At 31.9% G+C, this 72,089-nt stretch overlaps 4 protein-coding genes and 1 long non-coding RNA gene across 15 annotated transcripts in view; 3 read left to right on the top strand and 2 right to left on the bottom strand.

Annotated features, from left to right (window-relative positions):
- Positions 1-31,825: 31,825 nt before the first annotated feature.
- Positions 31,826-35,336, top strand: LOC129881148 (probable LRR receptor-like serine/threonine-protein kinase At2g16250). Its single transcript, XM_055955528.1, has 4 exons — positions 31,826-33,830; positions 33,917-34,042; positions 34,232-34,254; positions 34,343-35,336. The coding sequence occupies exons 1-4, from the start codon at positions 31,894-31,896 to the stop codon at positions 34,948-34,950; spliced, it is 2,694 nt and encodes an 897-aa protein (XP_055811503.1). The 5' UTR covers positions 31,826-31,893; the 3' UTR covers positions 34,951-35,336.
- A 7,314-nt stretch (positions 35,337-42,650) lies between these two features.
- Positions 42,651-48,997, top strand: LOC129881138 (syntaxin-61). Of its 2 annotated transcripts, none has more exons than XM_055955516.1 (8): positions 42,651-42,884; positions 46,376-46,441; positions 46,927-47,040; positions 47,409-47,522; positions 47,613-47,806; positions 48,341-48,431; positions 48,574-48,639; positions 48,735-48,997. In XM_055955516.1, exons 2-8 carry the CDS (start codon positions 46,388-46,390, stop codon positions 48,843-48,845), a joined length of 744 nt encoding a protein of 247 aa, XP_055811491.1. In that variant the 5' UTR covers positions 42,651-42,884; positions 46,376-46,387; the 3' UTR covers positions 48,846-48,997. The 2 variants fall into 2 exon arrangements, with proteins under 2 accessions (XP_055811491.1, XP_055811481.1); XM_055955506.1 differs by having other exon boundaries at positions 42,651-42,889.
- A 4,733-nt stretch (positions 48,998-53,730) lies between these two features.
- LOC129881096 (uncharacterized protein At1g01500-like) lies at positions 53,731-59,157 on the top strand. 7 transcript variants are annotated; one of them, XM_055955493.1, is made up of 3 exons: positions 53,731-54,014; positions 55,079-55,877; positions 58,043-58,431. In XM_055955493.1, exons 2-3 carry the CDS (start codon positions 55,167-55,169, stop codon positions 58,088-58,090), a joined length of 759 nt encoding a protein of 252 aa, XP_055811468.1. In that variant the 5' UTR covers positions 53,731-54,014; positions 55,079-55,166; the 3' UTR covers positions 58,091-58,431. The 7 variants fall into 7 exon arrangements, with proteins under 7 accessions (XP_055811468.1, XP_055811459.1, XP_055811451.1 ...); XM_055955484.1 differs by lacking the exon at positions 58,043-58,431 and adding an exon at positions 58,497-59,157 and having other exon boundaries at positions 53,732-54,014; XM_055955476.1 differs by lacking the exon at positions 58,043-58,431 and adding an exon at positions 58,566-59,128 and having other exon boundaries at positions 53,737-53,956.
- Positions 59,158-60,607: 1,450 nt separating this feature from the next.
- On the bottom strand, positions 60,608-65,413 carry LOC129890059 (uncharacterized). 3 transcript variants are annotated; one of them, XM_055965584.1, is made up of 6 exons: positions 65,373-65,413; positions 63,938-64,014; positions 63,421-63,600; positions 62,370-62,468; positions 62,023-62,268; positions 60,608-61,221 (listed from the first exon to the last, which is right to left on the bottom strand). In XM_055965584.1, exons 2-6 carry the CDS (start codon positions 63,995-63,997, stop codon positions 60,922-60,924), a joined length of 885 nt encoding a protein of 294 aa, XP_055821559.1. In that variant the 5' UTR covers positions 63,998-64,014; positions 65,373-65,413; the 3' UTR covers positions 60,608-60,921. The 3 variants fall into 3 exon arrangements, with proteins under 3 accessions (XP_055821559.1, XP_055821569.1, XP_055821551.1); XM_055965594.1 differs by lacking the exon at positions 65,373-65,413 and having other exon boundaries at positions 60,608-61,185; positions 63,938-65,112; XM_055965576.1 differs by lacking the exon at positions 65,373-65,413 and having other exon boundaries at positions 63,938-65,109.
- Positions 65,414-69,540: 4,127 nt separating this feature from the next.
- Positions 69,541-72,089, bottom strand: part of LOC129881088 (uncharacterized) — a 3,527-nt gene continuing 978 nt past the window's right edge. The window contains exons 2-3 of one of the 2 annotated variants that reach the window (XR_008765523.1): positions 70,119-72,089; positions 69,541-69,894 (exon numbers count right to left, since the gene is read on the bottom strand). The exon at positions 70,119-72,089 is cut by the window's right edge and continues 250 nt beyond it. This is a non-coding gene — a long non-coding RNA (uncharacterized LOC129881088). Of the gene's footprint in view, positions 69,895-70,058 lie in introns of those variants that run through there. The other variant, XR_008765522.1, reaches the window with a different exon arrangement.

Raw genomic sequence — 72,089 nt, 5'->3', positions numbered from 1 at the left:
ATAATTTAAATCCAAAACTATCGCGTTATCTTTTCTCTCATTTAATTTGTTTGGATTAATGAAATTATTATTTTATTGACAGACTGAAGTCTCTCAAGCTCAATTAGAAGCAATAAATGGGAAAGAAGCTGAAGAAAAGGATATTTGCTGAAAATGTGTACCTTTCTTTTCTATACCATTTACTTCCATTTAATTTTTCAATTTTTTTCTTTAAATTTATTATAAGCAGATGTATGTACTATATATATATTTCTGAAAGGTGACTCAAAAACATCTTTCATATCCAAATTAATGAATTATCGTACAAATTCGTGTGCATTATCGTACTTATAATTAAGCTGATTAAACATTCATAGTAACGAAATGAAATTCTGAGTTGTCTACTCAAACGATCACTCAATTATTAAAAATTATATAATAAAGATCATTTTTTATACACCAAAAAATATTATTACTAGTTTTGTCAATGTTTGGACACCCAACTCTTGGTCTGACATTTATATCAATTGACACCCCGTTAGCATGGTGGCTAAAGGGGTCATTTAACTCCATGTGGATTGCTGTAAGTTTCAAATCGGCAGTTGTCACGCTACGCTTTTCATTAATTCGATACTTTTACTATGATGAAAAATACATCTTAAAATATTAGTTAAAATTCATATCGTTTGATTCTCAAAAAGAAAATTATGACAACTAAAAAAGAACAAAAAGGATATCGTTACATTTAATCTTATGCGAAAGATCTTGACAAATTTTTTTATTTGACTACTAATGATGTTGTCTTAAAATTTTAATTTCTTACATGCACTCAATATGTATATTAAAAGAGATGTTGATATCAGGCACTCAGTACTCAATTTTTTTATCGCACCAAATATATATCATAGACAATAATATCAGATAAATTTTTCGATCTAGACTATTGAACTCGAGCATAAAAATTTAAATTTCTTATCCACAATCAATATATATCTCTAATAGAATCGTTAATAACAAGAAAATTTTCGAATAATTTTCCATCCTGATAGTCGGATCTGGTCCGGTCTGTCCTGATCTGATTGGCTCTTCAAATTTCGATTTTTCTTTTTAAATGTAGTCGTTGGGGACCATTGGCCAAATGGCTAGTGGAAACCCGCTAATGATATTGTCCGCTTTGGGCCTAGACCCGCATGACTTTAAAATACGTCACTAGTAGGTAAGACCTACTTACTTATATACCCAACATCTCTCCTGTATTTTTACCGGCGTGGGACTTCTTATCTTTAAGTTAGGATGTTAAAGTCCCCTATTTTCAACCACCAGCCCCCAAAACACCTCTACCCCTCTAAACTTTTGTTTCAACCCCAAACTTCAATAAACTACACTTTCATCCTATCTCTACACTATAAATGCCCTTCTATCCATTCACTATTTCTCACAAATTCATCTACTCTCTCATCTCTATTCTCTCATTCTCTCTTCTACCATAATCTCTTTAACCCTCTTTATTTTTATTAATATTAGTACTATCAAGTTTGATGAATTTTTTTAGAGCAAGCTTCACGTTTCAACATTAATTTTCGACTTTAGGTTATAATCATCTACTTTTATGCAACGTTTGGTATATTCGTTTCATTCTTTAATTTGTTTAATTTTCGCATTTAATTCTCATCTTTTTATTTATTTTAATTAATTTTCTCATTTTATTTAGTTTTAACATGGACTCTGGTAAAAAGAAGTTCTGATTAAAAAAAAATAAAATTGGCGTGAATGCCCGCAATATGTTGAGTTTTTCTAGAAAAAGTAGTAAAAGTTCGATTTTAGTAAGGATGGTAGTTCTTGTAAATCAATATCAACCTTTTTTAAAACCAAAATATCATCTATATTTTTTTTGGAATCGAGGATAATCCGCTGTTACTATAATCTCTGCTACAATATTTGTCCTTCGGGTATTTTGTACCCACTGGATAAATCCCTCACTGTGTAATAGCCACAAACTACACAGAAAATATAAACCACACTAGATAAGTCCGATGCGACAGACTTGATTCAGAAAGCATCATAGGAAATCGATTCCGAGTCACATCATCCATTTCTACTCTCTCCTTTTTACCGTTTTAATTTAGAGTATACTTTAATTTTGCAAAAAATGGCATCTAATTCAACATGGACTAGGGAGGAAGACAAAAAGTTTGAGAATGCACTGGCCATATATCTGGTGTGTCCTTGTCAAAAATGTCCAGTGCATTCTCAAACGTTTTGTTTTCCTCCCTAGTCTATGTCGAATTAGATATCATTTCTGCAAATATAAAAAAATTAAAGAACACTATGAAATGATAAAAGGAGAGAGTTGAAAGATGATGTTTTGGTGCAAAAAAATTAACATTGATACTCTATATATATAGCAATTGAGAAATATGGTGGGCCTAAAAATATGCTCCTTCTTTTTTACTAAGATAAGTACGAGTTCAACCCTTTTCTCATCAAATTAGGATAGAGATAGCCGTTTGACGTGAGGAAAGTTCGGTCTCACCAACTTGATCTTATATCTTATGTGGGAACTATATGTCCAAATAAGCTGCCTGGTAAAAATGGTATGGTTTTTCTATCTTATGTTTTTTGTGATTTTCTATTTCCTCTGTGTACTAACAACTCAAGTGTATGGTATCTGTCGTTCTTAGGCTCTTCTTCCCTTGCCTAATGACAGAGTCCACGGCCAACGGTCAAACGATTTAAACGATTGTATCGTTTAAAAGTTTGTATGCTTTGAACACGAAATCAAACCAATATGAAAAAAAAAATAAAAATGGAGCTAAGTGTAGCTGAGAGTAATATATGACGGGAGTCCTGATGGACCGTCACTTACCCGATGGACCGTTGGCTCTACCGTCACGTTTAGACAGAAGCTGCCATAGTCGAACCGTCCAATGAGGGCTAACCTGACGGACCGTCATATAGCTTTGAATATGCAATTATCATTTGTAATGATATTTCACTATAACGATCAAGTTTTTTTTTTAGAACTGATTTTTCATAATATACTAGTGCTATATTATATGTCTCTATAATAACATTTTGATCGATATAGCTGGCTAATCTCAATTAAAAGGGGTCAATAGATGATGTGTTATCAAATTGTGTTCAAAGCAATAAATTAGAAATATAGATAAAAGAAATAGAAAAAATATTCATTAGCTCACAATACTCACGTACTTTAGGACAATGTTGTTCCAAATAAAATTTTCCAAAGCAATTCCAAATTAATCAGGCCATAAATCAATATCATTAAAGTGTGTGTATTAAAAAATAATTGAAATTAATATAAAATCTTAAAATTCCTCTAGCTTATACATATCACAGAAAATCTGGTGATTGTTACCTACATTATATAAGTAGGTATTCTTGTAAAAATAACCTTTGATCTTATTGGAAAATGTCTTATTCCATAAGGAAAAGTGGAAACCAACCAATATTTTGCATAATTTTATAATATTATTTACTTAATATATAAACGAGTGATCAATATAATTAATTAATTACCTAACAAACATATAAAATATTTCAAAAAGAGATGTTAATATCAGACAAATTTTCTTATCTGGACTACTAATTTTGTCTTAAAATTCATTTTTTTTATCCGTCTTCAATATATATCTCAAAAAGAACAGTTAATATCAAACACATTTTTCAACATATCTATAAAAGCCAGGATGGAATCCACATACCACACTATGAGTTCACACTATACATGCACAAAAAAAAAAATTAAATTTGCCTCTTGTCCACTCTATTAGTTCACATTATACATACGCAAAAAAAATAATTAAATTCACTTCTTGTCACACTATACATACACAAAAAACAAATATATTATTATAAAAAAAAGTCGGGTGTCGAACCCAAAGCCAACAGAAATTGATTTGGAACTTTGCTAAAAGCATGCAAAAGAAGTGTGATAAGTAGATAAAAAATAAAAAATAAAAAATAAAAAATTGGCCAAATTGTTTCCGTGAATGCAAAAATATAATAAGAATACAAAAAAGCTTCACACTTTTCAGCCACTAGAAACTGATATTACCTTTTGCTATTATTTTCCCTTGGACCTAACCGAAAAATTGAGATTATCCTGAAATTCTGTTTCGTGATATATAAATTTTAAAAAAATTATTTTAAAAACAATGAGTATTGTTTAAAATGTTGTCATCAATGAATCTATAAAATTTTGATCGAGCTAATTTATGTACTAATACATATGAAAGAGCGAGATAATTCTGAATTTTAATTTCGTGACACGTAAACAAAAGAAAAAAAAAAGCAAAGTCTGCCTTTTCAAAGTAATGAATATAACTTAATAGGACATCACCAATGGATCCACAAAATTTAACTTTAAACAAATCGATCACACATATTTCAGAAAATTAATGGAGTAATACACACAAAAATTTCTAAATTATTGTTTCCTGACACAACAACTCCAAAAACAAAAAAAGGCAAAGTCAATCTTTCGAAAATAATGTGTATTATTTAATAAGTCGTCTCCGAATGACCCATAATATTTAGCTCAAACAAAGTCGGTGACACATATTTTGAAAAATTGCATTGACAAATACATATGAAAAATTGATAATACTGAATTTCTATTTTGTGACACTCCTTCTCCATTACTATGTTCTCATACGCAGGAATACCCCCATTAGCCGATTTTTATAGAAAATTCTATTTGTTCTTCGCTGCTTTGGATTGTGGGGCTTACTTCAATTCCTATCCCTAGTGAAAGTAGTGACTAGCATTATAGGTCTTGGGCGGCCGGAAGGTTGCTCTATATCGACTGAATCACTCTTTTGTTCTAGTTGGTAGAACCGGTGAATTAGCGAGCTGGTTAGATGCATGGAGCAGAGGGCACATAAATTCCATACAAAATTACGTTCGGCTTTTAAAAATAATATGTATCATTTAGTAAATGTTATCAATAAACTCACAAAAATTTGATCTCAAACTGAGTTGGTCACACATATTCCAGAAATTTATTGACTAACACATCAAAAAAAATTGGGACAATCCTGTTTTTTTTTTGACACACCAGCTCCAAAAAAGTGACGTATGCCTTCCAAAAATAATGAGTACCATTAAATAGGTAGTCATTAATTGACCCATAAAATTTGAGCTCAAACAAAGTCAGTCACACATATCTAAAAAAAATCATGAATAACACACGAAAGACCGAGATAATGCTGAATTCCTATTTCGTAACATATAAACACCAAAAATGAAACGATGATTGCATTTTAAAAAATGATTATCATTTAATAGATCATCGCCCATGAATCCGATGAAATTTGAGCTCAAACAGACTCGGTCACACATATTCATAATAATTTATGGACTAATACACACGAAAAATCAAGATGATTTTCTGTTTCTTGAAAAATATTCTCCTAAAAAAAAGTGGCGTATGCTTTTTGAAAATATTAAATATCATTTAATAGGTCGTCACCAATAGATCCATAAAATTTGAGTTCAAATGGAGTCAATCATACATATTCCAAAAGATTCATTCACTAATACACACAAAAAATCAAGATAATTCTGAACTCCTATTTTGTGACACATAAACTTTAAAAAAGAGCGACGTTCGCCTTTCAAAAATAATGAGCATCATTTAATAGGTTTTTTTTTCCACTCGATATCCAGTGCCCACATTGGAGCTCGACTATTTTGAATACGCACTGCATAGGGACCCATTTTGGGAAAACATTCCCTACCAAGAATTTGAATATCATTTAATAGGTTGTTACCATTGCCTTCCCAATGTTGAGCTCAAATAGAGTCGGTCACACAATCTAAAAATTCATGGAATATTATGAACGAAAAATTGAGATAATCTTGAATTCCTATTTCGTGATACATAAACTTCAAAAAAAGAAGTCATATTTCCCTTTCAAAAATAATGAGTATCATTTAATCATTCGTCACTATTGAACCCATAAAATTTGAGCTCAAATAGTGTCGGTCACACATATTCTAAAAAATTCATGGATTAATATAAACGAAAAACTGAAATAATCCTAAATTCATTTTTTGCCACATAAACGTCAAAAAAAAAAAGAAGCAACATTCAACTTTTGAAAACAATAAATACTAGCTGTCATCAATAAACCCACAAAATGTGAGCTCAAGGTCGGTCAAACATATGAGATAATCCCATATCTCTCCATGATCCTCTTCATTCTAATAGCAAAGAAGTTATACACATTGCAAGAAAACACTTTCAAGAACAAAGCATTATTCAATACAGAGAAAAGGAAACTTCACAGTTTTTATAAAAAAAAATTGTCATTACATTCCTCATTCCAATTTATTGGGAACATTTTATGATACTTATAATTATCTTGTTAGGAGAATTTTAAAAGTTCATTGCTCAAATGATCATTCAACTATTGAAATTAGGTAATAATGCCATTTTTCTTTATGTTGTTATAACTTTTCTATTGGTTGTTTCACATTATAAATCATTTTGTCCTGTTTTAATAATTATTCTGCATCCAACTCCTAATTTGAAATTTATATTATAGAAATCTACTTGAACGTAAATAACACAAATCAAAATAAAAACTCAACCAGAGAGGCGGAGTCAGAATAGAACTTATAAATTTATCAAAATTCATTAGCTTTGTTCTAAATAAATTCATATTTATAATAAAATTTATACGGAATGACCCGGGAGGCCTTTGTACTTGGCTCCGTTTGTAAGTTGGGATCCTTGTACTTATGACTTTGTCAACTGAACCCTTAAACTCACTGAAGCACAATATTTTAAACCCTTTTTGGACAGTCAGTGGTGCATGAATTACAACCGATTACACGTCAATTTATCATTTAAAACTGCCACATGAAAAATTACATGTTAAAAGTCTAAAACCTCATATTTCATTTTCTCTTTGTTCAAACATTTTTTGGTCTTTGATTTTTGTGCATGTCGAATTTTAGTCTTTAGGGATTTTATAAGAATTGTCGTGGGATTTTTTGAAATTTTGCTTCTCTTTTTTGGGTGTTTGATGAAATCGGAGAAATCTATTTTTTTGTGTGTGATGAAATTGAAGAAAGTAGAAATCTATTTTCTTGGTATTTGATGAAAATGGAGAAAGATGGAAGATTAGTTTTTTTTTCTGGGTGTTTGATGAAAATAATAATAAAAAAAAATCTTATGTGTGTTTGATGAAATTGTAGAAAGCAAAAATTTTCTTTTCTTGGTGTTGGATGAAATTGGACAAAATTGTTATATTAAAGATGTTGAAATTTGTGGATTTAATCAGAAGATTAAGATGGAGGAGAAAGTTTTGTGAAGAGTGATTATTGAAGAGATATTTATATAGGTGGTGAGACAGATAAATAAAGCTAAACAGCTGAACAAGCATCAAAGATAAAATCAAAAAATTGAAGAAGAAAACCGACTGATAATGAAGGATCTACGCAAGCACACAGACCTAGAAAAAAAAGAATAGTAGCAGAAACAAAAAAAAATAATGGAGAAGAAATTTGAAAAGAAAAATTAAAGAAAAGGCCAAATTGAGCTCAAATTTTATTCAACAATGGTGTTGAACTAATTGAAGAAGAAGATGCATGTTATAAAGATTAAAAGTGGCCAAAATTGACTTTTCAGGATGCCTCACGCGCATAAAATATGTGTATCACACGCGCATAAGACAAAAAATGTCATATAGGATGACATATCACCAGAGAGGCGGAGTCAGAATAGAACTTATAAATTTATCAAAATTCATTAGCTTTGTTCTAAATAAATTCATATTTATAATAAAATTTATACGGAATGACCCGGGAGGCCTTTGTACTTGGCTCCGTTTGTAAGTTGGGATCCTTGTACTTATGACTTTGTCAACTGAACCCTTAAACTCACTGAAGCACAATATTTTAAACCCTTTTTGGACAGTCAGTGGTGCATGAATTACAACCGATTACACGTCAATTTATCATTTAAAACTGCCACATGAAAAATTACATGTTAAAAGTCTAAAACCTCATATTTCATTTTCTCTTTGTTCAAACATTTTTTGGTCTTTGATTTTTGTGCATGTCGAATTTTAGTCTTTAGGGATTTTATAAGAATTGTCGTGGGATTTTTTGAAATTTTGCTTCTCTTTTTTGGGTGTTTGATGAAATCGGAGAAATCTATTTTTTTGTGTGTGATGAAATTGAAGAAAGTAGAAATCTATTTTCTTGGTATTTGATGAAAATGGAGAAAGATGGAAGATTAGTTTTTTTTTCTGGGTGTTTGATGAAAATAATAATAATAAAAAATCTTATGTGTGTTTGATGAAATTGTAGAAAGCAAAAATTTTCTTTTCTTGGTGTTGGATGAAATTGGACAAAATTGTTATATTAAAGATGTTGAAATTTGTGGATTTAATCAGAAGATTAAGATGGAGGAGAAAGTTTTGTGAAGAGTGATTATTGAAGAGATATTTATATAGGTGGTGAGACAGATAAATAAAGCTAAACAGCTGAACAAGCATCAAAGATAAAATCAAAAAATTGAAGAAGAAAACCGACTGATAATGAAGGATCTACGCAAGCACACAGACCTAGAAAAAAAAGAATAGTAGCAGAAAAAAAAAAAATAATGGAGAAGAAATTTGAAAAGAAAAATTAAAGAAAAGGCCAAATTGAGCTCAAATTTTATTCAACAATGGTGTTGAACTAATTGAAGAAGAAGATGCATGTTATAAAGATTAAAAGTGGCCAAAATTGACTTTTCAGGATGCCTCACGCGCATAAAATATGTGTATCACACGCGCATAAGACAAAAAATGTCATATAGGATGACATATCACCAAAAGGGTTTAAAATATTGTGTTTTAGTGAGTTTAAAGGTTCAGTTGGTAAAGTCGTAAGTATAAGGATCTAACTTACAAACGGAGCCAAGTATAAGAGTCTCCTAGTTCATTCCGCCTAAAATTTAATTATTAGTGATGAATTAGTAGAGTGTTTATGGAGATGAGGTTTCAAAATACGATAAACAAGTGAGATAACGCACAAGAATTTAAAGAAAAAACATTAATTTAGACAGAAAATTATATTTTGAGTCAGCTTCCATACAACATACTTATAATAAGTATTTGCTTATAATAAAAATATCCATTAACAGAATAAATGAAAATAAATGGTACATGAAAATTAGAAAAAGGACATTTTCAGCAAATATCCTTTTTTAAGTTATTATTTTGATACATTTGAATTTTCATCTTCTCGATCATTTAATTTCTTGCTTCTAATTCAACCTGTCAATACAATTACAAGCTCATTAATCCAAAGTCCAAACAAATGAGAGAAAAAATGATGGTGATAAATTAGTGTTTATGTTATTTATAGTCACTAACAAATAACATGTCTAGATAGTTTAATACGCGACGATAAATTACTCATGATTTTTATCAGGTTATCAATTATAAATAACAATAATTTTTTTTTACCTTTATTCATCATCGTCGTGATTGTTGTTATGGCCACCACTTACCTCTTCATCTCTAGCCTCAATTTTTCTGATTTCTACCATAAGTTTTTCATAATACAACTTCACTTCTTCCTCAGTCTTGCCAGTAGCATTAACCAAATAACGCCACATACCTGGTGTTTCATCAATGCCATAAATAGACAATGCATTCTGAAACTTCTTGTGTTGCTCCCAAGTCCATGATGAATTTGAGGCCATTTTTTGCAAACACAAAAACTATATATGATGTTTTGGTACAGAAAATGTTAACATGAATACTCTCTCTCTATATATATAGCAACTGAGAGACACAAATAGACAAAATTAGGGTTCATCTGAAAATTAGTCATAAATTAATTAAAACTAATTGTCTTAGATTTTCTTGCTAGTAATAGATATAATTTTAAAGAAAAAAGATTAGAATGACAGATTGAAAAATTTGTGAGAAAGTAACGTACTTTTTAAAGAAATATAATAAGCGAGGATAAGAATGTTAAGTTTTAGGTGCCGTTTGATCCCAAATAATTTTTGAGAAAAACTTGAAAAAAATTTGGGAGCTAGTGTTTGGCCATATAATTTGTCATTACTTGGCAAATATCTCAAGTTCCCAAGTTCTAGAAAAAACTAGAACTTGGGAAGTTTTAAAAATTTAAAAATTATCCCAAACTTTTATATTTTATAAAAACACCCATCATTTATTGTTGGGATGAGATTATTCATAGAATGTGTAAACATTTTATAAAAGAATAGTTTGTTATTAATTACCTCCTCCGGAAAAGAATAGTTAATTGAGTGACAAGATTGGAAAAATAATAATTTGTTTTTAATTCGATTAATGTATTGCTCTTGCCCATATTATTATTTTGTTGTTGTTTATTGTTATCAATTATGTTTTAGGTTTTTTTAATGGAACATGTTCAATATAAAATGATAACACAAACTTATGATATTTTTAATAATTTTTAGAATTTACGGATAAAAAATAATATTTTTTGAAACAGTCAAATATTCTTGAAAAAATATGTGGCCAAACGTATGGTGAAACTTCACCCAAAAATTATTTGCCAAGAATATTTAAAAACTTGAGGCCAAACACTTAGTAACTCAGAATCAAAATAAGTTGTTCAGATCAGAAAATTTGTATGATATCAACGACTCTATTAGAGATTACAAAACCAAGATAATTCTAATTTTTTTATTTCATGATCCCAAATCTACAATAAAAAAATAGTGTGAATTTTGTATAGGCAATAAGAATCGTTCACTAGGTCGTCACAGATGGACCTACAAAATTTGGGGTCAAACAGAGTCAGACGGTCATAATTCAAAAAATTAATGGACTACATGAAAGATTATGATAATTCAAAATTCATGTTCTGTGATCCCAAAATTTCAAAAAAAAAATATGGAGTGGATCTTGTATAGACTATTATTATCATTCACTAGGTCGTTATTAATGGCCCCACATAATTTTAGGTAAAACAGAATTTGTTGGTCATACTCCAAAAAATGAATGAACTAATACACATAAAAAATCGAGATAATCCTTAATTTCTATTTTTTATGACCCCAAAATTCTAAAAAAAAAAATGGTGAGGATCTTGACTTCCTGTTTCGTATAAGTTGTAAGTATCGTTCACTAGGTCATCATGTGTTATACCCCGAAAATTATAAAAATACCCCTAGAGGATAGCGCGCTCGCATAACGTATCATTCCTAAAAAAATTGCCAATTCGAGAACGGAATATCAATCAGGGGAAAAATCGTGTGGAAAATGGTCTCAGTTGAATTTTAGGCCAATCGAATCACAAGATAATTTTTCGAGGCAAAATTTAAATTCCAGTGAAGTGTCCGACCAGTCCGCATCGCGGACTTGCTCCCCTACAGTGCAATTTTTCCCAAAATCTGACCAAAAACCAAATTGACCATAAATCAGACTTCATGAATGCGATTTACCCTTTTCTTCATAAAACGCATTCTTTAAATGTGATTTATGTGTAATTTTTTCAAATGTTTTTCATCAATGAGGGGCATTTCGGTATTTTCTCCACCTCTTCTATACTTAACCCATGACTGATATAAGCCATTTTTGACCTTATAAGGGTTTCTAAACCCATTCCTTAGACTTTCTACGCATTCAATCAAAAGAAACTAGGGCTAAGAAGAGGAGAAAGAGCTAGGGTTCTCTTTCAAGATTCTTCAACAAACTAAGTTTTTCTTCATAGATTTCAAGTTTTCCAACCCTAATTTCTTCATCTATTCATGAATCTCTAAGAGAAATCTTAAATCCTTACCATAGGGTTTTCAAGAAAACGAATCCAAGAATTTCAAGAAAAGGGTCTCTTGATTATTATTCTCCGAGTTCAATTGTTCTTCGATTTTCAGGTATGTAAGGCTAACCATAATGTGGATTGAATTCTTCCACATGCCGTACATCTTCATTGATTCGAGTTGAGTTGAGTTTCAAGGTTCCATGAATTGAGTTCTTGAATTATTTATGATTCCTATTGTGTTCTTGTATATACTACAATATTCCTTGATGAGTTTCTTGAATTAAGTCTTGTTGATAGTATGGATTCATGTTTGCATTCACATGAGCCCTAATTGAGATTTCATAATTATTAAATGCACTACTTTGAATTTAAAGAATGACTATTTTCATTTTTGATTGAGAAAGAGTTTGAGCATGAGTTGAGTTTGAGAAGTCTCTTAATTATTATTTTGAGCAAGAGTTTGAGAAATCCCTTTATTATTATCTTGAGCATGAGTATTTTAAGTATAAACGAGTTGAGCATTATTACATTAAAACATCTATTTTGAGATTGAGTTGAGAAGTTAAATTATATTTTTATTTTAAATGCATTCACTGAGTTGAGATTACACCTATTTTAAAGAGAAGAGATAAGTTGATATGAGTTGAGTTTTGAGCTAAGTCCAAAAGAGACTAAATTATGTATTTTAAGTATTTTATCACTTGACGTATATGAGAATAATACAATATTTTGAGAGTTGTGTTGAGCACCGATATAGGGTGAGCCTATAAACTACGTAGCCAGCGTAAGATAAAGGTTATGCCTTTCTAAGTCCCAAAATGATGGACTTTGAGTAATTTTGGATCCATTGAATTTGTGTCCCTTATCCTGGTAAAGTAATGGGTGGCTGTGGCAACGACAACAGTCCGTTGTATCATCACTAACTCATAATTGATGGTTGTCGGTTAGAAAAAATCCCCAAGAAGTAAAGCATTATATTTTTATATACTGAGTCGCATTCACTTACTTATGTTTTATAAAACATTCTCTTACACATATTGCATGTTTTATTGAGTTGAGCTATTTTTAGAGTTGAGTCCTATGAGTTGAGCTGAGTATCTTAGAGTAAGTTTCCTTTCAGGTGTTTTACATACAGTACATTTCATGTACTGGCGTCATTTGGCCTGCATCATTTTATGATGCAGACACAAGTATTAGAGATCCTCGACAGAAGTACCGTTGAAGATCTATTTCCTTCCTGATAGTGGTGAGACCTCCTTGCTTTCGTAGGAATCATAATTATTTCATTCATTGTTCATGAGTTATTTTTTTTGAGGTAGTCATGGGTTTGTCTCGACACCTTCTTGATAGTTGATAGAGGCTTCATAGACATAGACTGAGTAGATTGAAGTTGGTGTCCCTTTTGAATCTGTTTTTGCAAATACTATTATTTATGAGATTGAGTTGACTTTTAAAATTGTTTACTTAAAAATTATTCCTTTATAGAATTGTTGATCTGTTAGCCCACTTGAGTGTCTTATTTTGTATATCTAAATCTTCCGCTGAGTGATTGAATGAGTGATCAGATTAAGTGGTTCGCTTGAGACTATAAATGATTTTTGAGTGCCGGCCACGTCCAGAATGTAGGCTCGGAGCGTGACATCATGGATGGAGCCCTAAAATTTGAGGTCAAACAAACTCAGTCGGCTATACTCAAAAAAAATCATGGACTGATACATATGAAAATTCTAGATAATCCGAATTTCTATTTTGTGACTCCAAAACTCAAAACAAAATATTGTGAATCATGTATATGCTATTATTATTATTCACTAGGTCATCACGAAGGGCCCACAAAATTTGGGGTAAAAAGGAATCATAGATTGATACACATGAACAATTGAGATAATTCTAAATTCTCTTCTTCTTTTGGATATAATTATTGTTTACTAGGTCATCACAGATGTACCCATAAACTTTAGGGTCAAAAAGAGTCGCCCGGTCATACTCTCGAAAATTCATGAACCATACAAAAAATTGAGATAGCTCTGAATTTCTATTTCGTGGCCTAAACTCCAACAAAAAAACGTTTTTGAATCTTTATAGGCTATAATTGTCATTCACTAAGTTTTCACGGATGGACCAACATAATTTGGGATAAAATTGATTCGGTCAGTTATACTCCAAAACAATTATGGATTAATACACACAAAAAATTAAGATAATTCTAAATTACTTTTTCTTGAAACATAAACTCCAAAATAATTGTGTATCCTGTCAGTCTATGTGTATCGTTCATTAGGTCTTAATGAATAAACCCACAAAATTTTGAGGCCAAACAGTGTCAGTTAGCCATACTCCAAAAAGTTCATAGATTAATACCCATGAAAAAATGAGAAAATTTTGAATTCGTATTTCGTGATCCCAAAACTTCAAAAAAAAGTGTGGATCCTTTATGACTATAAGTATCGTTTACTAGATCGCCACGGATGGACCCACAAAATTTGAGGCAAAACAAAATCGATCAGCCACGCTCTAAAAAATTCATGGACTAATACACATGAAAAATTGAGACAACCTTGAATTTCTATTTTGTGGTCCCAAAACTCACAAAAAAAAAGTTGTGTGGATCTGCATAGGCTATTATTATCGTTTACTAGGTCGTAACTGATGGATCCACAAAATTTGGGGTCAAACAATGTCAGTTAGCCATACTCAAAGAAATTCATTGACTAATACGCACAAAAAATCTATTGTAACGACCTATCCTCGTCGTTAGAAACAGGCCAATGGGGAAGAATTTTGGGCCAGAAAACTTTGGGTAGTAACTTTGAAAAATATTTATCCTAGGCCAGACTTGCACGAATTCTGAGTCAAGTGAGGTCAAGGGAGATCATGTGTATGATGGGAGATCGAATCTCAAATTTATTTGGGTAATTTGATAGACAAGACGATACAAAGCATTTAAGGCTTCGCGAAATCACATTTGGGAGAGTAAAACTCCCAAAATTGAATTTGGCGTGAAGGTTATATTTTAATGCATCTTTGAAGGGGGGTATTGCGAAATGAGGGCTTGAAGCTCAAACTCCGAGCTCACTATTTTCGCCTATCTGGCAGAGTGGAAAAGTCGTGACTTAAGTCAAAAAAATCCCAGAAACAGTCTTTTTCTGTAAAAACAGTTTCTAAGACTTTAGGAGGCGACCTAAGGCAATTTTCATCAATTTTCCACGAATATTCACTCTTAAGGTAAGGATTTTACTCCCTAAACTCATCATTTGATTCCTAGAACCTAGAAACTATGGTTAGTGATCATTGGGGGGGGTTGAATTGAAAATAGTCCTAGGGTGGGGTTACGATCATGGGTTTGGCCTAGGATGAGAATTATGTTATTTTTCATGATAGTTAGGCCATTGTGTTGATCCTTTATATGTATTTACTGTTTATAGATCAAGAACGAGAGGAACGAACTCGGAAAGGAAAAGTTCTTGCACTGTAAGGTTGTTGAAGCTTGAATTTAAGGTAGGTGATGATTTTGTTTTCCGTACGTATTTCATATACTTTTTAAATGCTTCATGATATGTATATGTGTATATGAATAGGAAAACATGTTAGATTATAGGTGAAATGATCACTTGTTGGCCTGTTTTTGTGATGAATCTGTTCTTGGTGATATAATGTTGTGAATACTGAAAGTATTTGTGATTGTGGTATGTTTGGATCGGATGTCACATTTCGACATATAAATTGAATCGGGTGTCACATTCTGATACATATCTGGATCGGATGTCACGTTCCGACACATATTTGAATCGGATGTCACGTTCGGACATAAAGTTGATTGTTTATAGGTCCCTGAGAGACCCTTGTGTGAAGTTATAGCATGTTGAAGATATTGAATTGTGCTATTGCTGATTATGTTTAAAGATGAGATTGGTTGACTTATTCTGTATATGTGTGTGCTTGTTATATTAAATTTATTTGTCTATGATCCGCTTGCTGGCTAACCGCATGATCATACTAGTACACTGTTATTTTGTGTACACATACTACACTTGCTCTGTCTTTGTTGAGTACAGGGCATATTCAGCCGGCTTAGGAGAGACCTCGCCTAGAAGAGTAGTTATCTTGTTCGAGTCCAAGGGTGAGCTATTCTTTCATGCTGCCGTGGACTCTCTCATCTATTCTAGTCCTTCTTTCGGTGCTTAGATAGTCAGTCATTTTGTTAACTCTTAATGATTTCTTTTGGGAATTGCATTTCCCTTTCTAGACTTGTTTACTTTTAGAGTTTTGGTATGATGACTTTCAATTCCCAAGGTGTTTTTACTTCCGCATGTTTGGAGTTGATAACAGAGACGGTTTCTGAGTTTATGGCAACTCAGTAGTTATTTCTTGATTTAAACCTGCTTCCGCATATGTAAACTTTGTATACATTGCGATTTCTGTTTAGATAGGCTGAAATGATGGTTCTCCCACTGTAGGATTAATGTGGGTGCCAGTCACGATAGGTTGGGGTTGTGACATCGAAATAATGATAAAGTCCTGTTTTGTGACCCTAATTTTTTTTTAAAAAAAATGTTGTGGATCCTGTATAGGCTATTAGCATAGATGAACCCACAAAATTTGAGGTCAAATAGAGTCGTTCAATCACATTTCAAAAAATTCATAAACTAATACACATGAAAAATTGAGATAATCCTAAATTTATGTTACATGACCCCAAAATTCCAACAACAATAATGTAGATCCTGTATTGGCTATTATAATTATTAACTAGATCGTCATGAATGGACCCACAATCAATCATCTTGATCAGAATATTTGTTAGACATTAAAGACTCTTTTAGAATATATATATATATATATATATATATATATATATATATATATATATTATACTTTAGATCGAAATATTTGTCAATACCTTATTAGAAGAAAATCTTTGAGATTTTACTTTTGATTTATTCAACCTTCTTTAGCAAGAGAGAATTATACAACTGCTGCTTCTTTACAAGTGGTATTTCAGTTATATTCTTTCTTGTACACTATATTTGGAATAATTTATTGTTATATTGTAGTATACGATACATTAATTGGACAATTTGAGGGCTACTTGAGGTTTCCAAATTTATGATTACACAATGATAAAGAACAATTTGAATGTTAGTCAAATGACTTACAATTGGGAAAAAAAAGTTATCATAATTAATATTTAACAATAATACCAGTAAAAAAAAAATATTTAACAATACTTTTACAAAATTGTAGGATTAAGTTTTTGGCTACGACTAATTAAATGTTGTTAAGATATCTACACATATTTTGTGCTCTGATATCTTCCTTTTTTTCTTTTAATTTTCCTTAAATAGACAAAATACCAAAAACTTAGATCTCGTTTGGTCACAAATATTCTTGAAAAACATTTGGGAAGTGGTGTTTGGTCCTACAGCTTGACAAATATTTAAAAATTACCTCAAACTTTTATATTTTATAAAAACACCCATCATTTATTTATTTCAACTAATATTTATCTACGTCCTCTGAAAAAGCTTGATTTATAATTTGAGTGACAAGAATGAGAAAAAAAGAACAATTTGTTTTTAATGAATTATAATTCCAACGGAATCAATTACAAGTTTGAGTATGTGATGAATGTATTGCTCTTGCCCATGCTGTTATTTTATTGTTGTTGATTGTTATCAATTATGTTATAAAGTTATTTTTTAATGAAACATATTCGTTATAAAATAATAATATAAACTTATGTGTATTTTTAATATTTTTTAAAAGTTACGGATATAAATTATATTTTTTGAAATAGTCAAATATTCCGAAAAAAATTTATGATCAAACGCATGGTGATTATCAATGGACCCCTTCAAGCACTATAATAAATTTGATTATCAATGACGAATTAGTACTCTTGAGGGTTAATGAAAATAAGGGCACACAATATGGTATTTGTATGATAATTCATTAATTTCAAAAGGAAATATATTTTTGAGCCACCTTACAGACAACATACATAGAAGTTAGAACAAGTATTTGCTTATAATAAAAATATCAATTAAAAAAACTAAATGGTATGGAAATAAAGGCAATTTCAGCAAATATCCTTCTTTAATTTGTTAATTGTTTCCTGCATTTGAGTTTCCATCTTCTCCTTCAGCACTGTCAATAAAATAGCAAGTTCATTAATCCAAACGACTAAGAGAAATAATGATGTGATAAATTTTTATTTTTGTTATATATACTCACTAACAAATAAAATGTCAATATTGTTTAACACGTGACGATAAATTACTCATGATTTCTATCATGTAATCAATTATAAATAATAATAATAATAATAATTTAAAAACAGAGAGACATATTAATTTTACGAAAAAATTACTTAAATACACAACTTATTTTATCATATTCTCTAAAATTCTCTACCATTTGAAAAAATTACAAAAATCCCTACTTTTTCCTATTTTCTGATACAATACTGTACGTGATGAATCGGTCGGATACATCACTTTATGTGATGTGTATCAGGACGTCAGATACATCACTTTACCCGATGTACCGATCGGATACATCATTTACTTGATATACCAGGATGCCGGATGCATTACTTTACGCGATGAATCGGTCGGATACATCACTTTATGTGATGTATTCGAATTCCACCGAAAAGAAAAGATTTCGGGTAATTTTTAAAAGAGTAGGGATAGATTGTAATTGAGAAGAATCACTATGGATTTAGATAAAATTTACAAAATTTACCTTTGTTCATCATCCTTGTGATTGTTGTTATGGCCACCACTTGCCTTTTCATCTTTAAGCAAAGAAATTAAACTAGCCTCAATCATTTTAATTTCTACCATAATTTTTTCATAGTGCAATTTTACTTCTTCCTCAGTCTTGTTAGTGGCATTAACCAAATGACACCACATATTTGGTGTTTCATCAAAGCCATAAATAGCCAATGCATTCAGAAAGTTCTTCTGTTCCTCCCAAGTCCATGTTGAATTTGAGGCCATTTTTGCAAACGCAAAGAAACTGAAGAACTATGATGTTTTGGTACATAAAAGCTTAACATGAATACTATATATATATATATATATATAGCAATTGAGAGACATAAATAGACAAAATTACGGTCCACCTGAAAATTACTCATAATTTAATAATAACTAATTATCTTAGATTTTCTTGCGAGTAATAGATTTGATTTTTTAAAAAATAATTAGTATGTCAGATCGAAAAAATTGTGAGAAAGTAACTTATCTTTTAGAGATATGTAGTAAGTGGAGATAAGAATGTTAAATTTTAGTTACTCAGAATCAATAGTCCAAATTAGAAAATTTATTTTATATTACCTATTCTATTTGGAGATATATATTGAATGTTGGTAAGATTTTCTTGCGAGTAATAGATTTAACTTTTAAGAAAAAAAGATGAGTATGTCAGATTGAAAAATTTGTGAGAAAGTAACGTATATTTTAGAGATATATATTAAATAGGGATAAGAACGTTAAGTTTTAGTAACTCAGAATTAGTAGTCCAGATCAGAAAAATTATCTTATATTAACTCTTCTATTGGAGATATATATTGAATGTTGGTAAGAAATCTAAATTTTAAGATTCAAAATAAGTTTTTTCCTAGTTCATACTATTTCTAAGAAAAATAATTATGGATCATGTGGTGCTAATGTTTTGGCCTAAAGGTATGAAATTGTGACACCCCGGAATTTTTTTCGCTAAGATTCGAACATTTCTTCACGTGAGTGTAGACTCGGACCGGAGGACTTGAAATTTTACACATAAGTTAGGATGAGTTCCTAAGTAATTAAAGAGCGTTAGAGGTGATGTGGGGTCATGAAGGACCCCTAGGACCAAATCAAGCCACAAGATTCATCGTGGCTAAGTTTGAGGAGGAGTTCGCATGAGGGGTTGGCTTCTAACGACCCTATCTTTTGAAATATGATGATCTGGGTGGCCCACGACCTACCAAATTAAAGGTCGTCGAGTCTTCTTTCCAACGCCACCAAGAATGTAATTTTTGGAGTTCAGAGTCAAAAGATATGACGATCCTAAGATGAACTAGCACAGTGGAGATTTTCAGGCCTGAGTTGCAATTGCTGGAAAAACTGGGTTTGGCGCCGCAGTGGCGCGACGCGCCACTATCGCGCCAGAAACATGCCTCAGTAGTTTGGGCTCTGGCGCGGCGCGCCACTAAAAGGTGTGCAGGATTTTTCAAGCCAATTTCCAGAACCCAGAAAATATTGGCCTTGGCGCTGTAAGGGCGCGACGCGCCACTATCGCGCCAAGAATGTGCCTCAGTAGTTTGATCCTTGGCGCGGCGCGCCACTATGAGATGTGCAGATTTTTAGGCGTAATTAGCCTGGCGTTGTAAGGGCGCGATGCGCCACTATCGCGCCAGGTGCATTTTTAGCCTATTTTCAGAACTTTTGAGGAGGGGTAATTTGGGAACTTACCCAAATTATATATGTATCACCCTAGACTATTTTGAGATCATATTTTCAGCCCCCACTCTCTCTCTAAAAGCCCTAGGAGCTTCTCTCTCTCTCTCTTCTTCTTCTTCTTCTTCTCCATTTTCAACAAGAAGGGTCCAAGAGCTTCAAGATTTAAGTTCTCCATTGAAGACCCAACACAAGGTTTTCTTCAAGTCTTCAAACAAGGTATGTAAGGCTAACCTAAAATATGGATTGAGTTCTTCCATATGCCCATAGATGTGTTGGTTAGGAGTTGTGAAAGAGTTGCACCTTCTAGAAAGGTTTTCTTGAAAGTTTTCCCTAAACTATGGAATGTTTTTAGATACAAATGGTTGATTTATGATTTTAATGACTTGAGTTACTAAATAGTTATTTTTCATATTATTAACTACAAATGTATCTTTGTATATAGATTTATAGGTATTGACGATATTCTTGAGTTGAGTTTTGTTGAGAGTATGGGTTCATGTTTCATTCACATGAACCCAAGATGAGATTTCTTGTCATAAATGTCTTGAGGTTGAGATGGATAGTTGTATGTATATATATATTGATTGGAATGAAAAGAATGAATTGGTTAGTCAAGAATGTCCGTTTGCTTCTATAAAATGAACATAGGACGAAAATAAGAATTTTGGAGTAGATGTTTGATGATTGATGTGATGATGATATTTGATGATGATGTGATGATAATGTTTGATGATGATGTGAATGATGATGTATGATGATGATGTTTGATGACGATGTGAATGATCTTTTGAGGAGGAGCTTTAAATAAATTATTTGTGAACCTTTTTGCATAAACTATTTATACACTATTTTGAGTCTAAAGGATTATTAGTTTCACCTTTGATTTAGAAAGGAGTTTAAAGAGAAGAGTTTGATGATTTGAGATGAGTCGATTTGAAAGAAGGTCCAATGAGGCTTAATTGAGTTAAAATGAGAACAGAGTTGATGAGGTGGCAATGTACCACATGAAACCAGCCGTGAGGGCTTGTTTGAGATGATTGGAGGAGTTTTTTGAGCATGGAGTCATGGGAGGAGTATCGAGCACCGAGGCGGGTGAGAGTACAGTCCATACTCAAACCCCAGAAACTACGCCGCCAACGTAGGTAGGGATGGAACCGTTAAAGTCGGATGCTTCCCGTGGGATCGAACCGTTAAAGTCGGATGTTTCCTATTTTATTGTCCTGAAATGATAGGACTTGACTAATCGATGGTATTCATGATTAGGGAGGCGTTCATGCCCTGGAAAGGTATGGACGGACGTGGCAACGACGTCTGATTGTTGTACTATCACTGGCTCATAAGTGATGATTGTCGGATAAGAGAAACTCCCATTTAGGTCTTGATAGTGCTCTAAGTCAGTTGAGTTGAGTGAGTTGCTATATGCTTATGAGTTAGTCCTGTCTAAACTATTTCTTGTTAGACTTAGGACACTTGAGTGAGTTGTTACATATTTATTGAGTTGAGTCCTTTGAGTTGAATTCTAAAACGTTGCATAATTTAATTTGCATATTTACTGAGTTGAGCCCTTTGAACTGAATGTTGAGTAGATTGTGTATGGTCGATTGTTGAGTTGAGTGTATATAATTGGATTGTACATGATTGAAAGGGATCGAATTGTAAATGATTTGATTGAGCTGTATTATGCATAATTAGATTGGATTGTATGGTAGATGATTGGTCTCTGTCTAAACTGTATCCTTACTTTAGATTTACGATGTTTTATTTGAGTCCCTCTTATCTTTCTGATTTGAGATATGTGGACCGATGTTATTCTTCCTCGAGGTATGTTCCATTCTGCCATTTTACATACCAGTACATTCCACGTACTGACGTCATTTGGCCTGCATCATTTCATGATGTAGAGACAGGTTTATGAGATCGTCAATAGGAGCATCATTGGGGATCTATTTGCACTCAGCGTATTGGTGAGTCCTCCCCTACATTCGGAGGACACCGTTTGAGTATTCTTACATCGAGTTAGCCCTTTTTATTTTTATTTGAGGTATTCATGAACATGTCATTGGCACCAATTAGATAGTAGTGATAGAGGCTTCATAGACTAGATAGTGATGCGTCGATTGAGTATTTCTTTCCTTAAATTATTCTTGTCAAACTATTTAAAATGACAAATATTAGAGTTGAATTGTTGGCCCATGGCCTTTATTCTTTGAGTTAGACTGATGTTGAGTTGCCCACCGAATATTCTCTTTATTCTTTTATCTTCCGCCGACTGAATGAATGAACGGATGTGTGATCAGGCTATGTGGTTCGCTTGGAAGCCAGAAATGGTTTCTGAGTGCCGGTTACGTCTAGGGTACCCTCCCGGGGCGTGACAGAAATGGCTATTTTATGTCAATTTTTTAAAAACATGGTTAATGTTTGTCAATCATGTGTCTTAGTTGATATAGTGCGTCATTTATAATAGGCCTTGATAAAGGCCCATATATCTTGTCAACAGGCTAATTGTAGCTTCGTAAGAAGCCCAAATTGTTGATTGGGCCATGAAAGTTGCACTTATTTGGGCCGAAAGACTAGTTTACTATAGAGATCTTTACCAAAGTATCCGATCGGATTTACTATTTATATTTTAGCGGCTATACATAAACTATTCAGTGATTATATATAATTATATACCTATTGTATTTGGATTATATATTATACGCCCACCTAGTATTTTTAGTTTAAACGGTTGGGTTACAGGCTATTTAAGTTAATTTCTTATTCACTTATAAATATCTAATATTTAGTGAAGGGGAATTTGGAATCACAAATAACTACAACCAACATTAATTTGAAAATTTATTTTAAAAGGGGGTTTGAGAAAAAGAAAAAAAAAAGATGAATTGAGAATAGGATTAAAAAGAATGTGAAGTGATGGACCTGGACCTCACTTCTTCTTGTGTATATATTTCCTTCATCTGAACTTTAATTAAGTGGACCCTTGAAATGTTATCTGAGAGTTCCTATCACAACGGTTGAGATGGATGGTAAGTAGGTCTTTATATATTTAATTAGAGATCTCAAGCTTAAACTTCGAATATATAATTGCTTTTAATTTGATATGGAGTGTTTACCTTCTTCCCTTTGTTGTAATGTGTTTCATATATTTTAACTTATACGATATAGTTTGAAATAGATATACAAAGTTTAATAAGAAAAAAGTTTATATAATCTGAAATATGTGCTAAATTTTTTTAAACTTGTTGTCTTAAATATATCAAAAATTATGTGTTAAGGTAAAAACGTTTCGATAAAATGAAAAGTATGTAAAGATAGTTATTTTCAAATATAAAAAAAATATATGTTATTATTTTTAATAAATAAATAAATTAATAAAAAAATAATATTACATAAATTACAACAAAGGTATGACATTCATTTCCCCTTAGGCTTTAATGTTCTCTCACTGGTCTTTCAAAATCTTTGATGAACTTTTTTTCCTTCAAGGTTTTTAATGGTGTCCTTTTGTCAAAGCCCCCTTGGACTCTAGTTACCAAATATTACTATTTTTCTCGTTTTAATTAGTTTGTTTTATTTTTTAAGTTCGTTTTAAAAAAATATCATTTTAATTTTAATTTTTGGCGATTTTTTATTTCAATTTTCACCTGATATGTGTTAGGCCACAAGATGAAAGGTCATTTTAGTAAATTTAAAATATTTTTAATTTAATATCATAAGATTTAAAAGTGTTATTTATTTTCTTAGACTTTGTGTCATATCAAAACATGATAAACAAATTGAAATGAAGGGAATAGGGAGTACTATATGTTCACCTCCAAATTCCAACATCAGATTAGATTGTTATCGTGGTGGAAAATATTATTCTCTATTGTTTTGATTTGTTTATCTGAGTTTGATTTGATATATAGTTAAAAAAAAAGTAAATAAGACTTCTAAAATTTATGACATTAAATTAAAGATAATAAGAATGTATCAAAATATCTTTTAAACATGACATGTGGAGGAAGTGAGAAAATACGATCTCTTGCCTTTTTACAATTTAAATAGAAGAAAATGGTCTTTACAAATCTCTTAAAAATTATTTCTCCTTGTGGAAAATTGAAAATAAAGAACTGACCCCAAAAAAATACATTTTTTTTAAAACGAATTAAAAAAATAAGACAAATAAATTAAAATAAGGAGTAAATAAAAAAGGATAACATAAAAGTTTTGTTACCTAAGGAAAAGATCATAATTTAATGTACATTAGGGTGAAGCCAGTGGTGTAGATACGTAGAAAGATAGTTAGATAAACATATTTCACCCAAAAAGTTATACTAAATAAATAGAAATTTATTATATCTTAAACATCTACTCCTTAGTGGAATTCTCAATTCTTTCGTTAAACGAAGCTATATAAAATTAAAAGGTGATCAGTTGAACAATCATCGTAATCGAAATACTACAAGTAGTCCGTATAAATATGAAAATTTTGTGCAAATTTTCAACTATAAACAAATTTGATAGGCCATAAGCTAGCTAATTGGTTGACTAGTTATAGTTGATATTATTGGACTATTCAATATAGACTATAGTCTTCTTATTATATAGCCTACTCTTTTGGGAATTTTTGCACCTTATACTTTTATAAATGTGGTGACCTTTCTAATGTCTCTGTCTTTTCTTTTCTGTGTGTGGCAAGTAGGATATGTAAAAATCGAAGTGATGGATAAATCAAATTAAAAAAGTATTATTAGTTTATTGTTATTGGGTTAAAAATTAGTTAATGGTTTTATAAAAAATAATTATTGGATTATCGGTTCGGTATTGATTTTATAATATTGGGTTATTGGATAAATCGATAACTCATTAAGACTATAATAGTTTACTAATTTAATTTTTAGTTTTTAGCTCATACACAAATATCAAACAAAAAATATTAATATAAATTTATAATAAGTTAATCACTCTATAATACTATTTAGTATTTTAGTATTTATCCTTTAGGCTTTGCCACTTTAGGTTACAGCGGCAAGGGTTTGCAAGTTGCTACGACGGCGGCTCCAGGATTCGTATATTTGTTTTAAAAGTTTTTTTTATTGGTTAAATCGAAAACTAAACCGTTAAAGACCAAAAATTATTAAACCGAAAATCGATAACAAATATCTTATTGATTTGGTTATCGATTTAGCGTATTTAGAAACCAAAAATTAATAAACTGAATCGATAATACTTAAAACTGAACCGATACACACCCCTACCCCTAGTGGCAAGTGGCAAGTGGCAACTAATTATAGGAAATGTCAATTTTCTAAATTGCATAATGTTTACGTGCATTACATGCAAACTCTCAACTAAAATAAAAACTAATACTACTAAGAATTGATTGTCTACCGACGTGAACAGTTTTACTTTTCAATAGGGATGTTATGAGGTTGAGTTGAATTTAAACGGATAAAAATAATTGAAGTTAATAAATAAATAGATTAAAAATTACTTGAGTTAAAATAGATTGAGCTAAAAAACGAATCATAAACTAATTTTTAGATGAATTGAACTTGAATTGATTGGGCATATTATGTTTTTATGGACTAATTTTATCATTCTTACTTTTCAATTAAGAATTTTGGTTAGTAAAAGGCGCTATACCCAACAGAATTCTTGTAATAATCTGTTTGACCAAGTTTTTAACAAGCTATAAAGGTTTTTTTTTAAAATGTAAAAAATAAAATTATTTTCTTCATCTCAATTTATGTGATATTATTTGATCGAACACATAATTTACGAAATAAAGGAAGATTTTGTTATGTTTATCAAATTGTCTTTATTAAAGTCATTTTAGTATTTACTTTTAATTGAATTTTCTTCACAATAATATGTTAGCGCCAGTACCCAATAAGGGTTAAATGGTGATGGTGCAATTAAATAGTTGTCAAACATAAAAAGATGGGCGTCAATTAAATTGGTTTGAGAGAGTAGTTATTTTAGAGATTCAAGTTACATTGTTTGCCTAAACTTTTACGAAAAAAATAAGTATTTTGAGTAGCAATTGGAAGTTGCTTTTCATAACCTAAAATAATACCTCTTTTCCAAGCACTTTTGGGACCTTGGTAAGAACAAATTACTGCTTTAATATTGACAAAAGTATTTTTAAAGGGGTGAGAAGAAGATCATGATTCTTCAACCGATCTATTGATCAAGGAGCACGAAAGGGTGGGCGGGGGTTCAGCCCAGTGGCGGACCCAGGATTTTTAATAAGGGGGTTCAAAATCTGAAAAAGTAGACACACGAACTAGCCGAAGGGGGTTCGACATCTACTATTTATACATAAAAAAATATTTTAACCATGTATAAATAGTATAATTTTTCGCCGAATGGGGTTCGGATGAACCCCCTAATTACATGCTAGATCCGCCCCTGGTTCAGCCGCCTAAATTATTCAAAAAGCTTATTGATTCAATTGAAAGAAATCGAGAGGAGATGCAATTGAATGATTAAATTGATGATGGAAAACAACTAAGATTGGATGTGAACAATATTGAATAATTGGCCTAAAGAAGTTGCTTTCAAACACGAAATTATTTTTGTATAATCCAAGAAGAAAAGAGGGCAATTGATGAATAATGGCAAGAATTATGATTGTGCAATATGCTTGGATTTTTTTCTATCTGACCAAGTCAAAAATACCCCACAATTTGTCTTGTCTTTATGACACTGAGAACTACAGAAGTAGTGAGGACATTCAATGGAAAAGAAAATTGGACATAGTTGTAACCTACTACATCACCATTAACCCCACGCCCACCCCCACCCCAATATAGAATTATATACACACATGTGTACAAACAGACACATATATAACAATCTTAAATATCAAATGTATTCGAGACACGTATACACATGTATAATTAAACAGACATGTATCATATTGTTAAATACCAAATATATTCGAAACACGTATACATCTGTACAAACAGACACATAATATTCTTAAGTGAATTTCAATATTTGGGGTTGAACAAAAAATTTAATCTTGTGAAACCACCAAAAACGAGAAGGAAGTCTTCTAGAACTAACAACTAACATTAATCATATCTTGATTTGCGATCGATTTTTTGTATCAGGTTAATCTTGATAGATATATCTTTAATTTCTTTAGATATATTCAAGACATGTACATCAATGCGGATTTTATAATGAATTTGTGAGTCGGGCAAAATAAGTATGATTAAGCTAGATGTATAATATAAAATCTACTCTTATCTCTAAATCTTAACTTTTCTCACTACATATATGCCCTTTGTTTATATATATGAGATAAATTTAGTGTTTCATTCGTATTGTGAATATTAAGAAATAAAACTATAAAAATAAAAAGTGTTTTGATAAGAAATTGTGTGGTAATGCACTGCAGATCAACAAGTCCTTTCTTAATCAGTTGAGTCACATGGAAAAAATTCTCCTTTTTGAATATTGATAAGTGCATGTTTTTTAGTAGAGTACTACTATTTCTTTTTAACTTATTGGGAGAACATGTCTCTCTATGGCATTGGCTATCGGTTGTAACGTGGAAAAATTGAATCGATCAATATAAATTAAATCAAAAAAAAATATTATAGAATTATGATATTGAATTTTTAGGTTAATGAGTTTTTAATAATTTTATAAAAAAAATTATCAGGTTATTGATTCGATAGTGGTGTCGTTGTTTAATATTGAGTTATTGAATAAATCGGCAATCCATTAAGACAGTAATAATTTATTATTTTACACCTACATAAATATTCGATATTAATATCAATACCTTATTGATTATTACTTTTGTTATTTAGCCTTCAATTCATATTATTGTTCTTGTTTTTATATTTGTGTTGCACTTTTAGAATTTTTTTCATGTTAGTTATTATTCTTTTTATTTTATGAACATTTGTCTATTGTTGATTACTGCTTTTTCAGTAATATATATATAGTAAAGTATATTCATTAAAGTGTTTAAATTATATTTCAGTGTAAAAAAAGCTACACAATCAAATCATCTTTGCTTGTCATAATAGATAATTAATATTTATTTTCAAAGTTACAAATCTCATACTTTTGGAAAATATCTAACATATTTTACTCTGAAAGAATGATTCACACATTTTTATAATTTAGTCATGATGCTCGTTATATTATAGAAACTCTGACTAAAGAGTCTTAAGATTTTCTTCATTGAGGCATTTTAATAGAATTGTTAAATATTTTAATTATTGCAAATTGCAAATTGCAATGGAGTCAACCAAATTAGCCATCAATTATAGTGAATTTAGCTATAATTGGGACCCAAAATGAATTTAAAAAAGGCTTCCATTTTCTAACAACACGGGGAATCTTTGACCAATATATGAAAAAAAGAATAAGAGAGGTTTATATATAAATCAACCTCAAAATATAATTATCCCAAACTTGATTTAATTGTATTAAGTGATAAATATGTATATTCAGAAAGAAAAAAAAATACACCTTAACAAAGTGTCTTAGCTTTTTGGATATAGGTTTTTTCAATTCATTAGAAATACTTTATACAATAGAATATATTTTTTTCATCTAACCTTGATATTTTTAATATTGTCCCAAAGACAATATCAATAAGATATTTAATGTAATTTTATAAATAAGGTATGGTGATACGATTCATGAATATTAATAGAACAGCTGCGGAGAGTAGCACTTTATGTTTTCGAAAGTGTAACAAACTAAAAAAGAAAATATAACAAACAAAGAGACAGAAATTTCTTTTAATTCTTGTCATTGTCTAGCATCTCAGGAGGGTGGTGTAAAGCAGTCTTACTCCTACTCTGTGAAGGTAGATCAAGAGGTTTTTTCCGATAGATACTCAGTTCAAGTAAAACATATCAACAACAAGTATTGAAAAAAAATACGATAATAAAGAAGTCATACTAAAAATAGAGCAGAAGAGAACAATAACAATAACAAATAATATAGTAACGAAATCAAAGGAAATTAAACAACATATAATAATAAAATCAAAGAACAAGATTAGTCAAGAGTAACAACAATAACCTTCTACTCTATTCCTCGACTTCTATATATACTCTCTTATCTAAGTTGGTTATGTCCTAAATAAGTTATAGACATGTCATGTTTTCTCAAATCACATTTTCTCAATATTTTTTCAACTTACCTCTTGTTTTTCAGAGCGACGACAAGGGAAACAAAACAGTACAATGACAAGAAAAATACAGTAACTCTGCTTCCTAGGACATTAGGTAGTAGACCAGCTGCAAAAACACATAGATAGTCAATTTGGCAGTGGCCTGCTAAAATTTTTCATTAATGCCACATTGCCACTCTTGTTTAATGCTCATTTTATTTCTCATTTAATGCTGAAGCTTATGCAATTATTTAGCAGTTGTGGCAGTTGAAGATACTTTTTTCACAATTAATGCCTTTATGAAAAAGGAAAATAAAAAAATATATCAATAATTTGAAATAATTATAAATATGATTATGGAAATTCATCAAAAATAAAACTTCTAACATGACTATACAAGTATAAATAATCTAATATCTTAACTTTCTAATAATAAAAGAATGATTATTTCTAAAAATATTTTTATCATACTATACAATTTACCCTCCTAAAAGAAAATAATCAATAAAACTTACTAGTATTATAATAAAAACATCACTCCATCATGAATAAAAATAAAATTACTTTCAAATAACTATATAAAATATGATAATTTTGAGAAATGAAAAAATCATAAAGACCAATGATGAGTGAAAAAGTAAAATTTATGTACTTATTTTTAAAAGAAATATTACGTAATATATAATCATCTTCATAGTGTTATCAAATAATAAATATGTAATACTACAACTTGTTATTTGAGTTACTCTCAATCTTCTTATCTCTGTAGATTAAAAATTATTAAGTATCATTCAGTCAATAATATTAACTAAAAATTTTAACACATAATTTATGTAAGATCTGTTAGGCGAGCCTCAATGTTGAACATTGAACATGCTTAAGGCGTATAGTCAGATGCTTAAGGCATAAGTCTTATAGAACTAAATCTTACAATTGAGTCTTGAGATGTTTTTCTAAGGTCCCGCCTTTGGGCGATCCCTAAGGTGAGTCCAACAGAGTCTTTCAAAATACTACTTATATCAAAGGAAAATTTGACACTCCATTACACATTGGTCAATTAAATGAAATATAAAAAAGGTTTTAATTGAAGAATGATGTGACACCCCTTTGATCAAGAATATTATTTCTTTATTTTTTTTTAATAATTTTTCCTAATTTCTGTATTTCTTATTGTACAAGAGTAAGAAATATATATATACATATAAAGATTAATTAAGTATGGTTAAGTAATAATATCATACATATCAAAAATTAAATTGTTTTTTTAAATATTTAATGCTGGCACTTGCTTAGTGTGAACAAATTTATATTTTGAGATTCTTTTATAGTTTGAGTTGAAAATTTCAATAAATGTGTTAGCAGCCAATGCTATAATTCATTACTCAATTCATCCAATATATATGAGGCATTTTTCATTTTTGAATGTATCAAAAAGCTTGATCTTAGAGTATTTTAAGAATTCAAATTCAAAAAACTATTTTAATTTTAAAGTATATATGTTCTCCATCATCACTTACTTAGATATCTAGTGTTTTTTTTTAAAGAAAAATTGTGTCTAATCAAATTAATACACATAAATGAATATCTTCAAACAGAGGAAGTATTTTTTTTTAAGATCACTTATAAATAAGTTACTTCATATATTAAACTTGGCATCCAATCAAACACTGTCATATAAAATAGGTATATTTTCAAAGACAATTTTGTGCGAACGAAAGAGACAAGATAAAGTGAATATCAGACACTGAGTGAAAAATCAACAAAAGAAAGATGAAGGAAACAAATAAGATAAAGTGAGTATCAAATACCGGATGAAAAATCAACAAAAAAACTGAAAAAATGAGATAAAATGAGTATTGAATATTGAATGAAAACCAATAAAGAAAAAAAAGAAGAAGAAGATAAAACGAGTATCGAATATCAAGTGAAAATCTAATAAAAAAGAAAGAAGAAGAAAAAAAAGAAATGTGATAAAGCGAATATATAATACAAAGTGAAAAATCAACAACAACAATAAAAAGATAAGAAATGAGATAAAAGTGAGTATCAAATACAAAGTGAAAAACCAATAAAAAGGAAAGAAGAAGAAAAAGAAATGAGATAAAGCAATATCAAACACAAAGTGAAAAACCAACAAAAAGAAAAGAAAAAAAAAATAAGATAAAGCGAGTATCGAATATAGTGAAAAATCAACTACAACCAAAAAAATGAGATAAAACAAGTATAAATTAAGCGAGTATCAAATACAGAGTGAAAAATCGATAATTAAAAAGATGAAGAAAAAGAAATGTGATAAAGTAAGTATCGGATATAGAGTGAAAAACCAACAATAACAACAACAAAAAAATGAATAAACTAAATATCAGACATCGGATGAAAACCAACAAAAGAGAGTGGAAGGAAAGGGGCAATTTGTCCTTGCATGGCAACTGAAAAAGAGATATATAGTATCACAGCTGTATATTTAAAGGAGCCTTAAATTGAAACAACTATTGTAAATAAGAAAAATGGAGACTTAAATTTCACTGCATATCATAGTCCATACACCAAATGTTAAAAAAAATGTTACAACATTTCATGGGAACTCAATTCAAGATTGCTCTTTTCTTCTTCTGCTTCTTCTTTTACTCAGTTTTATCTAAGCAAAACCAATTGGAACACAAAGCTTTACTAGATCTTAGATCATCTTTGGGTATCAGAGCAAGAAACTGGCCAAGAAAATCTGACCCCTGCACCAATTGGACTGGAATTCGTTGCAACAATGGCAAAGTTGTGGCTATAAAGTTAACAGGACTAAGAAGAAGTCACAAAGGGAATTTATCTCCACAGTTTGCTGTTGATTCTTTAGCCAATTTTACTCACTTGTCATCATTCAACTCATCAGGTTTCATTCTCCCAGGGCCAATTCCTGATTGGTTTGGCCAAAAGTTAACTCAGCTTAAACAACTTGATCTTAGTTCAAGTTCAATTCTTGGTTCACTTCCAACATCACTTGGGAGTTTGAGTAATCTTGATTTTCTATCTTTATCTAATAATTCAATTACAGGAACTGTTCCTTTAGAACTTGGAAAGTTGAGTTCTTTAAGGGTTCTTGATCTTTCTGTCAATTCACTCACAGGTTCAATTCCAAGTTCTTTTTCAGATATTGTGAATCTGTCTGTTCTTGATTTGTCTTCAAATTTCTTGTCTGGACAAATCCCTGTTGAGTTTGGTTTATTTCTTGGACTTAAGTTCCTTAACTTGTCAAATAACAGTTTAAGTTCTTATATTCCAGCTGAAATTTCAAATCTTTCTGAATTGGTAGAACTTGATCTTGGCTATAACTACTTGTCAGGGTCATTGCCAGAGGATTTATCAAGATTGAGAAATTTAAGTAAATTGTTGGTTGGAAATAATGAGCTAGAGGGTGCATTTCCTAGTACCTTGTTTACTTCAAATGTTTCTGTATTGGAGTATATAAATCTTAGTTGGAATCGATTTGAAGGCGAAATTCCTGATGCTTTGTGGTCATTGTCTCATTTAAGGATTCTTGATATTTCAGGGAATAATTTCACTGGTGTGGTTTCAAATATTACCTATTTTAGTGCTAATGGTGCTTCATATAACCTTTCAAATAATCTTTTCTATGGAAATGTGACGTTTAATGTTCGGAGTTTTCAGGCGATTGATCTGTCTAAAAACTATTTTCAAGGACTAGCACCCGATAAATCTGTTGTTCGAGTTGTGGATAATTGCTTTACAGGGTCATTGAATCAGAGGAGTTTAGAAGATTGTAGTAAATTTTATGCTGATAGAGGTCTAGTTTTTGTTGATGGCAGAGTCCACACTCCGGTACAAAGACCCTCAAAGCGCGGGCATAAACGTTTGCTTATAATGGTTGGAGTTTTTGGTGGAGTTGGTGTTCTTATGCTTTTGGCACTAGCCATTTTATTGTTTTGGAAGATATGCTACAGAGGAAATTCAAACGAAAGGGGCATATCGAACATTAGTCCTGTTGTGGAAGGAGGGAATAATCAGGCACCAGTAAAGTTCTCTAATGATATATTTGGTTCGATCGAATCATTTACTTATGATCAGATACTAAAAGCCACAAGCAACTTCAATGAAACAAATCTTATCAAGAATGGTCATACAGGAGATATTTTTCGAGGCATATTAGAAGGCGGTGTCACCATAGTTATCAAGAAAGTTAATGTACACCATATTGAAAAAGAGACATACAAGTTGGAGTTGGATTTGTTAAATTGGACAACACACCATAGGCTTGTCCCTTTTTTGGGACATTGCTTAGAGCATGAGAATGAGAAATTCTTGGTCTATAAATATATGCCTAATGGAGATTTGTTCAATTTGTTGTCCCGTGATACGGATTTAGAAGACGAAAATGGACAGTCTTTGGATTGGATAACAAGATTAAAAATTGCAACAGGAGCTGCAGAAGGCTTAGTTTATTTGCACCATGAGTGTAATCCTCCCCTTGTTCATAGGTATTTGTTTCTTTCCTTTCTTGCATCCTTGTTTGATAATGTTGTACACCAAGCTAATTATATTCTGCATTTTTTGGTTCTTGAAGAGATGTTCAAGCTAGCACTATCCTTCTCGACGATAAATTTGAAGTAAGACTGGGAAGTTTGAGCGACGTGTGTGCACAGGAAGGTGATAGCCAGAATTTGATCTCAAAGTTTTTCCGCACGCCAAAGTAAGTATTACTTGGATCATGATTTGATCCTAATAATAATGATCTAGTATCTTCCAATTCCAGATTTTTCAGAAATGTAATAGACATTTAGTTAGATTTATGTGTCTACATTTCTGTATACTTATTCTGCATATTGCTTTATGTTTCAATTTTCTAAGATATATTATGTTTCTTCTTGACAATAAACAGGAATCCTGAGGGAGAGGCTGCTGGTATGTACAATTCTTTTTGTAAAAAAGCGCATAGTAGAATAGAATAATTTCTCCAAATTTCTCATATGCTGCCTTTATACATGAACAGGATCTTCATTTACAAGTTGCAGTACTTATGATGTATACTGTTTCGGGAAGGTCTTACTCGAGCTTGTAACTGGTAAGGTTGGCGTAAGTCACTCAGACGATGTCTCAACCAAGGAGTGGTTGGACAAACTTCTTCCTTTCATCACTATACGTGAGAAAGAACTAGTGTCCAAGATAGTCGATCCGTCTCTAATTATAGACGATGACTTATTGGAAGAGATGTGGGCTGTAGCAATAGTAGCCAAAGCATGTCTTCATCCGAGGCCTTCTAGACGTCCTGAAATGAGACGCGTCCTGAAAGCACTTGAGAACCCATTTAAGGTCGTTAGGGAAGGAAGTTTCAACTCTATAAGGCTACGAAATACTTCATCGAGGAGATCATGGAGTGCTGCTTTTCTTGGTAGTTGGCATCATAGCTCACAGGATTGTACTAATGCTAGTGGCCAAACAAGCAAAGAGGCAGGCATAGTCCTAAAACAGTCAGGAAGAGTAGGATCTCATTCACTTAGCAGCGGGAACGAACATTCATCATCGTGTAAAAGATCATCCAGTGAGATTTTCCCCGAACCTCAGGACACACTAGATATAGAGAGACAAGACATGAGCTAGCCATCCAGCGCGAATCTATGCCAAATGCATTTCTGCAGGCAATGGTTTTGTAAGTATTAGGGGCTTTGATTTTTTATTAGATGATGAGAGGTGGTACTATGATCGTTCTGAAGACCTGGGGCCTACACGCTACACACATGTTATGCGGTTGGTAAACTCTTTCCTTCTGCGACCAGCCTATCAAATCGGATCAGTATTTTTGAATATGTTGTGTTACGTCATGTACATGTATTCTGTTTTCCTCTTTTCTTTTCTTTTTTGTGTTAGAAATGTTCATGTGCTTTGTAAATTTTCAAAAAGTTTACTCTTGTCCCTTGATTATGTGCAAAATACAGATGTGATGATAGAACAAGCATATAACTGTGTCAAGAGTGTACACTATCTAATCCAGATTCACAATTTCATGATCTAATATTTTGAGATTGCAAGAAAAAGTATGATATAATTGAACAGTAGGACCTCATAACTGCTATAGTATGCTTATCCCTTGTTGGGCCTAATTAAGAACCCGTTTGGATAGGCTTTAAGTTGGTCAAAACCAACTTAAAACCCCTTTTTAGCTTTTGGACATACTTGTCTAATGCTAACTTTAAGCCATAAAGTTCTTAAAGTTAGTCAAAAATGAAAAGTTAGGATTCCTAACTTTTTTTTCTAAGTGCTTAAAGTCATTTCTTTGACCATAGAAATTACTTTTATATCCCTTATATTTTAACTAAATTCCCAAACTATCCTTTTTATTCTTTTAACCCTAAAGTTCACATCAATTTCCTCATTTAAGCACTTTTATCCAAACACTCAACTGTTTATTTATAAAAATAACTTTCAGCATCTTAAAGTTTTAAAAGTATTTTATACATAAAAGTTGTTTTTTTAAGTTTATCCAAATGGGCTCTAAGTCTAAGAAACTCTATACATGTATATGAACCTTAAAGTTACAAGGAACAAAGTCTTCTTTAAAATGCATATCGTTGTACGATGGCGGAGCAAGGATTTCACCAAGGAGATTTAAAATATATTCTAGTAACCATGCTTTGAAAACTTTTCGTTTTGATCCGAGGGTCTATCGAATAACCTCTCTACCCCTCACAAAGGTAGGGGTAAGATATGTGTATATCCTACCCTTCTTAGTCCCCATTTGTGGGATTACACTGGGTATGATGTTGTTGTAGTTAGATTCAAAATATAAAGAAGTAAATACACAAAAAGGTAAAGGGATGCGACATCTACAATACCTACATAAAAATTAATTTTGATCTTATATATATAGTGTAATTTTCCAAAGATACATTGTGTACGTCCCTCTAGCTTAAATCCAATTATGGGTTCGCACAGGTTTAACAAAGCTCAGTGTTTCGTCATCAAACCTTATATGTATGTGCAAGAAACAAGTACTATATGAAAGTTCGATTTTTTCACTTAAAACCAACAACGTATAAATTCTAAATTCAATATATTCTTTGTTAGGGCTTTAAGTGCGTGTTTGACCATGTTTCGTTATGAAATTTGAAGGGAAAAAAAGTAGTTTTTGTTTTCAAAGTGAAAAATGATATTCTAAAGAAACGGAAACTTGTAGTGGCTCCATAATAAGAAGTTATCCACAATTTTGTAAAACAAGTACAACTTATGAAAGTGAACAACAAATAAGTAACCTTCAAGTTCCTCATTGTCTTTACTTTCTCTTTAGAAATACTTTAAATTATTTTGTTTTGGAACTTTGAACCGTAAGCGGATGTAGCTCAAATGGTAGAGCGCTTGCTTGAACTCATTTTGTTGAATCTCCTTGTATGATTTCCTGATTCCGCGACTGTTAAAGATTTGAAAGAAGAAAATATAGTACAAAACATAGCTTGAGTGACATAGTTCACTAATTCAAACTGTACGCCATGAAGGCACCAACAAATGATGAGGCCTACTTCTGATATTTTTAGTAACATGATTTTTAAGGAACTAAATACTTCATGTCTAAAAAATTGTAGGGATATATGAATGCTAAAGTCTTTGCTGGATAGCATCTTCTGATCAGGCCTGTTGGTTTTTTTAAAGAAGTTTGATTACTTTTGAAAGTTGATGTATTTGTGCCTAGTGATTTGCAAAAGATACTATGTAATATTTCTCTTTGTTTTGTCTCCTGCTTTTATATTAATTAACGGATTTTTGTACATAATTGTACCGGCAATAAAAAAAAGTTCAACAAAAATAGTTGTATGTTTATGAAATGGATCGATATTTGATTAAATAGTGTATATATAATGTATAATTTCGTATCAAAGATGTATATACATCCACATACGCTATTTATACATTGAGGGTTGATTTATTTTCCAATTCCGACCAACTCAAATATCCTCTAAAAAGCTCCAAATTTTAGATATAAACTTCTTTCAATGTTTCAAATCTTTTGATATATTATCATATTTACATCTATTGCCCAATCAAATTGGAGCATGGGGATCCTGAATGCCCAACTTGTGAAGTAAGTGCTCATATTGTCACTCAATTAAATAGTTACTATCTTAGAAAGTTTGAAAAAAAAAATTAGAATGGGTATTTTTCTGAGATAGTAATAACTAGTGTTAGTTAAGGATATTATTGTTATCAATTGATTGAAGATGAAAGGGAATTAAGGGATGATCTCTATCACAATATTTATCTCCAAACTTAATAAATTTGGATGACATCCGGATGAACCTGGAAAGGCAACGGATTATCCAACAATAAAAGGTCATGACCAACTAAATCTCTATCATGGTTCTTCAAATTCAGTCCCTACTATAAATTTTGGAGGATAACAGCAACAATATATCCAGTGAAATTCCACAAGTGAGGTCTAAGGAGAGTAGAATGTACTCAAACTTACCCTTATCTCGTGGAGGTAGAGAGGCTTCAAAGTCAGCACAAGCTGAGTGAATTCATAACTACTCTTTGTATTTTCTGCTTCAATATCATCTTGAAGTGCTTAGCTTTTTTTCACTTTTTCCTTTTTAATAAAACACCTACTAAGTTCCAAGCTTAGAACACTAGATGCAACATGTAATGTATAATTTTCAATGTAGTAGTAAACAGTCTGTATGGTATCAAAAGTAACATATGTAGAAATTGGCTATTAGAAATTTCTTTTTTTCATCTACCTCCAAACAACTAAGGGGTCGTTTGATACAAAAATTAATCAGGGATTAGTAATGCAGGAATTAGTAATGCATGAATTATTTTTTATCAAGTGTTTGGTTTATTGTTTCCCACCTAATCTTGTATTTGGATCAAAACTCTACAAAAAAAAACTTATTTCCAATTATACCCTTGAAATATTATGAGAGTTTCTTTTTATGTAATTGAGTCAAGATAGATAAATATGGGATTAGATTATTAATTTTTTTGTGGGCTTCTAACTAGGTAGGATAAGAACAATTTTGTTGTCATGTTTTCTATTTTTCTCACTTGAAATATTTGAGGGTAAATTATTGTCATCTTAATAAATTGATCAATCACAAAACATCAATTTTTAATTTAAAAAAGATAGATCATCTATTTTTAAAATTGAAAAATGGTAAACGGTTGTAAAATTAAAAAAAAACATCTACTTTTACACCTAAAAATTGAAAGTTGTAATTTTAATATGTATGCAATTTTATAAATTGTTCAAAATACAAATAATTAGAAAAGCACACATATATCAATAAATAATACATTCAATTAAAATCACAAACGTCATGTGGTGATATATTTGCCTTTTCAATTAGCAAATGTTAAACAACTCACATTTCAAATATTTTATTGATTTGTATTTGAATTATTTAGCAACAAACAACTCTTTCTAAATAATAAAATTTGTAAGCTACTTAAAATAAATTTACTGGTACAAATACAAAACATAAAATCAAAAAAAAATGATTAAAAGGATTTGAGGGGTACTTTTATCTTTACATAGCTTAATCTCATGGTATTAAACATATGTATCACTAATACCACCATATAGGGTGTAGATTAGTTATACATATGCCCAAAATTCCTACCAAATGTAGTACTAAATAATACCATACATAATACATGGACTATTTCTTTTAATACTTCCTACCAAACGACCCCTAAAGGAGTGAAATGTTTAACCAGATATATATTTAAATAATTATCGTGTTGTTTAAATATTTTTTAATTATTTTAACTAAATAATTTGAGGGTGTTTAAACATTTTTCTAAAAATTTATTTTTGAAATAATAAATAAATGAAAATGAAATGGAAAAGTAAAAATGAATATCTATATTTAAGTAATATTCCTCCATATTAAGTGAATTTTTGAGGGATTTTTCATTGTTCAAAATAATTGAATTGTTCAAATTTCAAAATAGATGTTTGAAACTTTTTTCAAATGAATTGAAAAATTAAAAACGAATATCTATATTTAAGTAATACTCTCTTCATTCCATATTAAGTGAATTTTTGAGGAATTTTTCATTGTTCAAAATAATTGAATTGTTCAAAGTTCTAGATAGATGTTTGCAACTTTTTTCATATTTGCCCTTTCATTTATTGAAGTTTTATATTTTCTAGGAGATAAATCACCTACTTGCAAAGTTATATTTATGATTTTACAAAAGGCAATAGTGGAAAGTATGGTTCAAATTATGTCCTTGAATATTTTTCTTAATATATATGCATTGCCTCATAAATTCACTTGATATGGAATGTAGAGAATAGTGAGTAGTTAACAAAAACAAAATCAATTTTTTCACTTATCCACATTAAAATTCGACTATTCTAAATTCACATGGCATAAGTCTTTATCCAGAACTCGAACCGAAACTTCTTATTAGGACCCATCGATGCACCACATTTTTGGAGGTGAGTAGTGTAACACCCCAAAAAAAATTCGCCAAGACTCGAACCATTCTTCATATGTGTATAAACTCGAAATGAATGATTTCTAACTGTATATATGAAATATGATCAATTCCTAAGTATTTTAAGTATATTAGAGGTGAATTAGGGTCATAAGGAATCTCTAAAACCAAGCCAAGTAAAAGAATTTCTATTGACTAAGTTTTCGTATGAGATCATATAAGGGTCAACTTCAAATGATCATATCTCTCAATATATAAGTATTTAGGTGATCCAAGACCTATCAAATTAAATCTCATTGAATCTTCTTTTCAACGCCATCAAGATTACATATTTTGAAGTTTGGAGTAAAAAGTTATGTCCAGTTAACCAGAAGGGTACGCGACTAGTCCGCATCGCAGACTTGGCCAATTTTGGTTCAACTTAAAATTTCGAAAAAAATGAACTATATGGGAACAACTCCGCGACGCGGACTTGTTCCATCCTAGTTCAAATTTTTGCCCATTTTCAATTTTTGGGAGGGGCTTTTTGGTCTTTTCCCCACCTTTTCCAAGTATAACCCTAGTCGTTTTGGGACCAAAAAAACCAGTTCCCTCATAATATCCAAGGAGGTTTTCCTCTCCTTCACCTTAGGAAATTTTAGAGAAGAGACTAGAAAGGAGAAGAAGAGTTAAGATTCAAGATCTTCAATTCATGTCTTTGATTTTCGGTGAGATAATCTTCATTCCAGGTATGTTAGGCTATTCACAACGTTGGACTAAGTTCATCCTCGTGCTCTACATCTTCATTGATTCGAGTTGAGTTGAGTTTAGAGTTTCCATGAATTGAGTTTTTGAGTTATCTAAAATTTCTATTGAGTTTTTGTGAATAAATCCATATGTATTGATGATGTTTTTGAGTTGAGTATTTGGGTATACATTCATGTATTCATTCATATGAACCCAAGATGAGATTTCATATTTGTCATAAATTGCCTTGAGGTTGAGATTGATGGTTTTCATGTATAAATAAAGTATTGCTCTCAAAGTGAGATGATGCATATTTTAATAAGTTTGATGAAATTGAACATATAACTAAATAAGGATTTTGGAGCAAGAAGTTTGATGATGATGTAAATGATGTTCATTTTTAAAAAGTGAAATGGTTGATGAAGAGGTAATGTTGATGATGATGTTTTGAGATGTAATGGATTGGAGTCTAAAGTTACTACATGATATGATTTACAGAATTCGATTTGATTGGAGTCTTATGAGCATTTTGTGTATAAGTGATTTTTTTGGAGTCTTATGAGCATTTTGAGTATAAGTGATTTTTTGAGTTGGAGTCTTGAAAATGTATGATTTAAGTTTGAGAAATTTCTTAATTTTTATGTTAAGCATGAGTATTTTGAGTATAAACGAGTTGAACATTTTTTTACATTAAAACATCTATTTTGCGAATGAGTTGATGAGTTACAATTATGTTTTAAATACATTTAATATCTATTGCATGATTGAGTTGAAAGCATGTCTTAAATGAAAACATTAATGATTGTTGACTCGGAGTCCTGGTGAGTTATGAATGAGTCTTGAAAGAATTGTTTGATTGAAAGAAGTGATGATTGAGATATATTGACTTTTGAAAAAAGGTCTAATTAGACCAGATGAGATTGAGTTTTGAAAAGAATTTAATGAGACCAGATTAGATGATTTGAACATCTGACATGATAGATATGAGTATATTGAGTGTTGATGAGTATTGAGCACCGAATTGGATAAGAGTATAGTCCCTACTCCAATCCCATGAATTACGTAGCCAACGTAGGAAGGGATTGAACCGTTAAAATTGGATGTTTCCATATTTCATTTTTCTGACATAATAGGACTTGATTGATTGTTGGATCCATAATTTGTTGATTCGTTCATACCCTGGCAAAGTATTAAACGAACGTGACAACAACGTCGGTTTGTTGTATATCACTGGTTCATAGGTGATGGTTATCGATTAGAGAAACTCTCAAATTGAGTGGATTGTACATGATATGATTGGTTTGATTGAGATTGTAGATGATTGAGTCGAATTGTAAAACATTGCTAAATTTTAATTTGCATATCTATTGAGTTGAGTCCTTTGACTTTATTGTTGAGTTGATTGTATATGATTGGATTGGATCGAATTGTATATGATTGGATTAGATCGAATTGCATATGATTGGATTAGATTGGATGGTATATGATTGGATTGGATCGGATTGTATATGATTGGATTGGATCAAATTGTATATGATTGGATTGAATCGGATTGTATATGATTGGATTGGATCAAATTGTATATGATTGGATTGAATCAGATTGTATATGATTGGATTGAATCAGATTGTATATGATTGAATTGGATTGTACATGATTGGATTGAATTTGATTGGATTGTATATGATTGGTCTCTGTCTAAAATGTATCCTTACTTTAGACTTATGGCACCTGATTGAGTCTCTCACCTTTCGATTTGAAATATCTGAATTGATATTATTCTACCTTGATGCATGTTTCATTCTGCCATATTACATACTTGTACATTCCACGTACTGACGTCTATTTGGATCTGCATTGTTTCATGATACAGAGACAGGTTTAAGAGATCATGCGCACTGTTGAGGTAGCCATGAATCTGTACACCAATTAGATAATAATGATAAAGGCTTTATAGATTAGATAGTGATGGGTTGAGTATTTTATTTCTTTAAATTGTTCTTGTCAGATTATTTTAGTGATATAAATTGAAGTCCGATCTGTTGGCCCGTGACCTTTTTTTTTTTGAGCTAGATTATTGATTGAAATTACTATCTAATTATCTCTTTATTTTAAGTTTTTACTAATGGAATAAATAAACGGATGTGATAGATCAGTCGATCAGTTTTGGGTGCCGGCCTCGTTTGTCTTCAGAAATCGCAGCAACATAGCGAAGCATCAAAGCCCAAATCAAAATGGATCTCTGAATCTGTAGCTCAGAAAGTCGGTGAATCTCCATTTCTTCAACTTTTAATCCTTTAATCACTCACAATCTACCTCGACTTCTCCATCTTTGGTCGCTCATCACCTCTCCATCTCCGTTTTGCTGTGAGGTGAGGTAAGAAATTACACTTTGCACCTCTTGAATTTGGTTCGATTCGATCTAGGCCTTTTTGTTCTGTGATTTTGCTATGAAATTTAGGCCTTTAACGTTTCTGAGAATTTTCTAGGAAATTTAGGCCTTAAAGTTTCTTAGATTTGCGATTTTACTACGAAAATTCCTGTTTTGAGTTCTTATTTTACTGATTTGTCGATTCACCCTGCAATCAAACAAATCATCTATACGAGGCAACAAATAGTTATTCATGATATTTACCTTGTTCAGCTGCTCATAGTTGATGTACATGCATAGATTAGAATCATCCATACAGTAGGCCTGATGAAGCCCTCTCGACGGAAGTATGATGTGTCCCTGGAGAAGTTTTAGAGCAGAAATCAATCTTTCCTCTGAGAGGTTAGTTGGGTAGATCGTCTGGAACATTGTCTAGTATTGTACCCATGGGGTCATGAACTGTAGCAATAAAGTCCAAACAAACCCTGACTAATAGTCCTCTGCACCTTCGTGAAAGATATGATTTTTTCCCTGGGTCATGGAAACTATACAATTCCATAGTTCATGAAGTTTGACTAGTTGCTCCTCCGACCCGGAGTGGATTCTAGGGTAAGGGAAGAGCGTCACCTTGCAGTAGCAAGTTCTACATGTTCCACGGAATACCAAACCTCAAAACCTTGGAGTGGCAATCAAGTGTGGTGTGACATGATGCCAGCCAATTCTTACACATAATAACATTGAGGTCCACCATAGGCAACACAATCAATTCAACCGCGGTGTCTTTGATCTGTACTAAAACCTCACAGTCTCATCCACAACAATAGACTCCCCCACTGGAGTCGAGACAACAACCTCTCCAAACAAGATGATAAATGTGGTGACATATAAGAATAGTTAGACCCAAGATCTATAAATGCAAATGCCCCATGACAAAAAATTGTAAAAATACCTATGACCACGTCATTCGATGCCACAGCATCCATTCTGGCCATAGCATAACGATACGAGTTGGTTCCCATTACCCTGTACACCCTTGCGACCGTTACCACTAGCGACATGTGGAGCGACCTTAGCTGGCTGAGCTGTATTCTGAGTTGTACCAGTATGCCTTGGACACAAACATGTGCTGATATCCATTAAAGACTGATGTGCAGTACATATTTGGATTTTTATATAGCCCATGTACTACAATCAGTTGGCTCCTTGATGCATTCTGCTCTGAATTCTGCTTCCAGCAACTATGGAATTCAACTCAGTCAAACATGAGAAGTTTCTGAGAAGGCATTGTTTGCATTCATTTTATTAACATAAAGTGCTTAGACCAGAGTGCTGGCCAATAAAGATATCTCATGTTCAGAAGATGCATGTTGTGGAGATGAGGATGCTGAGATGGATGTGTGGACACACTAGGAGTGATAAGATCAGGAACGAGGTTATTCGGGAGAAGGTGCGAGTGGCATCCGTGGTCGACAAGATGAGAGAAGCGAGACTGAGATGGTTTGGGCATGTGCAGAGGAGGGGTGTCGACGCCCCAGTTAGGAGGTGGGAGCAGTTGGATTTGAGGGCTATGTGGAGGGGTAGAGGTAGATCGAAAAAGTACTGGAGAGAGGTGATTAGATAAAATATGGCGGTACTCCATATCACCGATGACATGACTTTAGATAGAAAAGAGTAGAGGTCGCGGATTAGGGTAGAAGGCTAGCAAGGATAGAATGGTGTCTTACCGTGTGTCGGTCTAGGGTGGTCGTAGGTCTAGGCGTGCCTTTATAGTTGTGTTGCTATTGTCTTTGATTATTGCAGTACTTTGCTATAGCTATTGTTTTTGTCTTGTAACTATTTTGCATTGCATTTTATTTTTATTTTTATTTTTATTTTTATTCCTATTTTTATTTCTATTTTTACTTTTATGCTATATATTCTTTTTTTTCTCTCGTACTTGGAACTGTGACTTTCGAGCCGGGGGTCTTTCGGAAATAGCCTCTCTATTTTCATGAGGTAGTGGTAAGGTCTGCGTACATCATACCCTCTCCAGACCCCACTTGTGGGATTCCACTGGGTTGTTGTTGTTGTTGTAAAGTGCTTAGCCTTTGGGACACATTCGATATAGTTGTGCAAGGATTTTAGTTTAATAGTTTTGATTGACATTTCTTTTTGCAGGTAAGCAACTTATTGTCACATGCTAATGCTATTAACTAAAAATTTGCACAACTATATCGAATGTGTCCCGAAGGCTAAGCACTTCAGTAATGTCAATTAAATTTTTTACGAACCATGCTCTCTTCGATAAAAATCATGTACAAATTATTTGAATTTCTAAAAAAGCTGTAAATAAATTTCGAGTGGAATGCATCAAGGAGCTCACTGGATTGTTGTATAATATCCCAAATATATACTGCACATCGGCCTTTTAATGGATAACAGCACAGGTTCGTGGTCTCTTTCAAACTACTCTCACCCTCTCTGGTCTATTTCCCGATGAAATCAAGTACCATGTTCCTCTCTCTTATTCATATTCTTTTTATTGTCTTGTGAAATGAAAGACACAAACCTGTATGTCTTCCCAGTTATCAAAAGAGGACCTGCTTAGTTTGAATTTTGTGAGTTCAAATGGATTGGTATGGAATTTCTCTATGAAAAGCTTGCTTTCCAAAATTTTGACAAATCTCATTTTGTATTTGGGGATTTCCACAAGACCCTTTTCCTTTGTGAAGATTTATGTTTTTATTCTCAGATCTCATGGGTAAAATTCTCTTATCTAAATAGATATTTTTGAGTTTTTGGAAATACCTGCTTTTCCTGAAAAGCCAACAATTCATATTCGAGAGCTTTTGAATGACAATCTGGAACTTTTGTATCAATAATGACTACATTACAAATCCCGAAGGGTAACATGGACTTGTTAAAGTTGATTCAGTTGGGCTTTTTTACATTTTTTCTCACTTCTCAGATGAGTTAGCTGTGGAACAAATTGTTTACCTTATTTGCTATAGGTCTGTTAGCATATGCATTTCTCCATTTGTTTAAAGAATTTAGGTTCAACCCAGACCGAACATGTTCACTTTGAACAAACATAAAGGCACATTCATGCTTAGTGTTATATAACAAGAACCGAAATACACCTACCTCTTTACTGAAAGAAGTCGGGGACTATTTTGAATTTTCGCATTGGATATCTGTAATGCCTTTCTACTGGAGATAGTTAGGGATATAGATTACAAACATATCACTTTGGTCGTATATAAGAGTTTTTCTTTTTTTTTTTGGAATTCATCCTTCTGATAATTTTCATATTTTCTCGGAAAAGCCTTCTTGCTAAATTGCTACTGTATCTCTCCGTCATAATACACTTTAGGGAAAAGGTATTTTGAGATGTACTACTTTGCAATGTCAGAGCATACGATATAGTTCTCCATCATCTTTCTCCTGATGCTTTTTATTTGTATTATATATGTTTTTTTAATTATCTGATGTGTCCAGTTAAATGTTCTACAGTTGGTGTTGAAGATGTCTTCAGCTCAAGATCCTTTTTATATTGTCAAGGAGGAAATTCAAGAATCTGTAAGTTCAACTACTTCTATGTAGTGATGTTCTTATAATCTTGAAGTGAAGTAAATCCTATTCGTCTTAAGATTTCCTTTTTTTATTAGTGTGTTGTTCGTATTCTTGCATGGAGATAGATTCATGAAGGGTTGATGATGTTTCCTGTCATAGTGTCATGTATCTATCTCTTTCTCTCTCAACATTTTGGGGGAGGGGGTGAGTAATGTGTTTATGAGATAAAGTAGAATTCTTCTAGACTAAGGATTAAAATAAAGTACTCCAGTAACAGGTAAGAAAGCTACTGTTGTGATTTTCTTGAGGCTATTGTCTATTATCATAGAAGAAATCAAAAACTAAGCAGAACAACTAAGAAAGTTTATCTCTTTTTACTGTTAAGAAAAGGATAAACTAAGACTTTCCTTGCTGTTAGAATCTGTTGGTTCTCATCTGTGATCAAGTTTGTTGACTACACAATCTAACTCTTGAAATTCGTGCTTGGTTAGATTGACAAGCTCTTGTCCACGTTTCATCAATGGGAGCAAACTCCTACCGGAAGTAGTGAGCAAGTACATCTTACCAAAGAACTTCTTGCTTCATGTGAGAGCATTGAGTGGCAGGTATGTGCAAAATCGTAGCTCCTTGAAACTTGATTAATTGATATTTATCGCTGTTTGGTTTGTTAAATTCTCTTTGTATGTCTTCCTGATTGCCTGTACAGTACGTGAATGAATAATGGTGATTTTGAATAGGCAGACCGCAGATACAATTGCATGTTTGATGTGTTGCACCACTCTTAAGTTCAGTCTATGAATTTGTACTGTACAATCTGTCGTGTTTAGTACTTAGGGAAAAATGTTCTTCTGTCAATGCAGCAACATACCCAGTGTTGTTCTTCTGTGAATGTGAATCGATATTGATCTACTGCAGCTATTTCTAACTTCATCTCCTTTTATCAATGCTGAATTCCTGTTTTCTTGATGAGAAGGTGGATGAATTGGACAAAACAATTGATGTTGCAGCAAGAGATCCTTCTTGGTATGGTATTAATGATATTGAGCTTGATAAGAGAAGAAGATGGACCAGCAATGCCCGTGCTCAAGTATAACTGATTCTGTTGATGCCACATATATATATTCATCTGTACCTTGGTTCCTTAAAATAAAAGGCTATTTCAATTGCCTTTAACCAGGTGGGAAGCATGAAGAAAGCTGTAGTAGCTGGAAAGCAGTCAAATGGGACGGGTACATCTAATCTGAGTGGGATGCGGCGAGAACTGTTGAGATTGCCAGATTCTGATCAGAAAGAGAGATCCAATGCATACAATGCCCGAGATAATGATGACTTGATATCATCAGAATCAGATAGGCAATTACTTCTTATGAGGTAATCTTCCCTCCATTTCTTTGCATCTATCCTTGTTTGTCATGTTTTTATTGCCAATTTATTTTATTTCCAATCTCACTGAATCTTGCATGCACCTTTCCATTTATCTTTCTGAGAAATCCTCTTAATGCTTTCTCAATCTTTATTGTGGAATCCTAGCCTTTTGATTTTATTTATGTGGGGAGGATGATATGTATCATCAACCTCCCTAAGATCTTTATGTCGTGGTCATAACCATTCTGCCTTGTCTTTTTAGCTTTCTGAGTTTGTGTACTCAACTTCATTTATCATGGAATAGTATGCTGTATTCATTAACCTCTAGTACCTATCATTAAAGGTGTTAGCAGTATAATTTTGGCAGCACTTAAAATTATGTCAAGAAGACTTCAATTAACATAGAACTTAGAGCATGTAGCAGAATCTTGAATCTATTTGAAATGGTACTACAGCATTTTTATAGGTTTTAAATTTAACTTTCAGAAAGCCTATTTTCTGGATCTTTCACTTCTAACAACAGACTGATGTCCTGTGCAGGCAACAGGATGAAGAGCTAGACGAGCTTAGTGCCAGCGTAGTCAGAATTGGAGATGTTGGGCTCACCATACATGATGAACTTCTTGCACATGTGAGTGTTACCATCTTGCTTAATCAGTTCCTTGAATTTCTTGTCACTCAACAAAATGCAGCTGCTTTAATTAATTTTCTCAAGCTTCTATTGAACTCCGCTGAAGCCAAGTGTAGTTAAAATCAATATATGTTCCTTGCAGGACAAGATCTTAAGTGAGTTGGACACGGAGATGGACAGTACATCTAATCGCCTTGATTTCGTTCAGGTAATTGCTAGTGCTTTATCTAGTTTTCAAATTTCCAAAGAACTTTTATCGCGGTTATAGTATTCTTATCGCGTGGAAACCACAATTTGTTGCAGAAAAAGATTGGCATGGTAATGAAGAAGGCGAGCGTCAAGGGACAGATGATGATGATTTGTTTTCTGATAGTTTTGTTTATTGTTCTTTTTGTTCTGGTTTTCTTGACCTAGTTAGCATAATTTGTTTTCTTGATGGTTTTGGTTTTGTTCAATCCATTCTGTTTTTGTCGACCCAGTTTATGTACGTATTGTTATGGAAGAAACTGGCATATATACAGCATACATAAATGAATTGGAAATCTTGGCATTGACACTCCTACAAATGTTGTCATTTCGTTGTAAAAAAGAAAAAGAAGCTAAATATATACGTTTTTCATTTTTGGGTAGTAAGAGCATTTTGAAGTGTGTTCATAGATCAATAATTCAGGGATTGTAATGTATAGATTATTTTTTTTATTCTAAAAATGGGGTAAATAGCATAAAATTTTGAAACTAGATTTATTTTTCAAACATAACACAATAGGGTTAGAAGATGAAAGTTGTGGAGATTAGGAATGAAGATATTCGGGATAAGTTAGGAGTAATTTTTGTGGTGGACAACATGAGAAAAATGATGAGAAGTTTAGATGTCCAGTGAGGAGGTATGAGAGGTTGACAATAGGAGGTATGAGAGGTTGACAATGGCGTAGAGGTAGACCAACAAAATATTGGAGAGAGGTGATTAGACAGGACATGACTCATCTTGAGCTTACCGAGTATATGACCTTAGAAGGGAGGGTTTAGGGTCAAAGATTGGGTGTTTCGCATTATTTTGTTGTTATTACTTTCATTTATGTATTTTCTTTTTTAAAATACTTTGAAATGTTGTTTTATATAAGTTGAGGGGTAACTGAAAACTGGTTCTTTATCTCTATGAAGTAGGAGCAAGATTAGTGTATGCTTTATTCTCCTCAAACATCACTTATGTGATTAAATTAAATATATTGTTATTATCGTTATTAGTTGTAGTATACGGTGGAATTATACTGAATATGTTATTGGATATAATAGAAAGAGTGTTGATAATTGGTTTGAAAAAAAAAAAAGATTTTATGTTTACGTCTAATATTGGCAATCCCAACTCTTCAAATAAGATGATAAATATGTTTTGTCCCTCAAAATCTTTGAGTGAATAATTTCTTTACTGGATTAGTCATTTTTAGACTTTAAATTGTCTTTTATCAATTTTCTTTTAGGAGTTAATAAAGTCAACCTCTTCATTGACAAATATTTTATGACTAAAAGATTCAATTTTTCAATTTGTATCATTTGATAAATCATTGACAAATTGTGTAAAAGATTTTATTAGGTCACAAAATGATAATAATTTTCATAAGGTAGCTGCACAAAAGTCCTCAAAAGTCATAATATGACATTTTACATGTGTGGAGCATGTAAACTATTATTGAGTTAGTTAAATGAGATAAAACATTCCTCTTATTTAAATCTTTTTCTTTATTGTTATTTTATAAATTAATCGCACTACTTAATACTTTTGCTATCTCAAATTATTTATCGTGATTTTTAAAAATAGATATATTAAATTATTTGTCATTTTAAAAGTTCAAGATAAAACTAATTTACTTTTTGATTTTTTATTCTTAGTAGTAATCATCATCATATATATATATATATATATATATATATATATATATATATATATATATATATATATATATATATTAAAAGTGAAAAGTTTCAAACTCCAAAATTGGATTACCATTTTACCTCTATACGAAATTATTGTTATTATAAAATATTCAATTAATAAAATAATAAATAGTGAAGTATAAATGAAATAATAGTACTTTAATGCTTAAGGCACCCAATTCTAAATTCAGTGGGGATGAGGGAGTTAGTTTCCCCCTTATTCTTTTGTTTAGTTAACTGAAGAAACTCAAAAGTAGGTAACTAAAAATATTAAAACTTGAGAATTAAAAATCTTCATAAATATCTAATAATAACATGTAACTAAAATGATAAAAAGAGGAAAAGGATATATATTTATGAAATGTTATGAATTTGAGACCTTTGTTACCTTTGTTTTTTCTATTTCTTGCACTTGATATCATTATATATATTTATTTTTGAATATAATCTTTCTCTTTTATAAGGTGATTGACACGAGTTTTAAATAATTGCTAAAGAGTATACTATGGATTATATAGCTATAAGCCTATAACTCAACCTTATATATATTTGGTTTTGTGAAACATAGTATGACTGAGTTTATAATTTTACTTTTGATTGTGGTTTAAGATGCTTTTAATTGATCAATATAATAGTTTGGTCTTTTCGGTTGCTCTTTCTTTCTGAATGCATCATGCAAATACATATTGGAATATTTTTTTTTAATTATTACGCATAAGTTTATTTATTATATCTTCGACGGTGAAGTTGTCATCAAGAAAATACTAATACAACCTCAGAGAATTGCTGCCAACACTAAAAATAAATGGCTATTAGCGACATAAAAATGCTCCCCTAAAATAATGGCTATTAGCGATATAAAAATTGTTGCCAGTTCTAATGTTGATTCAGCAGGTTGTGATGATCGGAAGACTGTTATTAATTATTAAAAATTAGATATTATAGTTAGTTGTTTCATTTTAATCTTTTAGTTCATATTATTAATTTTCACCTTATAGTAACATAGAAACAAAGATCATATAGAATGGTCAAAATCATATATGCATAGCCAATGAGGTATTTACAATTATTGAGTAGCGAAATTAATGTTCTACGAAAAAAAAATTCATTTAAAAGAATAGTATATGAAAAAGAAGAATGCAATTCATATAAGCTCAAAATCTGAAAAATATTTTTATATTTGTGATTTCATCAATTACTAGAATAAAATCAAATTTGGCATAGATATATATTCAAAATTTAGACAAATCATCCTATTTTTGAATGGAGCTAAGATAAATATATATTTATTGTGCTTTATTTGCAGGTTTTACACAAATTTATTTCTTCTTCATGTATTTGCTAATTTCAACAGAGGCTTTTATATGCATTTATTAATTTTTCAAGTAGAAGTTCCTCAACATATTCTTCCCATTCAAGACTATATTATCTTAACTATCTTCATATATTTTATTGTTTGATAGAAAATATAATGTCCCACTTTTATGTTTTTATTATTTAATTAATAAAAATATAAAAGGTAAAATTAATATTGTTAATTTTAGCATTTTCTATTTTATAATTTAACTTCATAATATAAAGAACATTATAAAATAATAAGGGACAAACGTGCAACGCACGTTCTAAGAGATTAGTTATTCTTAAAACTTACAAACACTTTAAAAAAAAGTAAATATTTAATTAAAAATATTATATTTTAAGACATAAATAAAAATAAAAATAATCAAAATTTTCTTCTACTTAATGTTCCTTTAAATAATTATAAACAAATAAAAACACAACGGATAATTTGAACGAACGCAGCGGAAAATTCAAGGGGCTCATACATACTTTAATTAATGATATACTTAATTAGGAAAGTGAATGGGGTCATGTTTAATTTTGGATAGCACACTAGTACATTTCTTAAAATCTACAAATGAAAAGTTTTTTTGATTTGTCATTTAGTATTTATAATTCTTACTGAAGCACCAATAAAATTTAAAATTTTTAATTAAGAATAAAGCAATTTCATCATTATACCACAATCCGTATTACAAATAAAAAATTAATAAATTCAAAACATCACTTTCATTAATTGAAATTAAAATTGAAGATATCACCGACCTCATAAAACTAAAATTCATTCATTCTTTCTTTTCTTGTAGATAAGGTTCACAATGTGATCCAAGTCCAACACCCATCCTCTTTGTTGGCCCCCATCACCATCAACATTTCTTCTTGCTCATGAATTTTTCACCACCCCCATATCAATTGAATTTATGTCTAGCGGTATATAATTTATTTAAAGACGTGTAACATAACTTGTGAGATATCATGATTTGAAAACATAATTTTATGTTTCATCAAAAAATTATTTGGGGCAAAAATAAAAGATCAGGAGCAAAAGTGATATATAAACATGACCACTAATTGTACAATTTTTAAATTTTTTTAATCAAAAATATATTACTTACCAAGTATTTGAATGTACAACAACTCACGAAATGAATTTTAGAGAGAGTAGAATATATGTAGGCCTTATTACTATCTCTTGAAGGTAAAGAGATAGATTTTAAAAGACTCTTGGCTCAAGTAAAGCAACTCAAAGTAGTAATTAAACGAAAGAATGGTAATTAAGAGAAATATGATAACTAATAGCAAAACAATGCGGAGCATATATGCAAGGAATCGTAACATCAACAAGGTCAATTACCTAAACATAATAAATAATAGGTGGTATCATATCCCAAAAGTCAAAAACTACATGAATACGCTAATACTACGTACGACACACACGGTACTCCACACTACCATCAAGCCAAATACATGAATAAGCTAGAGTACTAAGACAACACTCAATTATTTACTAACCTTCTATCCTTAATTATCCGCGTTCTCCCCATCTTCTATTTAAAGTCATGTTCTCGATAAACTAAAAATGCTTCATATCATATCTAAATTACTTTATCCTAATACTTTGTTCGATATACCTTTGATTCCTTTCATCCTCATTATATTCAACTTCTCATCTCTACTCATTAATACAATCACTTATATCCTTTTTACATCATCTCCAGATCATTTCAGTCTTCCTTTTCCCTAGTCTGGAATGTAACAAAATTTATATGGTCCACCCTGAATATTTTGAAATTAAACCATTGTTTGCTATATCTTGGACAACAATCTTATAAATATTGAATGGTTATGGATATTATCTTTTGACTATAGAAAGGACCCACAACAGGAAATATTCAATATTCTTCATAAATAAACATTTCTGATTTACCTTATCCTCCAAAACATAAACATTACTTATTCTTCCTTCTTCTTTTTTTGGTGATAAAGCCACGTAAACATTAGTACAGTTGAAAAAAATACTAGTAGAGACTACAGACTACAGACTAGAGACTAGAGAGAAGGAAAAAACACATTTTGATTGTAAAGATTGAAGAAAACTCCAAAAAGAGTATATAATCTTTTAGCCAACCAAAAGTTTGGTGGAAGTTGATGAGAAAAAACACTTCTTTTTTGGAGCTTGAAAGTGATTTAAAAGATCTCTTGCTGCTTGTTTAAGATATACACAAATTCAGAAAGTAGAAAAAAAGAGAGAGGTTGTGGATACAAGATTTTCTTGATAAATTTATCAAGTTGAGAAAATTTTAGGATTTTGTATGTAAATTTCTCTTTTATTTCTTGGGGTAAAAGGTGGTTTTTTTTGTTTTTTTTTTTTGGGGGGGGGGGGGGGAGTGGGGGTTACTTTGGCTGCTTATGGATTGCTAGCAATTTGTTGGTGTCTTTCTGGTTTTGGTGTATTTGCTATGATGATATCTCTGTTTGAGCCAGTTTAGTTCTTGATTTTGAGATGAAATGTAGAAAAGATTTGAACTTTGGATTGGTTTTTTGATTTGTCATCTAAAATTACTGGTGGGGTTGTGTTTATTTTCAAGAATCTTTGATTTCAGCTGCTAATTTTGCAAAATTTTCTTTTTATTCAATTTTGATGCCATTTCTTAGTCTAGCTAATTTTGATGAAGTAGAAAAGATTTCAACTTTGTATTGATTTTTGGATTTGTCATCTAAAATTACTTGTGTGTTGTGTTTAATTTCAAGAATCTTTTATTTCTGCTGCTAATTTTGCAAGATTTTCTTTTTAGTCAATTTTGATGCCATTTCTTAGTTTAGCTAATTTTGATGAAATGTAGAAAAGATTTCAACTTTGTATTGACTTTTGGATTTGTCATCTAAAATTACTGGTGGGGTAGTGTTTAATTTCAAGAATGTTTGATTTTTGCTGCTAATTCATAGCCTTCTTTGCAAGATTCTCTTTTTATTCAATTTTGATGCCATTTTTTTAGTATAGCTAACTTGTATGACTAAGTCTCATATGAAGTGTTTTTTCATTGACCTCTTCTATTTTTTGGGGTCTTTCTAGCCTTCTAGGCATAATTATCTCCAGTAAGTTTGGTTTTTTAGCAGCCTTGACACAATTTTGCTTGGTTAAAAATATATTTGATCCTATAAGAAAGCATGTAATTAAATTTAATTATATGCCCTTCTAGTTAAAATTCTGTTCCTAAAATCCTGGTCTCTTTATTTTCTGGAACCTTTATATTGTGTGTGGTTTGTGGAATAAAATCTCCCTTTTTGCATTTCCATTGTTGTTCTCTCCATGTTTTGCCTGAAAAAACATTAATGTATGATTCTCTGATCAGAGATATCTGATAATGGAACAGGGTTCTTTTGGCCCACGTTGGTCCCGATTCATGGTTCGATTATGTCCTTATATCGGTGTCTGGTGAAGGATTCTGTGGAGGATTAAACATGGAGAATGGTCATGAATCACTCAGCAATGGAAAACTGGCTGATCCTGCTCTCCAAATTATTAGGCACCATTCTTACCAATCATCGTGTGGTAAATTATCGTTATCTTGGTTAGATATAAGAGTTTTCTATATTAGAGTCAGCAATTTTATGGTTGATGATTCCACCCCGGAATATCTTACTCTCAACCACATTCCTCTAAGTCCCGATACATTGCTTGAAGTCAATGGAACAAGATGTTCCATGTATTCAGAAGGAGTGTCTTGTCTCCTTCGAAGGGATCGGGCTGATAAGAAATCCGAAGAAGCTACATTTGTGAGCACGGATAGTATAAGGTTGACGGGAAGTGTGAAATTTGAGGTTTTCAATAATGATGATCTTGTGCTCTCGGGGTTTTTAGAGATGTCGAGTAGTAATGGTTTTGTTGGGGAGTCTAAAAACAGTGAGAGGAGATGGAACATGAATTGTGAATCGGTGATGAACGCTGGCACTGGTTTCCTGAAGGGTAAACAAATTATAGATTCTGAATCATTATCACCAACAGTTGAAGTCTTTATTACTGGTTGCTTCTCCGGGACACCTATCATCTTGACCAAGAGTTTGCAGCTCAATCACCGGAAGAAGCACAACAGGAAGGGTATGTTACACTCAATCCCGGAGCATGAAACAGATGAACAGCAGAAAGATGTCTCGTCTGAACTTGATCTGCAGGTATAATTGGTAGTTCAGCACCTTTTTTTTTTCGAGGTCCATTTGGTGTTTTCAAATTCTATAATGCGTATCAAAATGCAAAAACAGCTGATAGGCCACATCCGAACAGTCAACGTAATTGAATTACCACTGGTACCTTTAAATGTACGGACTGAATCGGTTAACAAACCTAAAAATGCCTGCATTTATACTTCTTGCATACATTAAGGACCATTAATTTTAACAGATATTATGAAGATAACCGTTAGTTGTAGTGTTTAGGACAAAAATGATCACTTTTTGCATACATTTAGGATTATTTTTGATTGGGTAGTGTATATATCAAGGAACAAACTAGTCCACCCTATACATTAAGGACCAACAACAACAACATACCCAATGAAGACCCCTCTTTCTAAGTGGGATTTGGGAAGGATAGAGTGTATGCAGACCTTACCTCTACCTCAGAGGTAGAGGGGTTGTTTCCCATAGACCCTTGGTTCAAGAAGAAAAACAGTCCAAAGCAGCCCAAAAAAGAAGTAACGCAAGAAACAACAAAATAGTAACAGAATAGCACTACCAAAAAATAATATGATTGTCGAAGTACAAAAAATAACAAATAGTAACAGAAATCGCTATACATTAAGGACCATTTTGATCATTTTCTTCCTCTTCTTCCTCCTCTTTCTCATCCTCCTTTTTTTAGGGTGAATCTATTGTTTCAAATGCAGACTATTGTTTGGGTTGTTTTCCTGGTAAAAGTAGGACAAACCTGAATTTGGGGCACAAATGTTTTCCTTTCCTAAACTGTAAATGATGTGCAAACTATTGGTTTTTTTTAGCTTTAGGTTTTCTACAACTTTTTTTTCATGATAACAAGCTGCACTTTTGAAAATATCCTTGTGTGGAATCTCTCTTGAAGATTTTTACTAGATTTATACCCTCAATTTTTTGTCTGGTTCCTTTTTTCATTTCTTTCCGAAGTAAAATGTGCGCTAGCTGACATTTCAAGGTCCTTAAATTTCTTTGAACAAACTATTCATGCTCATCCGTCTTCGCTTGATGTTGTCAGCTGTCGTGCTCTATTTTGGCTGAGTCTGGACTAAGGAGTGATAGCATGGCCATGAGAACTTCCTTTTCTTACCCTACAATTGCATCTGGCTTTATTCATACTTCATATCTTTCTTTTTTTTGGATAATGTTGTTCATGCTTCGTATGATGAAAACATGTTTCTGTGTTACGACATACCGAAAAGCCTGTATCTTTTTAGAATCTTATCTTAATCAGTGTCATTGGGTATGGGCTGAGACATACCTTCAGATGATTCTTTAATATTAAATTTATGTGTCTCCCATGTTGCATTGTTCCTAGTCTGCAAGACCTTGATGTGTGGGGTCATTATCCTTTTTTTGTTTGTTTGAAGAAATTGGAAATTGTTTTGTACAAAAAGTAGCACCAAGGAGATGCCAGTATTCATAAAAAAAAAAAAAAAAATTCCTAATCGAATGTAGGGAACTGATAAAGTTAAGTGGAATGTCTACAGTGTTCACATTCTTAAGGTCATACTAAGATACAATAGATGGAAGACATACACATTTTTCAGTTTAGAAGTACGGATAAGAAACCGTCTGTGGTTCCACAAAACATGTGATGGAATAGTACTCCAGATCTTCCAATTGGTTTTCTTCTGTTTCTTCGTAGCCAGTTGCAATAAGCATCTATTCAAGATTTTGGCATTACCAATTTATCTCAAAAAGATTTAAGGAAGATATCTCACAGTTCTTCGCCGCCTCATGATGTAGGATTAGATGATTTGGCTCCTGCATTTCCTTCTCGTGTTTGTAGGTCCTATTACTTGACACATTCTTCTTAATAATCATGCGTGAGCATGCTTGATAAAAAGAATTTTACTGCACCAGTAGTCCTCCTTAACATGTTTGGCATGAACCACTTTTTCCATCTCTTCATCCTGATTGTACCCCCTCAATCAATTAGAGAACGGAGCCAATATGCAATCTCAAGTTCATCACACCCAGTTTACCTGATATGCAGGGGCATTATCACCATAAATATAGCTTGGTCTGCCCATTTTTCTGTTCTAGCATTCCTTTGTGGCTCTTCAAGAGCTCCGTGCCTTTATACTGTTTATATTGAGCTGATTGAAATGGATTTAATTTTCTTGTAGCGTATCATGTGGCTGGTGAATTCTCTGCTAATTGGGTACATGCTCTAGATGTGGTCCTCCATGAAAACTGGTGAAAAATGTAAAATGCTAGAACGGATGACTATTGCTTCCTGAATATTGTGGCTTTTGCCATGAATTTTTCAAAAGAAACTAATAAATGCTTAGCTTTCCACTTGCTATAACAACCTTGTAGAGATGTAATGTCCGTACTACGTGTGATAGAGGCCCGATTTTCTCCCTACTCAGTCCAAAGTTACAAGTATAATGTTTCTGTTGACTCTATTGCCTATTGTGCTGCTTTAGTTTTTAAGTGAAAATTGAAAGTTCAAATGTAAAGGATGTTTGCATATATTCGCGTCACTTTCAGATTTTTGAGTTCCTTTTGTCAATTCTTCGTTAGATTTTCAGATATAGTCGCCGGCTTTTAGCATTTCTTAGTTTCAATATTTGGCAGAAGTGGATCTTTCAATCATCGCTAGTCCAAGAATTTGCACGGCTTCTCAACTTCATTGTGTGTTAACAGGTTACAGAATATAGAAAGTATGAACCAGAAAGCGAAGAAGACTACAGCAACATGTATTGGAGACAGATGGAGTATATGGATGGTGAAGATGGGGAACTATCCTGGTTCAATGCTGGGGTCCGTGTTGGTGTAGGTATCGGCCTTGGCATTTGCGTAGGAGTTGGAATAGGAGTTGGCCTGTTAGTCCGCACCTACCAGACTACTACGCGGAACTTCAGAAGGCTTGTGTGATTATGTAGCGATAGCTGCATTTGTTTTTTGCATAAACCAAACGGCTAACAACAGATATATGCTTGTCTTGAGAGTGTGAATTCTGCTCGTTAGACAGTTTCAGTGTAGCTAACCGTCATACATTTTCGTGTAAACTTTCTTTCTGCTAGCTTTTCGTCTTCCCTTGCCCCGTCCCCGTGTTAAGTCTCTTTGTACCCCCTTGTTATTTTGGATTTAGGTGTGCAACTTCTTACAGTTGTAGATGTTCCATTCTGATGCTGAGATGTGTCCAAGGCTGCAAAAATTATATGATCATTTGGTATAGTGTTTGTGTTAAGCTTTTTGGGCTAGTAGTTCAATGTCATTTTGTTCTTTTTGTAAACTCTTTTCCATCTGAGAGAAACTGATGGTTTGGTCTAAGTGCCTAGGAAGCAGTAATTATATTGTTTGATTTTTTACATTTGAAAACTAGTGTTATAAAACTCGAAAAGCACAAAAAGGTCCGTTTTAAGTGCAAAGCGCAAATAAAGTGTAGTCTTTAATGAAGAAAGGCTCAAATGGAGAAAAACATTACAATATAGTAAAACATCAATCATTTAGTATTGGATCTTCAAGATTATGTGAAATGGCAAGGGGAAGTGTCTTAGAGCCTTGTTGATAACACTGAAGCACATATAAAGCAAGATGAAGCGCTCAACATGTTTTGCGTCTTGCTTTAGGGTTTAAGCTTAAAAAGGCCCTAATGGAGAAAAAAATTACGATAAAGTAAAACATCAATTATTTAGTATTGGATCTATCGGACTATGTGAAATGGCAAGGGGAAGTGTCTTACACCCTTGATGATACACTGAAGCGCATGTAAAGCAAGATAAAGCGCTCAACATATTTTGCTTCTTGCTTCAGGTAAGTGCACTATAAAAGCGCCTTTGACAACAAGTATAATATTGCATTTCTTGCTAAGTAAATCAATGGATGAATACTTATTAGCTTAATACATAGTTTACCTTCAAGCTTGTTGCCAAATTCCAATTACATAACCTAATTTTACAAAAACAATCTTTACCCACCAAATGTTTTCCGAGGGTGTCTCATATACACCACTTTCTTGTTTGACCACTATTTTTTCAAATATCGCATTACATGTGTCCTAAGCTGGCCACATCACCACCGGTCCTTCCACGATAACCACCTTCCTCCAAACTTAAATTTTTTAAGGCTATTTTCAACTACTTTCAACAACACAATTTAGATCATTGGATTAATTCTATCAAAGGGTAGTACGGTGCACAAAGCATTTCGCGTTCGTACAGGATCCACAAAAGAAAATGTAGACAACATATCCTAATGTAAGTATTAATGGTTGCTTTCACCACAGCTCGAACCCGTGACCTATAAGTCACACGAAGAAAACTTTATTGCTCCAAGGCTCCCTTCTAATATAGCATGTCACTTTATTCTTTTAAGTGTTTATTGATTATCAAACATCCTAATTTTGCAATTGGAGGTTAACAGATCTTTTAGACAAGTCTTTTCTTCTTCATAGTTTACCACATATATATAAATTATAATAAATAAAATGAGGGTAAAATTTATGAAAGAAGGAGAAGAGAAAATCTTAGGCATTAAAGCTAGCAGCAGTTTCATTTTATCTTCTAAGCAACAAGTTGATTTTACTTACTGCTCCCCATAGAAAATGAGGACTCAAAAACAAACTTATTCAATTCTTTTCTTTTTCCGAAGAAGTCCAAGGACACTCCTTGCATTCCGGCTTTCTTAAATTATTCGATCACACAATACTTATTTAATACCAAAAAAAAACAATCAATCCCGTTATAATTCTCAATCATTTCATGGCATCACGTTACAATGGATGAGATAATAAGAAGTAAGTCTTGAAGTTGATATTCTTTTCCTTCTTTTATCACGGATGTGTCCAGATTATGCACCCCTCGACTATGTCACTCAAAATGGTTACTTTCTATCTTCTACCCCCATAAGTTACCAGATAATTTTGTCAACCAAAAGACTTAAATCAATGGAAAGAAATCACCTAATGTTTATTGCCTAATCTTTAAAATGCAAAATTCTTAAGATCTTACATTTGTTATATCATTTATTTAAAGTGAGTAAAACTCTAGCAAAGCATCTAAACTTTGACTGGTGTAGCAAGACATTCAGTCTTTGGAGCAACCTCAGCTGCAGAGTAGCCATTAGATTCAGTGTTGTGTTTGTCAAAATTCCAAAACTTTGAAGCTTTCACATCATCTTGAGCCATTTGCCTTGAGAACTCTTCATGATCATATTTCAAATTTGCTTTTCCTCCCAATTCAATTGGTAAATTATCCATGTCAAAATAAGACTTCATCAGTTCTACACTCTCCTTGTTCTTTGGATAAACAAATTTGACCTTCTGCATTGTTTTTGGATCCAGAAAATACTTGACTATCTGGAACAAGAAGGGGAGGAAAATCAACATGTATAAAAGGGAAGACCAAGGGAGAGCCTCGGAGCAATGGTAAAGTTGTCTGTGTGACCTATAGGTCACGGGCTCAAGATGCGGAAAGAGTTACCACCCAAAGGGGAGTAACCCTTCCCCAGACCCTACATGAACGTGGGATGTTTCATGCACCGTCTGACATGTAGATCATGGATTCAATGATTGTGTCAGGGAAGGTTGCTTACATCACTTCCCTTTGGAGTGCACTCCTTTCTCGGGCACTGCATGAACGTGAGATGCTTCATGCACAGAGTTGCCTTTCTTTTAAAAAATAAAAGGATACATGAAGCAATTGGAGATGTGGCTGACTCTTTTGAGTAGCAGCAGCAGAAACTTTTTTCAAAAGCCTAATAAAGTAGCTTCTCTCCAAAAGTATTTTCGGAACTTTGGCCAAGCACAAATTGTTGCTCAATATTGGTAAACGTGTTTTTCAAATTGATTAGTCAAATACAAATTGATGTTCTGCAAAAGTACTTTTTTGAAAAACACTTTTGACAAAACAAAAAATACTTTTCAAAATAAACAGATTCTAGAAGCTTGGCGAAACAGGCTACTACACGGATCCTCAACCAAGAAGAATCAGTTCATGTTAATGTATATACTAGTATCTCCAATGTAATCATTGACCTCTAAATTAGTAAACACTTGAAATAACTTATCAGAAAGAACTGAAGTTATGCTTGGTTTTTTTTGTTTGATCAAAGTAAACAGATAAAGAGGTGAAAGGAAAAAATAGGATTCAGAACAAACCTTCCAAAATGCTTCAAAAATTCGCGGAGGGTTGTACAGAAACGCTATAGCAAGTCTTTCAGGATAGTGATTCTGCAAAATATTGACCGTCTCGCGAGCAGATTTAATGGGAACATTATTGGTTAAAGACCATCCTGTGAAGTCTATCAACCATGACATTTGCTCTTGGTCTTGTGGAAGATTAAGAATTGCATTCTCTATCAGATACACCAAATGCCTCATTTGGTTGTCTAGTGCTGTCGTGTTCTGCAACATATAAGCAAGAATTATGTAAACCGATTCAATAGTTTTTTCAGCAATTATCGTAGCACAGATTTTGAAGACTAAGAGTTGGTGTTTTTCGTCACCTGCATTCCCGGTCTCAAGATAAGAACAGTCCTCCCATCATGGTCACGAAAATTTGCTCTATAAGCTTTCCCAGTCTCACCTTCAATTGCAACTTCATGCTGACAAATTGCAAATTATATGTTCAGCAGATACAAAAGTACTTTAGGGACATAAAAATCTACAGACGTCCTGCTTTTGGAAAGGCAGAACACTCAAAGATATAAATATTCGGAAAACCATCTAGTACCAACAAGATTAATTACGACAAAATGAATCGTTGGAAAATAGAGATAAAGGCAACAATCACAATAAGGTATAATACAAAAAGATACACTCAAACTTAGCCACAGCTGATACGTAAGCACTCCAACTTCGTGTATGCACATCTAGACACCTGAACTCATCTCCATTGTGTCAGTTGAACACTCCAAATTAATTTATGATAATCTAGACGCCTTCAAAATTTATGTGTCATGTCAATGATGGGTGTCAACAAGACCAAGTTGAGGTGTCTAGATGTGCTTACTCAAAGTTGGAGTGTTTACTTCCAACTGAGGCCAAGTTTGACTGTCAGTTTATGTATTATGGTCTCACAAAAATGTTAAACCTTTCTATGGTTCTTACATATAATTTCTGAATTTATATAGAAGTAATTCGCGAGATCATGCACCTCTCTTTTCTACTTAAAACTAACGGAAAAGGGTATAGCTCGTTGGTCCAACCTATTCTTGAAATAAACAACTCGCACCATGTCTGCAGAATAATTACAAATGGTTTGTCATGCAATACTTTTTTTTTTCAATTCATAACAACTACACCTCTCAACCCCAAGTAGTTAAAGCTAGTTGTATGAATCCTCACTGTCCATGTCTCTCAGCCTAATCGAATACAAAAATTAGTTTCTCTAGCACTAGAAATTATCTTCGTTTTCTGCTAGCATATAAATCTCTGACAAGCATAAAGAGCTCAATCAAATATCGGACCTAAAGTAAACATACTTGCATGATTTAGCAGCATGTTACATGTCAACAAGAAGATAGCCACAACATACAATTTCGTCTTGTTTCTTACCCAGCGGATCTCTTCAGGCTTAAAAGTTGACCTCCATTTTAAGGACTCTTCCAACATCTTCTTTGCTTTATCAACATTCCAATTCCGCGCTTCCAAATATCTCCTTAAACATGTATCACTGCAGTACTGTAAGTTGCGTCCTGATAGTGGCGCTCCCAAGGAAGTTCTAAGCTCCTTAACCTGCAATAAAAGTAACAGCCTCTCACTCATAGATATGATCTGATTAGAACAAGTTCAAAACACACGATGATTTGATTGTGACTACGTCCACAGTCCCTCAGAAGTATCAAGAGTTATGCATCTTTATAATGTCAATGATTATATTCAAGTTTTAATAGACTCAGAGAACCCAATATGATCTATTTGAGCTCCTGAAGAAAGAATTTACTGAAGGTATTGTTGACGTGTGTGACCACCTCATCTAAAAGCTTAAGCTCTATACTTGTATATATCTTCAAACACACTCAGAAACAGAAAACTCGACATACAAAGATAAAACTTTTCAATGATTGATTACCTTGTGCGGTTGATCCTCACCCTCCTGATCACAATGGGAATGGCTCTTGCGACGAAACATGATAAATGCTACTGCTACTGAAGCAAAACCAATATAAACAAAGTGAGTCCTTTCACCAATCGACAAATATTCAGATCGAACTTCCCATGTATCAACAAATACATTTTCATATATAAACAGGTTTTTCTTGGAAGTATATAACAAACCACAGAGCAATTAGAACTTAATTCTGCTTGATAGTCGCGAGATTTCCTATAGATCTCCAAATACATTTCGTAAATAAAATTCCATACAAATGATGCTTTCAGTTACCTTGACATAAGTAGGGTCAAAAGAATTACATTTCATTTTTCAAGCATATTCTACTATGGAGTCACACTAAATATGAAAGTCATCGCTGAATGAATCTATTTCATTCTGTTCGATACAAAAAGAAAAACGATTCACACTACTCTATGTTTCAACCCTATGATATCGACTTTTTGGACTCCTCATGTCTTAGCAGTCTCAAAAAAGGCGTGCACGTTTGCATCTTTAGAAGGTGATTGATTCACTACCTAAGCGAAGAAAAGGCTAGATTAATCAAAGGGAGAACTACAAACCCTCGTGTATCTAACCAGAACCACACAAATACAAGGTCAAAGTTAGTTACGTTAGATGGTACGCCAACACAAGCGTATTCAGGATTTAAATTCTATAGATTCAATCTTCAACGTTCTTAGCACTAAACCCCTAATTTCAAAATTATGAATTCAGATATACTATTTGTTGTAATTTTAGTGGATCTTTCCACATAAATTTATACTAATCCATAGAAAGCACTAGGCTCAGATAAATCCGGTGCTACAACTCCACATCCGCCGCCTTGATCTCTTGCAACAAAAAAGCTTTTTTGTATGTTTCACACCATGATCCATCTACAACAGTGATTAATTTGTGGAAAAGACTAACTTTTTTGGCTGATCAAAAAGATCCAAATTTGTCAAAACAAAACTAACAGGCTCTAGATTACAACAACAACATGCCTAGGGTAATCCCGGGTCTAGGGAGGTTAGGATGAATGCAAACCTTTTCTATACCTTCGTAGATAGAAAGATTGTTTCTAATACACCCTCGGTTCAAAAGGAAAGTTATCGAAACGCAGAGGATGGCGAGAAAAAAAAATGGTAACCAAATAAACAAGATACAAAGCAAATGCAGCAATAGATAGTAATACATATGCTCAAGATTATAACAACAGTTATTATATATCCAAATCAAGATCACTCGTGTATAATATAAATCTACAAATTCAAACACAAATAGCAAAAAAATAAAAATAAATTAGATTCATCAATTACAATAATTATATGTGAATTCAAGATTTTAAGTCTAATTATTTTTATATATATAGTTCGAATCGAATACAGTGAGTATTATTTAACCATGATCATACCTTAGACTAGAAATTTGAGCTGCTCTAATCAAGAATATGACATGCAACTTCTTTAAAAGTACAAATATATATATAGCTAGGATATATACATATGATCTTTGTGTGTGTGAAAAGGGACAATCACATGTTACAATTACTCCTTCTATCTCATTTCATGTGGCATCGTTTGATTTGGCATAATATTTAAGAAAAAAAAAATTAAAATTTTATGATCTAAAATAATTCTTAGATATTTATATGATTTTAAATTATTTTATAGTAAAATAATATTTTTTGAGACGAATTAAAAAGTAAAAATATCACATAAAATGAAACACAGATATTACATTTTAAAAAAATAAAAGTCCTCTCCTATGAACATATGGTTGTTGTACTCTTTTGGGATCCTGGATAGTGGGGTGTACCATGCTGTGAGTAATGGATGCCATGTGGCAGTTAGATCTATATAACATGAGAGTTTTCAGGGAAGCTTTCTTGTACCCCTTTTTATCTCGATTTATGATGTAATATTTTTATTTTAAAATCAATATTAAAAAATATTATTTTTCATTATAAAATATTCAATGTATTTTTACATATATTAGATTGAATCGGCGAGAAAATAAAATATTGTAATGTTTTAATGCAAAAAAATTAGGAAGTTTTTCAATATTTTACTATGCATTTTTTTAATAAGCTGGTTTAGTGAGAATTCACATTTTATAGCACAATTTTTTCATTAATTTTTGATGGAAAAGAACTTTGTTTCTAGTAGTGAATGATAGATAGTTATTGATAAATTCTGATTTTGGTCATTATGATATATGCTTCAATACATTTAGGGGTCGTTTGATGTGATGGACAAGAGTGGTTAATCCCAGGATAATTATTGAGTGCCCTTTAATTCATTGTTTGATTGTAAAGGTTGGGATAACTTATCCCAGAATTAGCAATTAGTACTGGAATAAGTTATCCGTCGTGGAATAATGATTCCAGGATAACTTATCCTGGGATAAAGTATGTAAAATAACAAAACTACCCTCATGTAACTCTCCTTTATGCACCACTTGTTATTTTCATGTGTATTAACATAATTTTTAACAACATTTATAATAATATTTACAACCTTAATTAATTGTTGTTTGTATGATAATATATTTTTCTATTAAAAATTACATTTATAAATACAATTTTTATTTATGAATATATTATAAGTTGAACTTATTTGCTAATTCTTATGTTTATTTATATTTTGATTTCTTTTAAAATATCCACTCCACTACTAAATTACATATTTTTAATTACATAATTTATTACTCACTTAAAAATTATATTTTAAATGTCAATTAAAATATAGATAACTTTAATAATAAAAACTTTACTTTAATAAATTTATTTATTTATAAGTTAAATAAGCTGAAAGTTTTATTTTTGGAAGTTTTATTTTTAAGTTAAATAAGATGAAAGTTTAATTTTAAAAACACACGGCACAATCATGGAAATGCATACAAAAAAATATTCAAGTTAAATAAGATGGCAATTTTATTTTTAAGAATGAATAACTAAAGCTTGCAAGAAAATGTAAAAATAAACTAAATAAGGTGGAGAGTATTTTTTGTAAACAAACAACTTATTCTTAGAAACTATGCAAAGAATATAATTTTGAATATGACAAACCAAAAAAGCAATAAAAACTACTTTCAGCATAACTAATCTCATCATAATTTATCCCAGCATAACTAATCTCATCATAACTTGTATCCAAACCAAACGACCCCTTAATTTTTAATTAATTAAATGTGTGATTTTAATTATTTTTTTAACGTAAGATATATATGATATTTAGACTATTTTAGAAGTATTTATTTTAAGTATATACAGAGTAACAGTATAAGGCTATAAGCTTAATATAATACATCAGTAATTAGATGCTGAAACAACTAATAATTCTAAAAAATTGTGAATATTCATAAGCAAGGGTAAAATATTGTGAACATTTCAAGTAATTGAAGGTTTATCTTAAAAAAATAAAAAAAATAAAAAGATATAATGCAAGTTTAGTTATTTGTTTGAATGGCCTGAAATCCATACAAGGAAGATGGGAAGAAAATGAAAAGAAGAAATAAGGATTAGTGGTGGATTTGGACCAAACATGCCAAAAGAAAGACTACATCAAAGAAAAAATCAAACACAAAGAGTTGAAATGGAAAAAGAAAAATATTTTCTTCCTATCTCAATCAACTGCCACTAATTAAAAGTCAATATACACTAATTTGTTTATGCTCCACCATTCTAGAGACCAGGAATTTGTCTAAGTTGGAGCAGTAAGTTGTCTGTCCCATTTTTTTTTACCAAGGAGGTTCGAATTAACTCTTTACGATATTGTGATACTCCATGTATATTTATTGTATATGTTAAATTCTCTATATTTACTTTTTTATATTTTAAACACTTTTAATAAAAATTATAAGTCCGCCGCTGTAAAATGAGAGGGGGAATGGAAAGGAGACCGAGGGGTCAGGACGTGGTGGGGAGGGTGGTGGTAGGCAGTGGTGGTGGGGTATCGTATTAGATGGTAAAAAGGAGACAATTGATATATTACTTATAGAACTTAGAACTTGTTTCTCTATTAAAAAGCATTTCTTAAATATTTCAATTAACCATACATGAAAATATTAAAATAATATTTTTCAAAAATATTTCCCTTTCATACCAAGCACGCTCTTACGGGTCATTTAGTGTGAAGAATAAAAATAAATAGTTCTGAGATAAAAATATAATCTAAAAATAAAATTTTGACATGTTATTTGATTGTCAAATTTAAAATTAGTGGCGGCTCAAATTTATTCATGGCCTAAAGCCAAATTTGTATAGAGACCTTAATTTTCTTTTATGAAGTTTATTATAAGTTAATTCTTTTAATTTTTTTTGAGACACAATATTTTAGATTTGTCAAAACATCTAATAATTCTTTCTATCTTATATGAAAACTTAATTTTTTTGCAAATATTACTAAATTTTTTTAAAATACTTATAACCTAATATTACTTTAAAAAATGAAGCCCCTAAAATTAGAGGACCTAAGGCAACTGCCTTTTTTGTAAGCCCGTAGAGCCGCCCCTATTTGAAATAACTTATCCCATCATTTCACTATTTATACTACAATGATAAAATAAGTTATCTCATATATAACCATATGACTAATCATATAATAATTAATCCTGAAATAACTTACTCCCAACAAAACAACTCCTCAGTGTGAAATAAGGTTGAAGTAAGTTGAGACGATTTTAAAACTCACAGACGATATATTTATACTAAACCAATAAGTGTAACTTAATTAAAAATCAAAAGCATAGTTGTGCTGCTACTACATATTTGTTGAATGTTTATATTTAAAAAAAAGGAAACTATTGCCACAGCCTTACAGATAATTGAACCAAACATAGGCGGTTCTCTCCATATCAGGCACTCAAAGATGGAAATTTTAAACAACACAATTATATGATTCAAAAAAAAAATCAGAACTATTTTTGGAATCTTAGCTTTCTCCAACTTCAATTTTTTATAGTTATTTTCAGAAATTTAAGACAAATAATTTTTAATATTTATAACCTTAAATATGTCGATCTGAATTGATAGAAAGTTAAGCGATTTTCAAATATGAATAACAACCAACTATAACTAAAAATATACAATAATTCAAGTAATATTTATGAATATAGAAATTACAACTTTAACATCAACACAATCAAATAGAAAAAAAGACAAAATATAGTAACTTAATCAACAGTTTAAGTGGAATGTCAAATAAATAACAGAATCCAGGTGGATTCGAACCACCGTCCTCTCAATTACATACGCATTGAGCGCTCCCCCAAAGGCCGAGCTCTTGGATCCATCTAGAGATCAATATTTCAACTTCCAATAATTTAAATCAATAATTATTATATCTTAATCGCATTGTTTAGAACGCTACATTTTTGTTATTTTTTAAAAATATCAGTCACTATACCTAGTAGATTATAACCTCTAAAATAAAATGAATAGCTACATTCAAAAGTTCAAGAATCAAAAACCTCATCAACCCTTGCAATAATAATGATGTTTTAAACAATTTAAAAACTACGGAATATTAGCCTTAGCATCTAATTATAGCCTTCTATTACACCCAATTTATAAAATATTATTTCATAGGAAAAAATAGCACGTCTTACAATTATAAAAATAATTTCACTTGCACACGAAAAAATTCAGCAAGTTAATATAACAAGAGTAGGTGACAGAATCTGTCCACCAATCTTTTAGTAGGTCACCATCAATCAAAGGATTCATGTAAATAAAATAGTTGGCCTTAACACTAGCAGACTCAGTTATCTGCTGAATATTAGGAAAAAACTTATTTGAAAAGAAAGTCAGGTACAACAAGTTTTCATTCACTTGTATTGTTCCGACTTCTTATGTGGCAAGGGAATGCTTCAGCTCGACTTTATATAGTAAATGCTTTATATAAAGGAACCTTCGTTGACATATTTCTCAACCGCTTGGCAAAAGAAAAAAAATACTAAAATAAAAACCGGCTCATCAGATATTTAATAATGTGCATAATTAAAAAATTAAAATCATTTAAACCTTCAAACTACTAAAATATCTAGGGGAAAATGGAGTTTCCCCATTGGCTCAAGATAAGATATGACAACTAGTAAGTACAATAAGTGAAGCAATTTGATAAATAATTGGCAATGCAACATTAAAGATACACATTACCTCAACAGATGATCCAGTTATCACATATAGACGGATGACAGTTTTCCTTGTAGTAAACCTTCAGTGAAGAGAAATGATACACTTGCACAATCTACTTAGCACAAGTGGGCAAATATCCTCACTATTCTGCCTACACAACATCAACTTCTCAATTTAGGCATAATAGTAAATTGTAACCATACTCCATCGTAGATTGCCATACTCAGCTTCAAAGGCAAAAAAAATAGCAAGACTAGCACAAATAGATCAAATAATGAGACTGATGTTACTTTCTTTAAGCAACAACACAGTAAATGGTATACAGCTTTTGACAACAGTATCAAAGCTTCACTTATGAAGTAAACAACAATCTCAGACAGCCTCAGCAACTCGGCCATCAGCATCACTCTATAAAGATCTGCAACTAATCCAACAGTCATCCTAACAGAGCAAACAGCTGGAGATTGATAGTGAACGAGGAATTCCAATTGAAGATAATCCAGGGACTGAGTCCAAAAGTTCAACATAATAATTGATATCAGCAGGAGAACTATGGCAAACACAAAATTACAAGTGAAGATCATCCAGAAACAGAGTCCAAAAGCACAACATAATATTTGATTTCACCAGGAGCACGATAGCAAATGAGAAATTCCGAGTGAAAATGATCCATGAAAAAAGTCCAAACTTCAACATAGTATTTGATTTCTGCAGGGGCAGATCCATTTCAGTTTAATACAGCAACATCCAGGTCAATCAATGATTCCACCTGAGGCAAAAGCTTAAACTCCCCAGCATCCAGAAGGACCAAACAGCAGAGGAACAACCAGTACAGAAAAGAATCACAAACGACCATAAACTGAATACTTAAAAACAAACCCCAATATACATTCCACCTATAGGATTACAAAATGAGCTCGATAGGAGACACTCCATTAAAATCCACTATTAAATTACATCAAGAATAAAATCCAAAGATAGTCCAACTACCTTTGAATGATAAAATGTACAGAAATTTTCCCAGTGATGATAAAAATATACAATAGCCAATCATGTAGTCATAAGTAGAAAGTCCAAAGAGAACCAATTCATGTTAAATTAGTAGTGATAGATGTTGATTCAAATACTGTTAATTACAGAATTTACTGGAGATATTGAAAATGGATGATTCATCAGGTTAAGATCTATTATCAATTAAGAATGGCCAATTAAAAATTTAGTGGCATGTCTATACGATCACAAAAGGGAAATCAGAATCTGAAACCTGAATTTAAAAGGTGGTACAAATTTCAAAAACTCATATTTGGAAAACCAGTTCACTCATTACAGACATCATTAAGCTACCATATGTGAGATGATTATTCAAAATGTATTAAACATCTTATTATTTGTTAAGTAGTTAAAGACTGTTGCATTGAATTATTCCATTATTCAACATAAATCATTAGTTCACCCCAAGTCAACTAAAATTGATTCTTACATGTCCTTACCCATTTTGCTACCTGTGCTCAAGAGATAATTGGAAAATTTACCGACGACTATTGGCAAGGTTACTTACTCATGGAAAGAACAAATGCTATGCAAATCAAATATCAATGTTAGTGAAAGGAATTCATAAATGTACCTTTGGTTGAAGTACTTGAGCTGAATAATCCTAGTATTCGCCTGTCAATTGTTGTATTAAAGAGTGCATGATATACCTAACCCTTGAAATGTGGAGCGCTGCTATAACTTCGAAGTTATTAAAATCATCGTTCGGGTAGAATACCGCCAATTTGATGAGACGTTTATCCGAGTAGATCTTGCAAAACAATTCTAGGGGGCAAAGAAGGGAAGGCAAGACAAGACACAGAGAGGAGAGCCGGGCAAAAAACCCCGTACCATCTCCTCTCCAAACACAAAAATCGAAACTTTATTAGGTATAGTGACCTGCCATGTGAGCGCACCCATCATGGCAAAGGTCGGTAAACAACAATAGATGACCTCACATAT

This window comes from Solanum dulcamara, chromosome 1 (genome assembly GCF_947179165.1).
Source record: "Solanum dulcamara chromosome 1, daSolDulc1.2, whole genome shotgun sequence".
Classification (NCBI taxonomy): domain Eukaryota; kingdom Viridiplantae; phylum Streptophyta; class Magnoliopsida; order Solanales; family Solanaceae; genus Solanum; species Solanum dulcamara.
The sequence above is the reverse complement of the archived record's forward strand: the minus strand, read 5'-3'. Positions and strand labels throughout refer to the sequence as shown.

Coding starts and splice junctions, on each gene's coding strand:
- LOC129881148 (XM_055955528.1), top strand. CDS start 31,894: ATGTTAAAAAAAATGTTACAACATTTCATGGGAACTCAATTCAAGATT. Junction 34,043..34,231: donor AAGTTTTTCCGCACGCCAAA/GTAAGTATTACT, acceptor GACAATAAACAG/GAATCCTGAGGGAGAGGCTG. Junction 34,255..34,342: donor TCCTGAGGGAGAGGCTGCTG/GTATGTACAATT, acceptor ATACATGAACAG/GATCTTCATTTACAAGTTGC.
- LOC129881138 (XM_055955516.1), top strand. CDS start 46,388: ATGTCTTCAGCTCAAGATCCTTTTTATATTGTCAAGGAGGAAATTCAA. Junction 47,523..47,612: donor CCAGCAATGCCCGTGCTCAA/GTATAACTGATT, acceptor GCCTTTAACCAG/GTGGGAAGCATGAAGAAAGC. Junction 48,640..48,734: donor ATCGCCTTGATTTCGTTCAG/GTAATTGCTAGT, acceptor AATTTGTTGCAG/AAAAAGATTGGCATGGTAAT.
- LOC129890059 (XM_055965584.1), bottom strand. CDS start 63,997: ATGTTTCGTCGCAAGAGCCATTCCCATTGTGATCAGGAGGGTGAGGAT. Junction 62,469..63,420: donor AGCCTGAAGAGATCCGCTGG/GTAAGAAACAAG, acceptor GCAATTTGTCAG/CATGAAGTTGCAATTGAAGG. Junction 61,222..62,022: donor TTTTTGAAGCATTTTGGAAG/GTTTGTTCTGAA, acceptor TTCTTGTTCCAG/ATAGTCAAGTATTTTCTGGA.
- LOC129881096 (XM_055955476.1), top strand. CDS start 55,167: ATGGAGAATGGTCATGAATCACTCAGCAATGGAAAACTGGCTGATCCT. Junction 55,878..58,565: donor CGTCTGAACTTGATCTGCAG/GTATAATTGGTA, acceptor GTGTGTTAACAG/GTTACAGAATATAGAAAGTA.